Source organism: Pinus tabuliformis, chromosome 3_2 (assembly GCF_031772625.1).
Source record: "Pinus tabuliformis cultivar Carrire ecotype Pingquan chromosome 3_2, CPIR1, whole genome shotgun sequence".
Lineage (NCBI taxonomy): Eukaryota > Viridiplantae > Streptophyta > Pinopsida > Pinales > Pinaceae > Pinus > Pinus tabuliformis.
Window position 1 is genome coordinate 679267775 of NC_142302.1, and position 72089 is coordinate 679339863.

General features: G+C 36.6%; 2 protein-coding genes across 15 annotated transcripts; one reads left to right on the plus strand and one right to left on the minus strand.

The window, feature by feature from the left end:
• The first annotated feature begins 32998 nt into the window (after positions 1 to 32998).
• On the plus strand, positions 32999 to 41524 carry LOC149182466 (serine/threonine-protein kinase AFC1-like). Of its 14 annotated transcripts, XM_089416858.1 has the most exons (13): positions 33013 to 33460; positions 33658 to 33991; positions 37225 to 37251; positions 37420 to 37573; positions 37737 to 37785; positions 37971 to 38085; positions 38394 to 38485; positions 38678 to 38825; positions 38948 to 39012; positions 39138 to 39235; positions 40841 to 40946; positions 41065 to 41207; positions 41308 to 41524. In XM_089416858.1, the coding sequence occupies exons 1-13, from the start codon at positions 33371 to 33373 to the stop codon at positions 41312 to 41314; spliced, it is 1428 nt and encodes a 475-aa protein (XP_089272984.1). In that variant the 5' UTR covers positions 33013 to 33370; the 3' UTR covers positions 41315 to 41524. The 14 variants fall into 14 exon arrangements, 7 of the variants coding, with proteins under 7 accessions (XP_089272984.1, XP_089272986.1, XP_089272983.1 ...); XM_089416857.1 differs by having other exon boundaries at positions 33014 to 33460; positions 41065 to 41524; XM_089416859.1 differs by having other exon boundaries at positions 33017 to 33460; positions 33658 to 33892; positions 41065 to 41524.
• A 22180-nt stretch (positions 41525 to 63704) lies between these two features.
• LOC149182467 (uncharacterized) lies at positions 63705 to 69455 on the minus strand. Its single transcript, XM_089414567.1, has 2 exons — positions 68073 to 69455; positions 63705 to 67937 (listed from the first exon to the last, which is right to left on the minus strand). The coding sequence occupies exons 1-2, from the start codon at positions 69453 to 69455 to the stop codon at positions 63705 to 63707; spliced, it is 5616 nt and encodes a 1871-aa protein (XP_089270693.1).
• Between the last annotated feature and the right edge of the window lie 2634 nt (positions 69456 to 72089).

A 72089-nucleotide genomic window follows, 5' to 3' on the forward strand; every position in this document is an offset into this window, starting at 1 on the left:
ATAAAGATCCTTCCTCAACACAATTATTAGATTTTGATACCCAGGATGGCCAGCTATTGTTTTCTTGTGCAATTCATCTAGGACAAATATTTTCAGTTATGGATCATTAAGCAAGTAAATTATGTCTTTTCATATTAGAAAATCCTAATTATTTACTAAAAAACAGTTTCTTCTTCACCTAACAGTTCATATTTCTGAATTTTTCTTTTAATTTTCATGTATTCTTCATCAAAATCTGTTGTTGATTTAATCTTTTCTATCATATTTATCTACCAAATAGTTGTTGAAATGGTGCAAATCTGATTTAATTTTTTGCTTAAGGCATCAACAATTTTGTTTTCTCTTCCTTTAATGTGTATGATTTCAAAATCATATTCACTAAGGAATGCCAACCATCTTACTTGCCTAACATTTAGATTTGGTTGGTCAAAAATGTATTTGAGGCTAACATTGTTTATTTTTAGATGAAACTTTCTTCCTATGAGGTAGTGTCTCCACATTTTTAGGGCATGGATGATAACTGCTAGTTCTAAGTCAGTGAGACATAGTTATTCTCATGATATTTTAACTTCCTAGATTCATAGCTAATTACATGACCTTCTTGCATTAGGACACCCCCCAAACCTTGCTTGCAAGCATTTGTGCATACCACAAAATCTTCATTGGGATCAACTAGTTTCAGAATTAGAGCAGTAGATAATAACTGCTTTAGTTTCACAAAGTTACCCTAACACTTTTGACTCCATTCAAAAATTTCCCCTTCTTTTGAAAAGAAGTAATTGGATATGCTAGTTTAAAATTCCTTCTATAAATATTCTGTAATAAGTTGTAATTTTCATAAAAAAAATTGATATTAACTACGTCTTTAGGTTTTGGCCATTCAATAATAGCTCTAATCTTTTCCAGATCCACAACAATCCCTTCGTTGGATATTGCATGTCCCAAATATTGAATTTGTTTATAGTAAAATGAGCATTTTCTAAAATTAGCATACAACTCATTCTCTCTAAGTGTTTGAAGAACAATATGTAAGTGTTGATCATGTTCTTTTTTACTTTTTGAGTAAACCAAAATATCACCTCTGAATACAATAACAATTTTGTCAAGAAAATGAATGAGCACATTGTTCATCAAGCACATGAAAGTGGCTAGTGCATTAGTGAGTCCAAATGGGAGTACCATGAACTCATAATGTCCATATCTTGTTTTGAATGTTGTTTTGTGAATATCCTCATCCTTGATCCTAATATGATGGTATTTAGATCTTAGATCAATTTTTGAGAAGATTGAAGCTTCTTGGACTTGATCAAACAAGTCATCAATCCAAGGCAAAGGATATTTGTTTTTTATGGTCATTTTATTGAGCTGCCTATAATCTATACATAGCCTAAGAGTCCCATATTTATTTTTAATGAATAAAACTAGTGCACCCCAAGGAGATACATTAGGCCTTATGTACTTCTTATCTAGCAACTCTTGCAACTAAATTTTTAACTCCATTAGCTCAGGAATACTCATTCTATATGGGGCTTTGGATATCGGAACTGCTCCAGGAATGAGATCAATGGTGAAGTCTATATCTCTTCTTGGAGGAAGTACTGACATTTCTTTGAGGAAAATATCTTTATATTGCTCCAAAATAGGATAATCTTCTAGAGATTGTTTTCGTTTGCTACTAGATAGGTCTTCAATTTAGACTATAAACATTTGGCAACCTTCGTATGCACATTTCTTTAATTGTAAGGTAGAAATTTGCCTCACAGAAATAGCTCTTGGCACTCCTTTGACTATACAGTCCTCTCCTTCATCATTAATACAAGTGAAATACTTTTCTAAGTAGTTTAAAATACTTTGTGAGGTTCCAACCAATCCATCCCAACAAGAACATCATATGACCCCAAAGGTAAAATGTTTAGATTTAGATGAGTGTTCATTCCATTCAGATTTAATAAACAATCTTTGCTTATTTTTGTAACTTTCCTTTTTGTTCTTATGGCCAATTATACTAACTAGGGCTTACTTTGTTTTTCCTTTTTAAGTCCACACTTTTCAATTGTAGCAGGGAAAATATAACTTAAAGTAGAACTAGGGTCAATTAGTACTATAACATTTTTCTTAAAAATTTTACCTTGGATTTCCACCATAGTGGATTGGTGGTTTTCTTGTCTCACATCCAACACCACACTAATCCTTGGGATATTGCATGTAATATCATTGATTGTAGAGGCCTCTTGTAAGTTATTTATTGTTGCTTTTTTGTTTACTATGTTTTATGGACAACCTCTCCACAAATGGTTCTCATTGCAACCCCAACACTTGATTGGTGGTCTAGTTGATTCACCAAAATTCCTATTTCCTGCTCCTGCCCCTTGTCCACCTTTATGTCCTAGATTTTTCTATTGATTTACACTTCTGTTGTAATTCCCTCCTTCATTACTTTTAAAGGTGTTAGAAAAGGTAGGTTTCATAAACCCCTATTTCTTAGTACTAAACTTCTCATGCTTCTTGGCCATCCAACCCTTAGAATTGTCACCCTTCTTTTGGATCTAGTTAAAACACAATTTTTCCTTCCTTATAGTCTCATCCATGGTTTTTGGATTGTCAAATTCAATCCTTTCTCTATATGAAAAAGACAAACACCTAATGAGCCTTTGTATTTTTGCTTTTTCCTCTTTTAAATATGACACATATCTCAACAAACTCATGAGCTTATTTACAAATCAATCCATGGTGTTCTATCCTAGCCTTAACTCATGGAACTCTCTGGACTTCTCATCAAAATATCTTTCTGTTAAATATTTGTTTTTAATTTTTTTGTAAAGAGTTTCCATTTCAGATTTTTACTTTTGATCCTCTTTCTGGATTTGTTTTCCTCCCACAGTAAGGTTGCTTTACCAGTTAACTGATATGTAGCCAATCTGCCCTTCAAATTGCTTGGGTAATTGTAGGCCTCGAAATATTTTGACATACTTAGAAGCCATGCTTCTACTCCTTCAGTTTCTCCATCAAAGTTTGGAGGTCTAATTTTTTTTAATTCTCCTTGCAATTGAGATGTGGTTCTTTTATTTTTGGTCATTGAGGTACTACTTTCATATTTTTGTTCTTTCCCTTCATTAAACTCATGGGTCTTACTTTCACTAGAAGTTATAGAATCAATTGTATTAGTGGATTCACTTCTAGATCTCTTCTTATGAGTTTCTCCTATTTTCCTATTGCCTCTATTCTCTTCTAGCTTCCTCAATAAGTAGCCATTAATCTCCTCTTGCTCATCCTTAACTTTGGACAATTTTTCTTGATTGACATTTATACTATCTAAATATGTCTTCAAGCTAGGCATTTCTTATAGGACTTCAGATTCTTGATTGATTGTATTACTAGTTCCTCCTCCCATCATTCCAATTTCATTATCAAGTTCCTTGCCTCCTCTGGGTGACACTATAGAAGTTTGTCCATTGTTTTCTTCAGCCATACTTCAAACTTTCCTAATAGTTCTTTGATTATCTTATCATGACACAAGATAGTAATTATTTTAGCTTAGGACCCATAAGAGGCCTAATGTTGTAACCTATAACTCTGATACCACTTGTAATATACCCCATTTAACACATCAAAATATACATACACACACACACATATATATATATATATATATATATATATATATCAACAAGTAGTAGATTTGTATTACTTGCTTGTAGCTTTATATTTAAGGAATCTTCCTTTTTATTCGTTTAATAATAGTAATTCTACCTTTCTTTTACAATCTCCAAATAAAGATTATGAGTTCATTGTTACCCACAATTGAATTATATTCCTAAAGAGTTTTCTTTTTTACACAATGATATTTTATATTTTATAATGAGTTTTCCTTCGATGGTTGTCCTATTTGTTATCCAATGCAACATAGATTTGTGGCATGTTCTAAGCCACATCATTCACCATTACTACTTCTTGCACATTATACAACCTTGGGTCATTTCGGTGTTGTTGAGAACAATATTTCTGCAAGTGAATTTCTCCACGTATCCAACATTGTACGGGCCCATTCCTGAACCCTCGACTTCTTCACTTACAAGCTTAAAGGAATGATATCTACAGGAAGTAGTAGATTTTTGTTGAAACTCACCCCTGGTAGGAGTGGTGAACTTCACATTCCTCCCCCCTAGCTAATGTTTTGAAGATTTCTACCCTTTTCCCTTAAAGCTAGTCCTACCTCTTGCTTTCCAATCAGTTTGGAACCCAACCTTATGCTTGAATTGTTCATAACAATACTTAGCCTTTCAGATGGTATCCTCTAATGTTTTTGTCTCATCAAAATCAATTGTGTATTTGTAAGTTTGTGGTAATCATCGAGGTTCCTTTGAATCTTTACTTTCTTATATTTATTTTTTGTAAGCTTGGTAGGACTACATATTCATCATGTCCAACTTCTCACCCCAATCGGGGGGATAGCACAAGATTTGAACCCAAGATTTTCGATTCGGTAAGACTTCATTTCCACGACAACTCCCAATTGAGTTGTCCCAAACAGTCTTTACTTTCTTATCTTGAATATAAGAAACATAGCTCATTAACTCCAAAAAATATCTTTTTGTTCTCAACAATTGTAAGTTGCGCTAGTTTATGCTTGTGAAATTCTTTTACATTGTTGTCATAACACCTCTCTAATAGGTACTTCTCCAAGAAATATCTCTCAAATTTTCTCTAAGACAACTCTTTCTTTCTAATGTCGTTATCATTTCTCAAGTCTTCCCCACTATATATCAGCCTTTCCTTTCAAACCAAAAATGGCTAGTCTAGCCTTCATGTTTTTAGAGTATGCATGCACTCTGAAATATTTCTTCATTCCCAATAGCCAAGCTTCTGCTTCTTCAACCTTCTTAACTTCTCCATTAAAGGTAGGGAGTTTTGCTTTCTTGAATTCCTTTGGTATTAATTTTTTCTCATTCCTTCTCTGTTGGTGGTATCTCCTAGTTACAACACTAAATAATTGCTTATGAGTGCCTATTATTCTATCTGGAGTGTTGAGTGGAGCTTCTCCTCTCACCGTATCTTCACTTGCTTGTTTGTGTCTCTTCTTTGACTTATTGCTTTAATCTCCTTTGGCCTCCAATCCATGTTTCCCTATTCTTGATGGACTTTTCTTGGATTTGTGCATAGCTAGGTAGTTGGCACTATGCTCATGTTGCTTCTATCTTTGTAGATCTAATAAGCTCTACAAAATCACTAAAATTACTTTTTCTTACCTCTCATGAGCTTTGGCAATCTTCTCATTATATACCTTACAAATTCTCAACTCAGGTCTTTAGCTCGTAAGGTTGTCCATCTAGTAAGGGGAGTCTTCCTCCTTTCTCTTCCCAAATAAATCTTCTTCCTGGTAATGTTGGGATCTATTAGTGTTGTACTGCACCATTCTATTGTTCATTCCTTTATTTTCTCAATATATCTTGGTGTCTTCTTATGTGTTGTTACACACACACATGTAAGTTAGTTAAAACAAACACAAATAGACATATTCAACCATTGCCTTGGTATGTTTGCAACAAACATGTTAATGTGAAACTAGTTAAAATGCCAAATCTCATGTTAATATGTTAGTTAGAAAACAAAATAACATATTAGCATTTGTTTATGGCAACAATCATATCAATTTCGATTCTAAAACCAACACACGTGTATTTATCACTTAATCATTAGATTAAATACCACTATGTAACTCTTAACAAAGCTTATAACTTCTCTTATTTAAGTCCCATTCATTCCAAGTGTTGAACTTAAGCTCTAGTGCCACATTGTAATGCTCCCTTCCTCCCCATACTAGTGCTCAAGGTCGTGGAATGTGTTGCTTACTATTATAACCTAACCTCCAAGGTCTGTTATAGAGATGGGGTTACAAAAATACTCTCTTCCAACTTCATCAAAACTCAAAACAAATACTATCATCGTGTTCAAATCATCGAGAAATTTTAGGCAGTGTAAATTTTATCTCAATTTGGCACTTGTATTGGAATTTATGACAATTCTAAGTTTAACCAATTAAATTGCACCACATCGGAGAGGCACTTCCACGTGGCATCCATGTGTCACCCAGGTGGCTATGCCATGTCATCATGAAAAGTCCCACATCACTTGTGGCACCTACATGACATCCACTTAGGCTTAATAAGCATCTATGACACTTTCCACCTTGACCAAAATTAGTGAGTCCCACAAGGCTTGATCCCTTTGTGCTATGCAACCAATTCTAATTATATGTAGTCCTAAGGGAAATCTAGCATGCATACCTTATGCATTACTGGCACAACCCTCCGACCTCCATATCACACCCAACTTTGTAGAAGATCCAGGACTTTCCAAATGTGAATAGCTCGAACGATATTGGTTTTCTCTAATTCCAAATAAAGTGTTCGCTCACAGTGAAACCCGACCTTGCATAGATATTCAACCAAGTGGGGCCCACCTAAGATAAACTACACTTTTCACGGAATCTGACTTGATAGAAATCCAACTTATTTCAAAGGTGCCCAAGACATGAATAACCATACGTCTTTAATGACTAGATACATCTGCAAGATAACTTGATATATGACCATTTGTGAAACTAGATGAAATATGCTATTGAGAGTTAAAATGGGTACTTGGCCTAGATACAAAGTTTGTCAAGAAGTCAATTCGAACTCAAATACAAGTGCTACTAGGAAACACTCCTGTATTGGATACAAAGTCTGCCAAGAAGTCAATCCTGACCCAAATACAAGTGCTACTAAGGGATCCTTTGGTCTCAGATACAAGCCATGTTTTCTATCAAATTGGAAGAAGGAAAAATTCCAAAAGTTTTAACAAAATTCCTTAAGGAAAAACTCTTGCCCATAATACCAAATTCCAAGGACAAGAACCTAGATTATGAAACTTAACCTCTAAGAGTATTATGCCATAACCATAGAATAATTTGATGGCACCAACATACATAACTTACAATAGATCCTAAGCAAAGGGTGAAATGGATCCAAAGGCCAAATTTCTCAGGAAACATCACATACCTTGCTTACTTTGTGAAGCTTGAGGTATTACAACAACATAGATGTGTACATAACCATGAGATTCTCACATTGTTCTTAGAATAAATAACAATCAGGTCTAACTGAATCTTGGGTTAACAAATATCACACGGATGACTTTGTTATCATGTGAGGTAGTCTATAGTCTTAAACAAGGAAGCGAGCCATCATATTCATAAACATATCAAATCAGTGAAAACACTTGCAATGACAGGTTAACTGAGGGGATTTAGGAAAATAGTCATGTTTATGTAAATAGCTTTGTAGTTCATGAAAATAATAATAATCACATCGATATGGAAGTTTGACATAAATATGAATCATATAAAGCATATCATTCACCATGAACATATATAAATCTCAACAACCTTCCATAGGTAGTGTTTGTTGTAAAATGTAACTAGGTTTGGTCTTCATAATGACATGTAATTATGATCTTTGTAAATGATGAAATAAAAGGAATAAAATTATTTTTGTAATGCCTTGCTTCATGGGTTTCATGAGCAAGAGTTTTTATTTCTAGATGGATCCCATTGAGAGCCTTAGGTTTTGTTATTAAGGTCAAAGGATTAATTTCATATATGAAGAGCCCTTCTTGGGCATGTAACAAATGTATTTGAGTCAATAGAATTGTCCAAAAACTCTCCAACGACAAGCACTAGCTCTCTTCCTCATGTTGGCTTCAAGTTAAACAAAGTTCATGTCAGCCTTACCTTATGGAGTCACGACAATTCACATGACTCATGTCAGCTCATTTATAACGACCAACCACTATATATACCAGGTCAAGGAACTTCGCATAACACAGTTGCAGAACTCGGATACCTCTGAAATCTTCGGTGGTAGTTACAGTCACCAAGTTCGATATTTTTTGTTGGAGAATACAGAGTTCGGATCTCTATGCTAAGGAACTTCTTCGGTGTCATATTATAGCATACAGTCTGGGCAAGAGAGATGAGACAGCGAAGGTTTATCTCCACAGGAAGCTTGAATATATTGGTTTATCTCCACAAGAAGTTCGATATGTCTCTATATAGTCTCTAACTATATGAAGGTCAGATATCTGGGTAGAAGGTCTCATTGCTACAACAAAAAGAAGGTATCTATTCCACAGTTAAATGATGTATAAAAGCCACGGTTGGTGATGTGAAAACGTTGTCAGCAAGAGAAGTATTACAACATCTTGCTAAAGTTTTAGTATAGAAAGTTCTGTGACAAAACAATGATATAATACAATGCAATCTCAAGTGTGTTATGCTCAGAAAGGAAGTGATCTCAGATTAACCGAAAGGAGGAAGGAGAAGACAGTCACGAGAGCTAGTGTCTTGATCTTGGAAGCAGTTAAATAGGTCAAGGGTCTCGGTCTTGGTATTTGTCAATTGGAATCTCTATAAGAAGAATTTGTGCAGGTTTTCCTCTCAAAGAGTGAGAGGTTTTGGCCCTGGCAGTGAGCCAACATCTTGTGTTCTTGTCTCTTTTATTTTGGTAACTATTTGATGAAGTAAGAAAACACACTCTAATAATAACAAGAGAAGATTGTGCTAATAAGAAAAGGTAAAAAGTACCTCACAAATAGTTATCATCATCAAAAGAATCTTATTAACCTAATTGCCCTAGATTCTTCAACATGGTATCAGAGCTAAGGTGTTGAAGTTAAAGGAAGGGCATAAAAGAGACATTCAAGGATCAAGTTGCAAGAAGGGCCTCTAACTTATGGTTACACTGACACTCAAGGATTAGCTTACAATCATGAATGGAGATAAAATCACCTATATACACCCTCGGAATATATCATAGTTCAATGGTACACAGTCTCAAATAAAGAATTGTCTTGAATAGGCTTACATGAAGAATCTCGGACCTAGACTACAGTACCTCAACTCATATTAAGGGTACATGACTATAATTTCGGTTGGGTATTACAACAAGACAATTTAGGATAAGTACAACAACGAGATTGATCCACATATGAAGTTCTTAGATTTCCATAGCTTGATGTTACATATTTGATGGCATATAGAAGTGAATCATCTACGACATAGTGCTCAAAAGCAGGTCTCACTATACGCCAGTCATAGTTTGTATGGATAGCACTCTATTTAGAATGAAGGTGTCTGGTGATACAACCATAGTCATACTAAGTGATGGGTCTCATTACTATAAGATGATAATCATGGAAAGTGACCTCAATGCTCTATGGTTCTACACGATGTTGCAACTTCAATAGAATGCTACAAGGTTCCATAGTCCACTTACGTGATAGAAATATAGTGCCATCTCAAGTATATCAACAATTTATTAATCATAAGGATCAAATGTATAAGTTGAAGTATATTGAAGGCAAGAAGGCAAGCTTCCTATCATTATAACAAGGATATCATTTGAAGGAAACATCAATGCATCTACTTCAACCACTTTCAACATGATCAAGGTGAAGATTTCATCTTCACATGACAAGTAAGTATTTTTCATTCTTTAATCAATTTTGGTTAAATGACTTTATTTTGCAAGGAAATCGATAATTTGGTTGGGTAACCAAAGGTCCTTGCATGAAATAAGGAGGATTGTCATAGTCCTCGTAGATAAGTGAAGTCATGAAACATATCAATGAAAAAGGTATCCTTTGAATTCATGGGAAGTAACTCTTAAATTCCTCTCACATAAACAATATTGGATACATCAAAGAAGCTAGAAGAAGAATTATGAACATTACAAGAAAAGAAAGTTCATATCGCTGAAAGGATAGGAGGAGCTGAGGAAAATAATTCCATGGTAAGATGGAGTAAGGAATCATTAATATAGTCTCCCTCACTAGCTCCTAGATCCTACATAGGTTATATATACAATAAGATGTGGCATGACATCTTAGAAGCATTAGAAATAAAACTTGTGACATCATCATGAGGGTAACAAAATTCATGGGATAAGTTCAACTTGTGATTTCTATGCAAGATAGAAAAGTACAAGTTGACGGAAAAAGCGTTGAAGGACTCAAACATTAGCTGGAAGGTAAGGAAGTTTGGAAAATTCTGATACTCATAAAAGGGAGAAAGAGCATAGTTGAAATTCAATGCTATGGAAGGAAAATATTATGTATTTTATAGGAAAGATTTTTCTTAGATTAAGAACAACAATAACAAGAAGAATAGATAAGAATCTCATTTCACCAAAGAAATGGGGGAAACTGAAAGAAGGAAGAACAAGGAATGAGAAGCAAGAGCTCGTGACATCACCATAGGAAAATATGAAGGACCACTGGAACAAAATCTATGGTACTCAACTTTGAAGAATATAGCTCTTGGTGACCTCATTGAAAGATCAAAGGAAAAATTCATCCAAGACAAGTATCATCATATGCGAGATCCTCAAGATTCTCTAATGGAATACTCATCGAAGTATTCACAAATGTAGAGTGGAAGCAAGTCTTTCATCAAGAACTCCAACTTATGGAATTCAATGGATGATGGTATGATGACATGAGATATGAAGCAGATCAAGAGGTTGAAGATCTTTTCAGTCAAGGAAGCTGTTGGAAGAAGCCTAGATGACCTAAAGGTAAAATGAGGTATGTATGCTTGTATTCAATATTATAAATTAATGTCGTGTGGTTCCAGGTAAAATGGATCACTACTTCTATCTTGAGAAGCATGATCAAGGGAAAATGATCTCCTCTTCTGAAAGGATGCTGGAAGGCATAAGTCACACTAGATGAAATCAACATAATATGACCTCATATGAAGTATGAGGTGGTTGACTACAATTAAGGAACTTTGATTGGAAGCTCCTGGGAATGGAATGCGTAAGAGGAAGATATCGTGAGATATAAAACCATGATGAAGGCGATCAACATCCAAAAGACCAAGAAGATTTGACTAGGAAATCTCCCAAAAAGTTATGAAGACTCTAATGGAGGTCTGAAAAAGATGGATACCCTTGACAATGGATATCTTTGGGAGATGTGTCAATGTGTATGCAGGATGTTGATACCTACAGGAAGATGTCATGATGAAGAGCCATCTCGTAAGGTACTATTTGATTTAATTTTATTTTTTGATTTCTTGAATAATATATGGATGATTTCATGCAGGGTTACTAGAATAAGAGTTGTAAGTGCAAGTACAACTAGCATTCATGTGGTGGATGAAAATTCCTAAAAGAAGCATGATGAGAAAGAAGTAGCCATATGAAGAAGGATCTAGATATGTACCAAGAAATCCACTTTCCATGAAGAAAGGAATGACATGAAGAACCAAGGAGGAAAGTGATCAATGGCTAATGCCCTACAAGGAAGAAGCTCGACTGAATTTCATGACATCAAGGAAGTAAATTGATCAAGCAGCTGAATGACCCATGAAGAAGAAGTTGTTGATGAAAAGGAGAGTCCCTAGTTAAGAGGAAGCTCTCGCAAGTCCCTAATTAAGAGATAGCTTGGGAAAGTTCCTGCTTAGAAGGATCTTGGGTACATTCCTTTATAGGAATGGGCATATCTTCCCTATTTGATAGGGAGAGATAAACACAACATTCTTGTCTTCACTTGGGAAGAAAGAATGGAGGATTGGGTAATCATCTGGCATCTGGTACTCTTTAAGGATGTGTAGGGCATCCAAGAGAAGAGTAAGCAAGAGGACGGATATTCTTTGAGGGTTGGGAACCCAAGATAAGAATAGTCCTAGAAGGTCATACTCAGTGAACACCCAGGTGGGTATGTACCTTGAGAGACAATGATGAAGGTGTTTATAGTCATTGATCTCACCAACATTGTGCTCTGATTTGATGAGAGATAGAGTTGTCAGTCAAGGCCTTGCTATGGAAACAATGTTGGTTTCTATGATGCTATACATATGGGCTACCAATCTGATTCTTCTTATGAGAAATTATTCAGATTGAGAATGACCAAGTACCATTATTAATACATCACTAGTTAAGAGGGAGTGTTGTAAAATGTAACTAGGTTCGGCCTTCATAATGACATGTAATTATGATCTTTGTAAATGATGAAATAAAAGGAATACAAATATTTGTGTAATGCCTTGCTTCATGGGTTTCATGAGCAACAGTTTTCATTTCTAGATGGCCCCCATTGAGAGCCTTAGGTTTTATTATTAAGGTCAAAGGATTAATGTCATATGTGAAAAGCCCTTCTTGGGCATGTAACAAATGTATTTGAGTCAATAATATTGTCCAACAACTCTCCAACGACAAGCGCTAGCTCTCTTCCTCATGTTGGCCTTAACTTAAGGAGTCACGACAATTCACATGACTCATGTTGGATCATTTATAACAACCAACCACTATATATACTAGGTCAAGGAACTTCGCATAACACAGTTGCAGATCTTGGATACCTCTGAAATCTTCGGTGGTAGTTACAGTCACCAAGTTCGATATTTTTGTTGTTTTTGGAGAATACAGAGTTCAGATCTCTGTGCTAAGGAACTTATTTGTTGTCATATTATAGCATACATTTTGGGCAAGAGAGATGAGACAACAAAGGTTTATCTCCACAGGAAGCTCGAATATGTTGGTTTATCTCCACAGGAAGTTCAAATACGTATCTATATAGTCTCAGTGAGATACCAAACCCCAATATAAGTTTTTTGTTGTGTTTAGATTTCGATAACTTGCACCAATAAGCAAGTCTTTCATATAATAACCCTTATTAATTACTTTTCCTTCCAGTTAGAATAAATTCAAGTCATTTATATGTTGATGTGTGAATATTAATTGTATATTCTTTTTTTGTCACATGTACTAAAGCATTTATTAACCTAATAAGAAAAGGTAAAAAGTACCTCACAAATACTAGTTCCTCCAACTACTAGTTCCTCCAACTATTGGAACTAGTTTAATTGACTTTAACTCAGTTAAAGTGAATTAATTAATTACAACTCAAAATAAATTAAACAAAGGCTCCTATAAAGTAGGAGACATTGTACATGACTCAAGTTAGACCCTCAACTCAAATTAACTGAACCAACTAAGTCAAATTAACATAGTTAACTCGTACAAATAGTCTCGTGATGTGGAATTACAATTTTTCTCCTAATTTAATTCAATGACAAAATTAATTTAGGAATTTATTGCTGCATTTTCAACAAGGTTTAGGCAATTTGTTCCAAACCCCAGTATAAGTTTTTTGTTGTGTTTAGATTTCGATAAATTGCACCAATAAGCAAGCCTTTTCATATAATAACCCTTATTAATTACTTTTCCTTCCAGTTAGAATAAATTCAAGTCATTTATATGTTGATGTGTGAATATTAATTGTATATTCTTTTTTTTTCACATGTACTAAAGCATTTAAAGTAAAATTTTGGAACTTTTTCCTTCAGTGAGATACCATGGGTTTCCTTTTTTTGCTCATGGAGATTTCAAATTCATCATTCCAGGTCGGCAAATTCTGAAACCCTGGATTGACTTCTCTGCATGTTCGTGATTATTCCTTCGAGAAATTCCTTCAGGGTTCTCGATAATTTATCTTCTGAGTTATATACATTATAAATCTTAAATGTTTTCTTCCTTCTTGGAAGATTTTTAATCTACATGCTTATATGCATGTTATTGTAACTATATATAGGTTCTTTTTGACCCATAATTTTTGTCAATTTGTAACTTAATGAGGCAATGACGACCTACACTATTAAGAAAGAAAATTTTCTATTCTTCTTAATAACATATGCATAGAGTGTTTATGTATCGAATTTATGAAGCTATATCACATTCTTTTGTATTTTTATTTTCTCAAGTTATTTATACAATAATTGTATTTGCTCTTTTTTTTTTTTTCCTAAGCATATTTAATTGCTTTGTGTTATAGACTTTATATACAATATTATCATTCATTTTCACCATGCTAAATTTTTCGCTATACAAATGTTATCTCTATTGTTTTCTTTGACGACTTACAATCACTCTTCTAAGAATTATTATTCCTTCACTTACTCCTTTAAAATATTGTGAGTCGTAATATGACACACATTTATATTTGCCAATGATACTATGAGTCTTTCTTAAGTCAAATACTTAAAGTATGAACACAATTAATGCTATAGTGATGTCTATTCTATATTAATATTGAATATATGTATTTTAGTATTTCCTAATTGATACTTTACATCAATATGTAGTCAACTAAAATTTCAACTACTTGTATCTGTACATATCAATACAATTTACGTAAATTTTGAACTACAACAATTTTTCACTTCAAAAAAATTATATATACACACGCACACACACACACACACTTTTGTACATACATTATTGTATTTACATGCACACATAAATTGAACAAATAATAATTTTCCTTCATACTAACTGTTACATAGTTTTCTTTTTGCATAAATATTTTAAAGCATACACAAATGCATACAAAATTAAAAACAACAGATTACCATACTCTTTCCTATCATTAAGAACATTGCTCATAAAATAGAAGTTTAAGGTACCAACTTGATTAAATAGGTCTGGAATTGATAGAATAATTAGTTGGCTCCTCTCGACCTTTGATACTTTCTCTAGTATTATCCCCCCAAGAACATATGTCTGCAAGTTCACTTTATCATTTCTTACCTTGTCACCAGATTTCCTCTGCGTGATTCTTTTTTTTCCAACAAGGTCACGAAAAGTGGATTACCCTCTCTACCATTTAGTTAGTAGTTGGTAACTAACTCCACCTCACTCAACATGTAGCAAGTAGTTACTAGCTCATTTATGAGCTCAAGTTCCCTGCTTTCCAAGACAATTTCCTGTCTTTAAGGGGAGTTAATGATCAATTACTTCCATGATCATTTATAATTTAATCATTTAGATTAAATGCCTAGATAATTATTTTATTAACAGCGTTATAAATACAATATTTACATTCAACCTTTATCAATTTATCACACTTGGAAAATTGTTTTCAAATAAGTATTTCAAAATTAAGGCACAATCATACTTAACGAGAATTACAAATTCACAATAAAAGATTCAAGTTAGGCGATATCACATCCTTCCTTGCTTGAATTTGACATCGTCTCAGTGTCTGTTCATAACCTTTGGCATTCATTCCAACTTGCTAAAATAGAGATGTATATACTTCTTTAAAAGCATCCTCCATCGCCCAAGTTTTACGGGCTTCCATTTAACTTTTATGTTTCCATTAAAATTTCACTTGAGCTATGTCTCTATTCCAGAATGTGACTACCCTTTGGTCTAGAATACATAGTGCTTTTGCCAGAAACTCTCTCTTTGGTTCCACCTGTACAACATTCCAATCATTTGTATGAGTTGGGTCATGTACATGTTTCTTTATAAAGGATACACGAAATACATTATGAACTTTTATATTTTCTGGAAGAGCAATTTGATAGGAAACTGCTCCAACTCTAGCTAACACCTTGAAAGGTCCATAGTATATGGGTGATAACTTAGCACAATTGCCAAGTTTGAGTGTGTTTTTATTTGGTTTTACTTTTAAATATACTTTATAATTGACATTTAATTCCTTTTGAACTCTTTTCAATTCTACATAACTCTCCTGTCGATCTTCAGTTGTTTTCAAGTTTTGCTTCGCTTGTTTAACCACTTCTTCCATCTCTTTGAGCATGTCTGGTCCCAATAATAATCTATCCTCAGAGTGGTCCCAACTTAGAGGTACTTTGCATCTTTTACCATACAATACCTCAAAGGGGTTCATCCTCAGAGAAGTTTGATATCCATTATTATAGGCAAATTCAACTAAGTGGAGATAATCCTCCCGCTTAATTGGTCTATCCATAACATACATTATTAACATATCTTCTAAAATATGGTTAGTCCTTTTTTTTAGCATCAATTTCAGGATGATAGGTTTTGCTAAATTTTAACTTTATCCCCATACCTTCAAATAACCCCTTCCAAAATTTAGAAGCAAACTTGGCATCACAGTTTGAAATCATAGTTGGGTATACCATGGAGTCTAAATATCTCCTTCATGAATATTGCTATTATCTTAATGGTCTTGAAGGTAGATTTAACAAGAATAGAGTGTGCAATGTTACTAAGTTTTTCTACCACTACCATGATAGAATCATGTTGCCTCCTAGTCCTTGGTAATTCAATAATGAAATCGAATGGTATTTTTTCCCATTTCCATTCAGGAATGGGCAAAGGTTGTAAAGGCCCTACTGAGTGTTGATGGGGAGCCTTAACTCGTTGACACTCCAAGCACTTAGCCACACACTCTATTGTCTTTATTTTCATGTTAGGCCAATAAAAATCCGTCCTCAACACAATTATTAGATTTTGATACCCAGGATGGCTAGCTTTTGTTTTCTTGTGCAATTCATCTAGGACAATTATTTTCAGTTATGGATCATTAAGTAAGTAAATTATGTCTTTGCATATTAGAAAATCCTAATTATTTACTAAAAAATTAGTTTCTTCTTCACCTAACAGTTCATATATATGAAATTTTCTTTTAATTTGCATGTATTCTTCATCAAAATCTATTGTTGATTTAATCTCTTCTATCATATTTATCTGCCAAATAGTTGTTGAAATGGTGCAAATCTGATTTAATTTTCTGCTTAAGGAGTCAACAATTTTGTTTTCTCTTCCTTTAATGTGTATGATTTCAAAATCATATTAACTAAGGAATGCCAACCATCTTACTTGCCTAACATTTAGATTTTGTTGGTCAAATATGTATTTGAGACTAACATTGTTTATTTTTAGATGAAACTTTCTTCCTATGAGGTGGTGTCTCCACATTTTTAGGGCATGGATGATAACTACTAGTTCTAAGTCAGCGAGACATAGTTATTCCCATGATCTTTTAACTTCCTAGATTCATAGCTAATTACATGACCTTCTTGCATTAGGACACCCCCCAAACCTTCCTTGCAAGCATTTGTGCATACCACAAAATCTTCATTGGGATCAACTAGTTTCAGAATTAGAGCAGTAGATAATAACTGCTTTAGTTTTACAAAGCTACCCTAACACTTCTGACTCCATTAAAAAATTTCCCCTTCTTTTGCAAAGAAGTAATTGGATATGCTAGTTTAAAATTCCTTCTATAAATCTTTTGTAATAAGTTGTAATTTTCATAAAAAAATTGATATCAACTATGTCTTTAGGTTTGGGCCATTCAATAATAGCTCTAATCTTTTCTAGATCCACAACAATCCTTTCGTTGGATATTACATGTCCCAAATATTGAATATGTTTATAGTAAAATGAGCATTTTCTAAAATTAGCATACAACTCATTCTCTCTAAGTGTTTGAAGAACAATATGTGAGTGTTGATCATGTTCTTTTTTACTTTTTGAGTAAACCAAAATATCACCTTTGAGTACAATAACAATTTTGTCAAGAAAATGAATGAGCACATTGTTCATCAAGCATATGAAAGTGGCTAGTGCATTAGTGAGTCCAAATAGGAGTACCATGAACTCTTAATGTCCATATCTTGTTTTGAATGTTGTTTTGTGAATATCCTCATCCTTGATCCTAATATGATGGTATTTAGATCTTAGATCAATTTTTGAGAAGATTGAAGCTAGTTGGACTTGATCAAACAAGTTGCCAATCCAAGGCAAAGGATATTTGTTTTTGATGGTCATTTTATTGAGCCGCCTATAATCTATACATGGCCTAAGAGTCCCATCTTTCTTTTTAATGAATAAACTAGTGCATCCTAATGAGATACATTGGGCCTTATGTACTTCGTATCTAGCAACACTTACAACTAAATTTTTAACTCCATTAGCTCAGGAATACTCATTCTATATGGGGCTTTGGATACCAAAACTACTCCAGGAATGAGATCAATGGCGAAGTCTATATCGCTTCTTGGAGGAAGTACTGACATTTCTTTGAGGAAAATATCTTTATATTGCTCCAAAATGGGGTAATCTTCTAGAGATTGTTTTCGTTTGCTACTAGATAGGTCTTCAATTTAGACTATAAACATTTGGCAACCTTTGTATGCACATTTCTTTAATTGTAAGGTAGAAATTTGCCTCACAGAAATAGCTCTTTCCACTCCTTTGACTATGTAGTTCTCTCCTTCATCATTAATACAAGTGAAATACTTTTCTAAGCAATTTAAAATATTTTGTGAGGTTCCAACCAATCTATCTCAACAAGAACATCATATGGCCCCAAAGGTAAAATGTTTAGATTTAGACGTGTGTTCATTCCATTCAGATTTAATCAACAATGTTTGCTTATTTTTGTAAATTTCCTTTTTGTTCTTATGGCCAATTATACTAACTAGGGCTTACTTTGTTTTTCCTTTTTAAGTCCACACTTTTCAATTGCAGCAGCGAAAATAAAACTTAAACTAGAACTAGGGTCAATTAGTAATATAACATTTTTCTCAAAAATTTTACCTTGGATTTCCACCATAGTGGATTGGTGGTTTTCTTGTCTCACATCCAACACCACACTAATCATTGGGATATTGCATGCAATACCATTGATTGTAGAGGCCTCTTGTAAGTTATTTATTGTTGATTTTTTGTTTACTAGGTTTTTTGGACAACCTCTCTACAAATGGTTCTCATTGCAGCCCCAAAACTTGATTGGGGGTCCAGTTGATTCCCCAAAATTCGTATTTCTTGCTCCTGCCGCTTGTCCAACTTTATGTCCTAGATTTTTCTGTTGATTTACACTTATGTTGTAATTCCCTCCTTCATTACTTTTAAAGGTGTTAGAAAAGGTAGGTTTCGTAAACCCCTCTTTCTTAGTACTAAACTTCTCATGCTTCTTGGTCATCCAACCCTTAGAATTGTCACCCTTCTTTTGGTTCTAGTTAAAACACAATTTTTCCTTCCTTATAGTCTCATCCATGGTTTTTGGATTGTCAAATTCAATCCTTTCTCTATATGAAAAAGACAAACACCTAATGAGCCTTTGTATTTTTGCTTTTTCCTCTTTTAAATATGACACATATCTCAACAAACTCATGAGCTTATTTACAAATCAATCCATGGTGGTCTATCCTAGCCTTAACTCATGGAATTCTCTGGACTTCTCATCAAAATATCTTTCTGTTAAATATTTCTTTTTAATTTTTTTATAAAGAGTTTCCACTTCAGATTTTTACTTTTGATCCTCTTTCTGGATTTGTTTTCCTCCCACCATAAGGTTGCTTTACCAGTTAACTGGTATGTAGCCAATCTGCCCTTCAAATTTCTTGGGTAATTGTAGGCCTCGAAATACTTTGACATACTTAGAAGCCATGCTTCTACTCCTTCAATTTCTCCATCAAAGTTTGGAGGTCTATTTTTTTTTAATTCTCCTTGCAATTGAGATGTGGTTCTTTTACTTTTGGTCATTGAGGTGCTACTTTCATATTTTTGTTCTTTCCCTTCATTAAACTCATGCTTCTTACTTTCACTAGAAGTTATAGAATCAATTATATTAGTGAATTCACTTCTAGATCTCTTCATATGAGTTTCTCCTATTTTCCTATTGCCTCTATTCTCTTATAGCTTCCTCAATAAGTAGCCATTAATCTCCTCTTGCTCATCCTTAACTTTGGACAATTTTTCTTGATTGACATTTATACTATCTAAATATGCCTTCAAGCTAGGCATTACTTATAGGACTTCAGATTCTTGATTGATTGTATTACTAGTTCCTCCTCCCATCATTCCAATTTCATTATCAAGTTCCTCGCCTCCTCTGGGTGACACTATAGAAGTTTGTCCATTGTTTTCATCAACCATACTTCAAACTTTCCTAACAGTTCTTTGATTATCTTATCATGACACAAGATAGTAATTATTTTAGCTTAGGACCCATACGAGGCCTAATGTTGTAACCTACAACTCTGATACCACTTGTAATATACCCCATCTAACACATCAATATATATATATATATATATCAACAATTAGTAGATTTGTATTACTTGCTTGTAGCTTTATATTTAAGGAATCTTCCTTTTTATTCGTTTAATAATAATAATTCTACCTTTCTTTTACAATCTCCAGATAAAGATTATGAGTTCATTGTTACCCACGATTGAATTATATTCCTAAAGAGTTTTCTTCTTTACACAATGATATTTTATATTTAGCTTCTTAACTCATTAAACCATTACTTACTTGATACTCATATATCCAAACCCCTTGTCTTTTGGTCATAAAGGAACTATAGATTCTTGTTTTGTAATTATTTTAGCTTAGGACCCATAAGAAGCCTAATGTTGTAACCTACAACTCTATGTTGTAACCTATAACTCTAATACCACTTGTAATATACCCCATTTAACACATCAAAATATACATATATATATATATATATATATATATATATATATATATATCAACAAGTAGTAGATTTGTATTACTTGCTTGTAGCTTTATATTTAAGGAATCTTCCTTTTTATTCGTTTAATAATAATAATTCTACCTTTCTTTTACAATCTCCAGATAAAGATTATAAGTTCATTGTTACCCACAATTGAATTATATTCCTAAAGAGTTTTCTCTTTTACACAATAATATTTTATATTTAGCTTCTTAACTCATTAAACCATTACTTACTTGATACTCATATATCCATACCCCTTGTCTTCTGGTCATAAAGGAACTGTAGATTCTTGTTTTGTAATTATTGTTCTCCATATGGTGAAATTGTCAAAAGTGGGTATAATTACCTACTATACCCTTGATTTAATAAAAAAAAATTCATTTAAGGTTGTCAAACGACCTCTTATTATCAATACATTTTATAACCATAATACATATGCCCTATATTAATTTGACTTTATCTTTCCAAGTCCTCCTTTTATATATATACACACACATCCTCTTGCTTTATCTCATGGGTATGATTTACAATGGTTTATTGATACATCACCCGTGTTATTCTAAAATATATTGTACCTAACACATATTTATACATATAAACATATATATTAACCACACTTACAATACATTATACCATTACGATGGCATCAATTATTCATTGATAATATCATATGATGTAGCGGGATTGGATGGACGTGATGCCTAGGGTTCCACAGATTCATAGCTTCCCTTTCGCTGTTGGTGCTCTTCAGATCACAGATCCAACCTCTGCGTCATCGCCAGGGTATGATTTCACTACTTGAGGGACTGATACAGGATCTGGTGAATGGATCGAATACTGGTCTTGACATCCTAGGTTGGTAGGGAGAATGACAACCAAGGTTTTTGGGAGTATCATGCACCAACTTGTCAACACAGAAGTTTTGTTCACCCCCGACGTGCACGAAGGCTTAGATGGGAGTGAAGGGCATCGCAAACATGGCTCAACACTGGCTCTGTATAAGAATATGGCGTTCTTGGCACAGAAATCGATCCCCTGTATGCGCTTCGTCACAAGGGAAGTATTGGACAGACCAGTAGGCAAAACCTCGATTTCAGAAGAGGATTATCTACCTAGAACATTTATAGTCTTAGATATGCTACTAAAGCTTCCAGATTTATAGTCCTCAATTCCTTGAGCAAAATAAATGTCCGAAAGGGAGGAGTAGATGTAGATCAGTGGAGTCTGTATCACCTTTCTTCAGATTGACATTTCTCTCCATAAAATCGGGTGGTTGCGGTGGACATGCTATTGGTTATAAAGACAATAGCTCCGCTACAACCCCTTTCACTCCTTTAAGATTTGTAGTACTGCGTTGATCCGACTAATGAGTTGCACGACTTTCAAGTAAGGGCATCAGATCTAGGAACAAAGACATTATTCCAGATTTTTATTAAAACCCTAGATGGAAAAACAATATTATCTTGGGTTCGTGCCTCAGATTGCATCAAACTATTAAAACGAAATATCATGTACATTCTGGGTATTTCGACGCTTCTACAAAGTCTAATATGCGGAGGTAAATCCATGCAGGATGATTTGAGTTTACAAAATTATAACATTCTATCGTTATCCACCATCATTTTAAATTTGAGGCTTGGCAGAGGCTCTCCTGGACCAAGAAATCCCGAGGGTGTAGGGGAGTGTCTGCAATCTAGTCCTCCCAGAGGAACAAAGCCTAATCAAGGACAAGTAAATGGAGGTCTTTCATTCAAAGACGTCCTCAAAGGAAAGTTTGGTGCTTCAGCAATACCAGATCAAACACACAATATACCCGACACCTATATAGTGGAATGATTGAATCAAATCCCAACAATGACTGTAGATCTATCTAAAACAAATGATCTATGCACAACATATGAATCTCAAGCAATTATACACAGATCCAACAGATTTTGGCCAAAACTAGTGGATCTTTTCAACTATATATTCACAACATGGACACTAAATTGTGAGATTCACCTCTACTCTAGGGACTTTTTCATTGTAGAGTACATAAATACATATACGCAAAGAGTTGAAGAACAAATCTACACTTTTGCGAGAATATGTGTGGAGGTGGACCTCAGTAAAGGATTGTCGGATCATATTCTCTTGACACATAACAAGCAGTGTTGGACACGGTTTCTAGATTTTGATAACACAATTTTTAGATGTTGAATATGCGGACAAACGGGACATATACAAAATAGATGTCATGAGGCCAAGAAAGTGCCTCGAAGGAAGAAGGAAGCAGGAAAGCAACCCAAGGGATGACAATTCCCACAACAACAGCCTATAGAAGAAGAGGACGATGAAGAAATGAACCCCCACACCAACGAAGAAACCCAAAATCCACAAGAAAGCGTATAAAAGGGGGGAGATAATCATGAAGTTTTAGGAGCTCTAGCACACACATCGCGGCAGGAGATGATCCCGGTAGAAAACAAGATAGGGGTTCAAAATGTCATCGTGTATCTGAAAGTTTGGATTCAGATAAGGAAAATCCAAGGTTGAATGAAGAGACTCAACTAGCACTTGTATCGACCACTCCATCTCAAGGAGAATGGCTAAAGATAAAAAATAAGAAATGGAGAAAAGAGTGACATGGTTACTCCCATTTTAGAGTAGTATTTTTGGTCTCTATGAACACCAGTTTCGACTAGCATGATTGAATACACTGTAAGCTTCTACATTGTTTTCATTAATAAAATTACGATTTTTACTATTGAAAAAAATTATACCATTATGATTCTTGAACGTTTAATATCATATAACACATACCTGTGTCATGGTATACTATTGTGTCAATTCATAATTGTTAATATATATTTTAATCTTTGCTTACGTACACCATGTGGTATAATTTTTACATAGATATTCTAGAGTTTTCTATAAGATGACATATGTTCTTTCTTTGTGGGCGTGTTATGGTATGATATTGACACATCAACCTGGTCCTTTCAATCATATCTACAGTGAATATTAAAACCCTAAAGATCTACGGTGGCGATGAAATAGGTTTTTTTCTCTATGGTTTAAATGGATTTCTGACCAATGACTCATTCTTTTACGCATTCAATAGGTTTGGAGTAGAGCTCCGCCACTCGACAAACATCTTCCATTCTTTACTGAATTTTGGTTTATATGAGAATGAGTTTTTAGCTCAAAATTTATTTGTGCGTAAGGAGTTTCTTGTTTGAGGTAATTTCTCTTTGGTTCACCAATAATTTTGTAGTTACATTAATGTACATATAACCTTATCATTTTTTCAAAGTTGTTTACACTTTCCATTCTCATATTTGGAAATATAATTGGTATTTTTCGGTTTCTACTTAGGGTTTGTTCCTCCAACAAATCCAATTGTTATGCTAACTCTACAAGAGTATCTTAACATTCTCATTACTAGATGCAAGGTAATAAGGGACTAATATCTTGTTTCGGTCTCACATTACTTAAATTGTTTTATTCATTCATTTCTTCTCCATTTTTTTTATTATTATTCTATTCCTCCTTGTAGGCATTTTTCATAGCAATTTCATGCCACTGCTTTCATGGCTAAACTTTGACATATGGAAACTTGCGAAAGCTTTAACTCCTGGTTACTTCAACTCTATATTAAATTTGAATATTGTTTTTGTCAAGTAACTCCTTTTAGTAGTAAATTGTTCTTTTATTATGTTAACATTTGATTTCGTTCTCATTCCTTTTCATACTGTTATTGTGATCCACGTTTTCAAACTATAAAACCCTCGCCCTTCAGTGTGACTATAGATGTTCTCAAATAGTTCGAATCCCAAAAAAATTGGGTTTTTGACTTAGTGTAAATTTTATTAATAATAATAAATAACCCCTTTGTATACCATAGGTTCATGCAAGGTAACTTTTAGAGTCACTATGTAGGGTTTCTAATATTGTATAATTAATTATTATGTATATACATTTGGTATGTATATTCTCTCACATTTACTTTTTTCCTTCAATTTTGTTTGTTTGTTTGTCAAATTGTCTGTGTCTTCCAAAGATGACGACAACCTTAACCTTTGGCTTGAGAAAACGTGACCTAGGGGCATCTAAGCCGTCAAAATCACTTAGGGATCGCACCTGGCTTAGGCTAAACCAACCCTTAACATGAAAGGATTGTTGCCCTCAGAGTTTCAACCCTATGACATTCACATCATAGATTGACTTAACAATACATCCCATCACTGTCTATTCTACACCCTATTAGCGTTTCTCCTTCTTGAAACCCTAACACTCTGATATAATTTGTATTATTTTTATTGTTACCGACACTTTGGATTTTCTCAGTTTGGGCTATTGCATGCTACTGTGCAAATAATAATAATCCTTTGTATGATGTGAGGGTTCATGGGGTTTTTATTATAATTTTGGGGTTTATACACACACACACACTTCCCTTTTGTTTATTACCAACATTCCTTTCTGTTTTTATATTTTGTGTATTAGTTAGGTTTAGACAATTTGTTCCAAACCCTAATATAAGTTCTTCGTTATGTTCAGATTTCATGAACTTGCACCAATAAGGAGGTCTTTTCAGGTAATAACCCTTATTAATTACTTTTCCTTCTAGTTAGAATGTATTCAAGTAATTTATATGTTGATGTGCGAATAGTAATTGTATATCATTTTTCGATCACAGGTACTAAAGGATTTAAAGTAAAATTTTGAAACCATTTCCTTCAAAGCGATACCATTGGGTTTCCTTTTTTTTGCTCTTGAAGATTTTAAATTCGTCATTCTAGGTTGGCGAGTTCCAAAACCCTCGGCTGATTTCTCTGCATGTTCGTGATTATTCCTTTGAGAAATTCCTTCAGGATTTTCAGTCATTTGTCTTCTAAGTTATATACATTATAGATATTAAATGTCTTTCTTCCTTCTTGGAAGATTTTTTAAGCTGCATGCTTATATGACTGTTATTGTAATTCTTTATGGTTCTTTTCGAACCAGAATTTTTGTCAATTTGTAACTTAATGAGGTCATGTTGACCTACACTATTATTAAAGAAATTTCTCTATTCTTCTTAATAACATATACATAGAATGCTTATGTATTGAATTTATGAAGTTATATCACAATCTTTTGTATTTTTATTTTCTCAAGTTCTTTATACAATGACTATATTCGCTCTTGGTTTTTTTTTGCTATGTCTTTTAGACTTTATATACAATAGTATTGTTTATTTTCACGATGCTAAATTTGTTGCTATACAAATGTTATCTCTATTGTTTCTTCAAGGACTTACAGCCACTCTTCTAAGAATTATTATTCCTTCACTTACTCCTTTCAAATACCATGAGTCATAATACGACTCACACTTATATTTACCAATGATATATATATATACTTTCTCTCTTAAGTCTAAAATATTTCAAATCTCATCAATGTTAATGCTACAATGCTGTTTATTCTATATTAATATAAAATATATGTATTTTACTATTTCCTAATTTATACTTCACATCAGTATGTAGTTAGCTAAAATTTGAGCTACTTATATCTATACATATGAATACAATGTAAATTACGAATTATAACAATTTTTCATTTCCCCCCACACACACACTTTTGCACATACATCATTGTATTTGCATGCATGCATAAAATGTGCAGAACAAATAATAATTTTACTTCAAACTAATTGTTATATAGCTTTCTTCTTGTATAAATGTTTTAAAGCATACACAAATGAATATAAAATTAAAAACAATACATTACCATGTTCTTTCCTATTATAGAGAACATTGCTCATAAAATAGAAGTTTAAGGTACCAACTTGATTAAATAGGTCTGGAACTGATACAATAATTAGCTGGCTCCTTCCAACCTTTGATACTTTCTCCAGTAGTATCCCCTCGAGCACATATGTCTACAAGTTCATTTTCTCCTTTCTTGCCTTCTAACTAGATTGCCTTTGTGTTATTCTTTTCTTTTAGCAAGGTCAACAAAATTGGATTACCCTCTCTACCATTTAGTTGGTAGTTGGTAACTACCTCCACCTCACCCAACAGGTGGTAGGTAGTTACTAGCTCATTTATGAGCTCCACTTCCCCACTTTCCAAGACAACTTCATGTCTTTTAGGGAAGTTAATGATCAATTACTTCCATGATCATTTATAATTTAATCATTTAGATTAAATGCCTAGGACTTAATGAGTGGTAATCAATATCAACAATTAACTTGTAGCCATAACTCTTTCAACCAGGTGTAATTCCAGTATTAGGGTAATAGGTAGAATGGAAATAAATGATGTGACTATGTCCTAGTTTAACCACATCACAAGCAACCTCTGCTTCTTAGATCTTTGAATCCGTGTCCTCTCCTTCAAATTAGTCATCAATTGCATTTTTACACAATTTACATAAACATATGTACATATTGACATTTACATGGGGTGTGATAAAAATGGCTGTTATAGTAGCACACCTTGCATTTGAACAAGAGTTATTCGTAGTTTAGATCCTAGATATAGGTCTAGTTATCCAAGGCTATCATCATTATTTCAATCAATCCTTTTTCTAAATTTGTCTTAAAATAGATTTTACACATCAAAGAAGATTCTCCTTTGGCTTTGGTTTGTCTATAAACTTTCCAAATGTGTTCCTAATACATCACAAGCTTTCATCATTCCACAAGTGGAGAGGAAGATGGGGAGCCTTACCCAAACTACAACTGTGAATGGGATGTCATTTTTAGAATTAAAATTTGAAGACCACCTATTTAGATACATACCCTTAGCTCCCAAGAAATAAGGCCCACTTTGGAAAATCAAATCCCCACCTAGCTTAAATATAAAGGCACAAAACCTTTTTTCAAACATAAAAAATTGGAGTTGTCCCTTTAGATGGCGTTTCTAGTTTTTTTGAATCCACGAAGCCACTATCTTTAGAGAGGGCTAGATACCTATAAGTTGGCCAATCAAACCTCTTTATGCAAAGAAGAGAGCTTTTCTTCTGGACAGTGCAGGTTGGAGCTCATTGATAGGGATCTTCTCTAGTCATTCATGAATTGCTAGTGCTGTGTCCTAGAATTTCAAACCAAATTAGAGACAATAGCTGGGAATGTGAGGGATTGTTAAGTTAGAGGGCAGTTCAACCATGAGTCAAAACTATATCAAACTAATGTTTACAATTGGCTTGGTTTTTTTCACACTCCAAAACTTGATCCCTAGGGACTTGTTCAAGTTTGATTAATATGAGTTCATAGTGCTTAACATTGATATCATCATCATCATCATCTTCTTCTAATATTTGTAAGTTAACTCTATTAAATTTCAACCATATTACATAACATAGAGTTCACGACAATCCAATAGTCTACCTCTCTGGAAACCATAACAGTGGCAATGCAGAAGGCTTTTTATCATAAGAGTTTTAAAGATAAAAATAATACTCGACATAATTGTGTTATTCAAATTCTTCGACCAAAGCCCAGAGTAAACTAGTGACCTAAAACACCAAGATTGACAAAACAAAGAATGTCTAGTAGACTAGAAAACCAGTGAGCCCTAGGCTTTAGAGCTATCATAAAAGCTTAGAAGAAGTAGAGGGTTCCATCTCTATTGGATCTATATCAGATTTGTTGCATACTCCTAGAATTGGAATATGGACCATGTGGGCTTCCATGTGCTCCATTTTAATGTCCATGTTCTTCATGTGTAATTGCATTTCATCTAACATCAAGAGAATTTCCTCCTTGGCATTGTTCCTTTTCAAGAGAACCTTGTTGATTACCATTTTCATTTGTGATTAGACGTTGATGGTGTGGACATACTGGGATTGGTGCCCTTAGGTATGCCCCACGTTAGGAACCCATGCTTCAACATGATCTAAAGCTTCTGAATAAGAAATACATTCTTATTCCCGGTTAGCTTATGTTTTAGCCTCCCAAAGCTCCTATTGGACTTCTCGAGGAATTTTATTTTGGAAGTGGTGGGCTGGAGATTTTACCCTGAAATGGGCATGGAAGCCTCCACGCCCTCCCTCGCTACCACTTCCTTGATTATGAGTCATTATAGTGACAATGAGTTGGAGATGAGTCGTGAAGAGATTCAAATGGAGCGTGGAGGGGGATGACAGGAACAAGAGGAGCTAAATAGGCATCAAGAGAGGAATAGAGTAGAGGAAGGTAGGCAAAGGACCCACATAGGAAAAGGTAGGGGCATCTGACTAGTGAGCTCAAGGAGGGGGTCACAAGGACATGCCAAAAGCTTTATTAAAATACACTCGATTAGATCAAGAAAATGAATGAAACAACTGACCTCATGACCAAATAAACTAGATAGGTTAAAATAAGAATAGGGAGTGTCCTGTATGTAAGGAAGAAGTGAGTTAAATGAGGAAACTACCATCGTAGCGAGAACCAATAATGTATCGAGACTCAAACATCGTTAGAACTAATTTATGAAAAAAATGATGAATTCATTTTATATCTATCTTAATCTCCATTTTATAAAGTATTGAAAGGGATCAAATCCCCCTCCCCACATTTTTTCATGAAACAAAGCGCCTCACTTTCCAACTTGTAGGCAAGGGAAAGTAATTCTACAGGGTTCAAGGCCATTCAACAATGAGGCTTGAAACCATTATAACAACATACTCAATATGAGTTCATCATATCACTTGTGGGAATTAAACTTGGGTGGAGAAAATAACAATAATCCCTCTTAAACATTTAAGATAAACCTAATTAACTAGAGAAAACAAATCCCTTAAAATATACACCATTTCTTAAATTTTTATATTTAAAAAAATTAATCCCTTTCTATAATAAATAAATCTAAATGATGTCAACCTTTTTGTAAAAACAAAAAATAATGGCGTTGTCTAAACAATTTCACTCGAACGATCATTTCTCGTCGAAATCTAGTTTGAATCGTGTTTTTGATGGTGGAAATAGATTCAACGCCATTAACATCCTCTCGGGCACCTAAAATCTTGAAGCTTACCAACTATAACCCAAATTTCCAAAAAATTCCACTAAATTTTATCAAAATTATACCAAAATTTGTATTATATTTTCAGCGAAAACATTAACTATGCGATAAATAATCCCTATTATTAATAAATAACATAGAACTAATCCCTATTATTAATAAATAACATAGAACTTCAGTAAAAGTAAAATACAAATAAATATTATGTTGACTATATAAAATAAAATAAATATTATGTTGACTATGTATGATGCCCACATAAAACTGCTTCTGCTTGGCTAAGAGCTCGTCTTCCTCGAACGTAAGGAAACAGGTTAACGGCCCAAGACCCAGAGGCATTTGGCAGGAGCGAAAGCCTGCTCCCTTACGGACCACCAGCGGGTTATTTCAGGTGGCGTGGTTTTCCTTGATAACAGTGATGTGTCAACTGACATTCGCGGATAGCAGCCAGAGATGGCTGTCCTCACTGTTGGTTTGACAAACTGAGTTTGATAGGTTTTTCCACCTTTTGAAAAAAAAAAAAAAAAAAAAAAGAGGCAAAAGTCACTCGGCCCATAATTAATTATGTAAAGCGTCTCAAAAGTTAGCGAGGAGGTTGTAAAGCATCTCAAAAGTAGTTTTAGGAGGGACTAAGTTTGTGGTTATTTGTAATTTAATAAATAATTAAAATATTTTTTCGAGTTAACAAATGATTAAAATATGATGAAAATAAGGGTGATTTATTCTATTAAAATATTGGGAAGAGGGATTCTCTGGGTGGATATTTTAATGGTAATAAATACTTAAAATATTATGAAATTGTGATTTATTTAATTTTTATTATAAGAAATAAATTAAAATTTGGTTGGTTAGTTGACTGAGTTATATTGAATTAAGATAAAATAATGGTAATTTATTTATTTTTTATTAGGAGAATAATAGTGATTTATTTAGTTAAAATTTGGTTGGTTAGTTGAGTAGGTTATATTGAATTAAGATGAGATAATGGTAATTTATTTAATTTTTGTTATGAGAATAATGGTGATTTATTTAATTAAAATTTGGTTGGTTAGTTGAGTAGGTTATATTGAACTAAGATGATGTTTTTTTTTTCTCTGCAAATGCTAAATTCTATTAATTGTAAGGCAAAATATTTTTACATACTGTCGAGGCCTCAGGAGACATAGTTTGAGAGCGCTCAACATAACAGAACTGCCCCCTTACAAACAAAAGCTGGGGAGACCAGTTACAAAGATCAAGAAACCAGATGAAAGACATAGAGAGTGACATATTTAGCTGAGAAAGAGAACTGAGCCACAGAAACACAAAATCAATGCAAACCAGCACAAAGTGTATCACCAAATCCCCAGCTGGAAGCCAAAAACAATAGGTCATGAGTGCTGAAACCTGACTGTGAGCCTGAAACAGTAGCCGAAACAAAAAATAAAGAGGCAGTCCCAGGTGGCGCTACCCCTCCTTTGCCTTGCCATGATTCTTCTCCTCAGCCAGACCTGCACCGCCGGTCCTCAAACTTTCATTGCCGCCCAAATCGCTGCCAGGGATTGCCATGGAATGGCTTGCTTCACCTTGAGTCCCTTCCTCAGCAGCAGGTCCTGTATCTTCAAGGGGAGGAATATTTTTGAGAAATTCCTCCTGTCCAGACTTCTCACTTTTCCAATTCTCTAGGCTATCTTTGTCCATGGAATGCTCACTGCTTTGGGAAGGATCAGGAGCAATGCAGGCCAGAGGGGAGACCTGATTTTCCTCTTCCGAAAGAATAATGGTGATGTGAGCAGTAATAAGGGGCCTGTTCAAATTACTTTGAAATTTAAAGTGCGTGGTTTGGAAGGCACTGTTCGGAATAGGCTTGCGTCCAGAGCTCAAAGGTGGCACAGCCTCGTGGACGGGGGGATTGATGGGCGCCGGCTCAGTTTCCACAGCATGACCGGCCGAGGAATGCAAGCCACTGTCACGACGCCCCCCTGAACGATGCCTCTTACCCGAACGAACCATAATGACAGACAGGTGGTAGGGCGCAGAGAGATTATAGACAACAGAGACGACAGAACAGAGTCGGTTGAGGCGAAAGGGATGCCAAACAGAATTCACAGAATACACCCCAGACGACGACACAATACATCCAATGCGTAAATCCAGAACAGGGGAGAGCTTACCCTTGGTAATGTTGGCCTGGAGCTCGCGACGGTGAACCAAAATCAGCCCATCACCATCTGCCTCCGCTAACCAGGTTCCGTTGCCGTGAGACTGAGCATAAGGCGTGATGAAAACGCTGAGGATCAGCATGATTATAACTGAGAGAATGTTGCGTCAAACATCGCGAGCCATTAATGCAGATCTGCTAACCGATCCTGCCTTAATACCTTCCTCCCGTTCGCATAAGGTTAAGTCTCGGGAAGCCACGCTGCTCTGCAGCTGGCAGTATCGGACTTTAATTCTTTGCATGAGATGCATTAAGGGTGATGGTGCCACCCGCATCCGGGGGAACTAAGATGATGTTATTATTGTTGGTTTTTTTTTGGCTAGAATTGAGTGGAGGTGGAAGAGAGACAAATCAACATGAAATTAGACATCTATAAAGATACTTCCGAGGAGTTCTATTCTAAGGGATGCTTATTCTTTTAGCTTTATCACAAAGGGTCAAGAAAACCCCTTTGCAAGAATTGAACCTAAGCGGAGGGGAGATCAAACAATCCTCTCCCAAGCCAAATATAACAATAACTTATAACTTAGCAAGAACAAATTCGTCATATGGGTGGGGCACCTACTTTTCTCTTTGAGCCTTATTACAACTAGAAAAACATATCTTTTGAAATTGAACTAAGCTAAATGTGAGAATAAGCCATATTCCTAATCAATGAACTCTATTTAATAATTTTAAAATACGTTATATGAGTGAAGCAAATAAATTTGTCCCTTAAAATTAAACTTAACCAAATAAAAAACAAACGGTGTTCCCAACAATATTTTAATAATATATATATATTTTTAAACCCTAATGAAATAGATATTTAATAATATTTTTTGTGACACTTCAAAATCACAAAAGCAATATGACAACCGAATACATCCAACATCTTAGAGATTTAACAAAAACTTATATGTCAGGTTGGTGGGAGCATGTAAACCTTAGGTGAATGGAAAAACAAATAAAACTCCCAACCACATAAACTACCAACCTCCACTTATTAACCTAAACTGGTCTAATTTCTTTTAACAATTTAAATTAAATTAACCCTTTAAACCAATATCATTATGAATTTGCAAAAATTACCTTTTGCATTTGTAAATGGTAATTAGAATAACTTCTATTAACATCAAATGTTAATTTGATAAAGACATTGAATAAGACCTATAAAAAAATAATCAACCCAAAAAAACAATTTCAAATTTTGTATATAAAATTCAAAACACTTAATTATTCAGTTTAAGTATTCGAATTTTAAATTTAATATAATTATATTTAAATTCAATATAATTATAATACCCTGCTGGCTCATTAAAATGTTAATTGACCAATATAATTTTTTAATTAATTAAATTACTAATCATTCATCATTAAATTAATCAAATCTCTAATATTGAATACGTTTAACTCCTCATTAAAGTGATCGTCGGTTTAGAGCAAGCGACACATGTAGTCTCCTTTACGCTGTAATCGAAGTGTTAAATTCAACGTCAAACTTTGATAATTCAGTAAAATGGCGATCTAACCGGAGTTAAGAATTTGTTGAACCCTGGTTAACAGAATAAGGGCAAGTGCGGTTACAGATCAGATCGAGGCCGAAAACCAGGAGGGCATGCTTCATCCTTTCTCCTTCATGGTCCTATGAAAATATTTTACGCGGCCTCGCCATGAGCTCTGTTCTTTCCGGTCCCTCAGACCTTTGATGCCTATCTCCGAAATCTCAAAAATTTTGCCTGCCAAGTTTTATGTTCTGAAAATCCCATAAAAATAGCCGTTCTCCCTCAGAATTCAGCGAGGGTTTCTGCGAAGTATATTTATTTTACCCATTTGAGGCAGGGCTAATCTTGTGGGTGTTTTGTAGATGGCCACGGAATGTGTTGCAGAAATGGAGAAACGGCCGAGGAAACGCGCCAGATTGACGTGGGACGTTGCCCCCCATGACGAAGAAGAGGTTGGTCTGTGTGTTGTGGTGTCTTTGTGGTTTTCTCCAGATATTGGGTCAAGGGTTCGAGCCTCTTAGAGACCGGGAAACCCCCAACTCAACTGAACTGCTCTCACTCACTCTGTGTATGTTGTTTGGATTGGATTGGATTGGATTGCTAGTGGGTCAAATTTGACTGTGGGAAACGGGTCGCTGGCTGTGTGTAGGCTCAGCCAACGCTACTCTATAATGGTGGCGCCCATGATGCCCAGCACCAGGTTCGAATCCTTTCCTCTTCGGCAGGGCTAGGGTTAGAGCGTGCTCCTCCTCCTCATCCTCCGCCTTCTGCGTTCGGTGGTCAGAAGGGACCTGCGGTTCAGCGCGGTATTTCTCCTCCATGGCGTGAAGATGATAAAGATGGACACTACGTCTTCGAGCTCGGAGAGAATTTGACTCCAAGATGTAAGTGCACAAATTTCCATGAACTTTCTTCTTCGTTACTGTATTATTATAACGATGGACACTACGTCTTCGAGCTCGGAGAGAATTTGACTCCAAGATGTAAGTGCACAAATTTCCATGAACTTTCTTCTTCGTTACTGTATTATTATTGATTAGAGAGGGCGTGAAAGGATGTTTATTCCGTCAGAGTTTTCTATGGACAATTCATGTCAAAATTGTGTTAGGATAGAATGGGTTTTGACTCTGGGTCATCCTTGTGTAACTCGCTGCTGCACCATGACCCAATGGACCCACTAACATCCCCTGGATTTATTAGATATAATGTCTGTTTTTATTAATACACAAGAGATAGTAACAGCAATTTACATATGATCATCAAAGCCCTACAGAACTTGAATGGCTCTTTCCAGATCTCTTCTGCTTATACTGTTTTTGCTATGAGGCAATCGATATGTCTACTGACCATAAAATTCATAACAAGCAAGGCTATGTAAATCCCATATATGTATGTTTACTTTTTCCCAGTGAAATCCCCAGCAGAAACTCCACGCAGTGGACATTTTTCCACATTCGACTGACCATAAAATTCATAACAAGCAAGGCTATGGAAATCCCATATATGTATGTTTATTTTTTCCCCAGTCAAAGCCCCTTCGGAAACTCCAGGCAGTGGAAACTTTCCCACATTTTGCAGATGGTACCCAACGTATGTTTATTTTTCCCCATCCAAGCCCCTGCGGAAACTCCAGGCAGTGGAAACTTTCCCACATTTTGCAGATGGTACCCAACGTATGTTTATTTTTCCCCATCCAAGCCCCTGCGGAAACTCCAGGCAGTGGAAACTTTCCCACATTTTGCAGATGGTACCCAACGTGAATTCGTTGGTTGATTACAGCGCCTAATCCTATAGGCACATTGAGTGACGCATGCTGACAGAGGCAGATAGCCCTGGCATCAACCCCAAGACCTACATGAAGCAGCACTCAACCACTTGAGCTAGCCCACCAGGCTTCCTACCCTTTATATATTTATATTTTTTCCCTAGCCAATTGACCGAAACCACAGGCCCTTGGGTCTGACTCAACCCTGGATAGGCACACATGCACGCTCCGAGTAGAATTAATATGGGAGTTGTCTAACCATTATATGTTTTGGAATTTTTGGCCAGAATCGGTGAAATATTTTTGGTCAAATCTTGATCTTTGTTGTTTAAAACGGGTTTTTGACTCTATTTATTCAGCACCTTAAAAAATCTCTGGAGCATTTGAATTGTTTAGAGTTCACAACTCAAACTTGTGATTCCAACAAATCCCTATTAAATTCTAGGCAAATCAGACCAAAAAAATATACCGGAAAACCCTCCAAAACGTATAGCAGATAGACTACGGCATTAATATGATCACTCTATTATTTCTAACACTCTATTATTTCTAATCGAGGAGAGTCTGTAATCAAGCCAGCATCTTTTACATCAGTTTGAAGGCACATGATTAATCGGCATAAGTACCATGAAATAGCACTGGTCGGTCCAAAACCTAAGAAAGGTGGCTAGGTAGCAAGAGCTACATCCGGCAGCCCCATGCAAGGGAGGATCATGTGAGCAGAGATACGAATCTAGATCATCATCAGGATTCATCCGGCAGCCCCATGCAAGGGAGGACCATGTGAGCCAGGATATGAATCTAGATCATCATCAGGATTGCTCCAGGTTGCTATTTGACCATAGCCTGACTAACACACACACACCAATTATCCATCTAGATTCTGGACCACGGGAGCAGGAAGATGCACATGGGGAATGCGTGGGAGCACATCCAAGTTTTAGGGAAATTCAGGGGGACAGGGAGATGTTGGGGTCCCTAGCATAGGGGTCCTCATCTCTAAAATTATAAAAATAAAGACAATAATGATAAAATCTCAACAATAACAATTCATCCCATGCAAATTTACTATGGTGCAATCTAGTGCAAATGTTATAATCTTGCTCCTAAAATCTTGAAAACCATTGAGTCTGGTGAATTCTGAATGGGATATGAATTCTATTTTCTCCCTATGAAGTCTGAAGAGTTTGGAAACACTCTCAAACATCTTGAAACAATTCATGGTAAACTGGTAATGTTAGAAAATTTAAGTAAAATGATAGAAAAAGTAAAATAAAAGGAGAATGACCTTTATTCTCTTTTATCTTACCATTTCTACTCTTTTGCTGCAAGAATTTAAATTTGCCATTAATTACCGAGGTCACAAACTCCTCAAACCTCTATTCCCAGACACCCCATTTTAAAGGCAACCAATATATCCTGGGCCATTGACCCATTAATGCGGGGCGGCAGTATATGCCACCCATTTGGATTACTGCCGCCCCGCATTAATGGGTCAATGGCCCAGGATATAATCCTTGCCCATTTTAAAGGGGAATGCCTAGATACCCCTTTTGGTGAAATTTGCTCCCCACACTGGGGAAACGTTTTACCATGTGTTTCCTTGATTTTCTCCAAAAAGGGGATGTGGGGAAATGCCATCCAACTTGGGGGCTTGTCCCTAATATATATATATATATATATATATACATACTTGGCCACAAGTCTCATGAAAGATAGTCCCACGAAGAAGGCACTAGTAGGCACAAGTCCTAACTAAGACGGCTAGGCAGCAAGACCCACATCTGGCAGCTCCCATGCGAGGGAGGACTATGCCAGCTAGGATATGAACATAGGATCATCTGCATGGAGCCTTATTTGTGCAGGTGAGATGGTTTGCTTGCCCAAGCAAGGTGGCTCGTGAGTTATGAAACGTATCTTCTAGGAATGTGAGTTATGAAACGTATCTTCTAGGAATTTGAATCTTGGTGAGGGTACTCAGTCATCACACAAGTGCCTGCAACCATTTCATTAAATTTCCTTAGATACAGTAGCTTCTTTTATTTAGTAATTTTCTTTAACCCTTTTTCTGTTGTTAGTTTGGTTTCTGCTCCTCGTGACTCTAACTTATATGATTTTTAGCTTGCATGATGGAACTTAGCTCTCTTTCTGAAGGTATTTGTTTGTTTGTGTTTTTTGCTAGTCATTGACATTTGAGAGTGGAAATGTTCTTTATTTACATGTCCAGTCATATATTTTTAGTTATGCCCTTTTTGTCAAGGTGCTACATGTGCCCATGTATGTGGACAGTGGGATATTGCTTGCATTTATGTTTTTTTCTACTGTATTGCTTATATATTCGCCTTTTCCTCAAGGATTTCTATAGAAACATAAGTTGATGCATTTATGATTTACTTGTTTACAATTTTGAAGTATCATTTGCCTGATAGGTGTATTACTCTGATATTGCAGACAAAATTCTCAGCAAAATGGGGGAAGGTAAGCTATATTTTTTCAAATTTTTGTTTGCACAGTATTATTGCTGAAGTTACTTTGACGAATGCCATCTAGATATGTTAGGATAAGCGAGTAAAATGATAATTTAGATGTTTATGCTTGTTGTCTTCTGTTGTTATTGTTTTATATATCATATACCCATGTTTTCAGGGACCTTTGGTCGCGTTTTGGAATGTTGGGACCGAGAAGCAAAGGAGTTTGTGGCGGTGAAAATTATTCGCAGCATACAGAAATATCGTGATGCAGCAATGATTGAAATTGATGTTCTTAGTGTTCTCTCCAAACACGATAAAAGTAGTTCACGGTATGTGCATGAATGGTGAAATTATCTTACCCTATTCACATTTTGTTTTGTTTATGGGATATGGTAACACTGTTGCAAAGATGTTTTCTTCATTGCCTATCTTCACCCTAGTGTTTTGGGGAAAATTGATGTTTTGGTTGACCGTCACAGTTCTCTGTCACAGGTGTGTCCAGATAAGGAATTGGTTTGATTTTCGGAACCACATTTGTATTGTGAGTATTATGGACTAACTCCATCAACGTCAAGACAGCTGATTAGAGATGAATTACATTTAGTCAATTGTATTCTTTCCATTTATGTATGATTTGGTTGTGGGTCCTATAAGTAAGCTTCACTGAGTAACTAGTGGGTTGAGTGTTGAAGTTTTTCTTTGGATGAACTTAAATGCTGTTAACAGGTATGTGAGAAGCTTGGACCAAGCTTATTCGATTTTCTACGCAAAAACAAATATCGCCCATTTCCTGTTGATCTAGTCCGGGAGTTTGGTCGGCAACTTTTGGAATCTGTAGCATGTGTGTAGACAAGACTTGCACCCATAGCTTTCCTTTTGCGTCCGATGGAGAACTCTGTTTTGCGGTTGATTTGGGTTTTATGCACTGCGAGGGACTCATTTGCATTAGTTTTGCATTGATTCCTCTATTTATATTGATTGGCCTCAAGATTAAGATGCTCTCAACCTTTCATATGCAATCATTCAGACTGGCGATGCTTATTTTGTTTTGTTGGTTTATGCTAAAAGTTTTTGGCATGGTGTAAGTCCACATATCTAGAATGTTTAGTTGACACTCGGTTCCATATTTCTGTGGTTCTTCTATGGCAGATATGCATGAATTACGTCTGATACACACAGATTTGAAGCCAGAGAATATACTTCTTGTTTCTTCGGACTATTTAAAGGTTCCAGATTACAAGGTAATTGCCTAGTGGACTTCATTGTTGTCTATTGAGAAGGTTTTAGATCTTGTTCCTTTCTAGTTTCAAGATTATTATCACATTGATGCTCTTGTAATTTTTTTTTTAATTGTTTTTTTCCTTTTCTGAAATATCTATCCTTTATTGTTTGATCACTAACTTGTTAGATCTTTGGTTAAATTGCATTCACAGAAACATCCCCAGGATGAAACACATTATAAACGACTGCCAAAGTCAAGCGCAATTAAGCTCATTGATTTTGGTAGTACAACATTTGAAAGCCAGGATCATAGCTCAATTGTTTCCACAAGGCACTATCGGGCACCTGAAGTAATTTTAGGTAGGTGCATTCCGATTAATTAATAAGTATGAAGGCTGACTATGGTGTTGTCAAAAGAATGGAATTTTAGTAATACGACTAGAAATGTTTGTAGCACACTCAATATTTTGAGCTTGTCTCAGGTCTTGGATGGACGTACCCTTGTGATATTTGGAGTGTTGGATGCATACTTGTGGAGCTTTGCTCTGTAAGATTTGATTAGCACTGTTCAAGAATTTTTATGCCATGTTGGTGTGACTACATATTTATCCCTCAAATATACATTATTCAATGGGATTAGGGTCTTAGTTATTGTCTGTCTGATTTATTCAGGGAGAAGCTTTATTTCAGACACATGAAAATTTGGAACATTTGGCTATGATGGAAAGGGTCCTGGGGACATTTCCTCAACATATGATTAAGAAGGCAGAGTAAGTTATTCATTTGTTTAACCGTTGACTGTTTGTCAACAATTTTTATTTCTTGCAAGCTCTTGTTTTTTCTTGTGTGCAATTTACTTGTCTGTTTTTGATGCTTATCTTAACCATCCTCTCTCGTAGCTTTCTTTCTAGTACATGTGTGCTATATTTTTACACAGTTAATTCCTGTTGTTTTGTTCGTAATTTCTTTTTCTTTGCTCCAAATTGTGCATAGGTATTTGGTTTTATCATTTTGTGCATAAGCCATTAGAGTTTTTTTTAGGAAAAAAAGGCTTTATTGAGAATGATCAAAAGCTACATCCAGCAGATGTTTAGGACATTCAACAAACATTCAAACTCCATTTGATATTGTTGCTTTTATCCTATATTTCACATTTGAAGTAACTCCATCCTTTAGCTTGCCTTTAGATTCTTGTTCGTCGGCCTTCCTGATCAAGAATAACTCATTATTTCCATTCAACCTCTTCATTTTGACGCTGAAAAGTTAGTGCTTCATATTTCACCTGCATCTTTTAATTTTGTAATTTTTCTGCAGTTTTACAAACTGAAAAAGAAAAACAATATTCTCGTAGTCTGATAACTGCCCCAACTTGATGTCAGAATATTGCACAACAACTTTCTCTAGAAAACCCTACCTGAACAGTCTCCTCATGGTTGAATTTGTCTCAAGATGTGAATCATCTTCATTGACATAATGTTTCCAATAACAGTTCCTTAACGTTTCTACAACCCATGTATGTCATAGACACTGGAAATTTAAGAAGCCTTCCATTCACTGTGACTGTAGACAATTCCAAAGTATATGGTTGAATTATAGGAACTACGCTTTCATGAATAGGCCTGCTACACCTCATAGTGATGGACTTGCAATTAGAACTTTATTTATGTCACGTGTATTCAGCATCCCAACAGTCAATGAAACATCATTCGGATCCCAAGTTTATTGAATAATGTTCATTCACGACTCCGGTTTAGATCTACTACAAATCCTTACATTTTTTATGATGGTAACCATACTTCACATCCCATAGCCACTGTATGTTCCTGTCACTAGTTCAGTGCAAATTCAGTTTTTACCCTCATATTTTTGTGTGGAAAATTAAAATTTATAACGTCTCAAGATTTGTAAAACAAACATCTGTTTCAGCCAGTCTATTATCAGTAAGCAAAATGTTCCATGAACCTAGGAAACAAAAATGTACGATGAAGTTTAAAAAAATTGATTACAATTGTTTGCCATTTTAAGTTCAGATGTTATTTTGAAACAATAACATAATTCGAAGGCAAAGTTTTGGAAATTGATTGTCATTGTTTTCTTTTTTAAGATTAAAACATTTTTAGAAATGTAGAAATGTATAATCTTCTTCGGGAAAAAGTAGTGAATTTTTATTTCTAGATTTTTTTTGAAAATATATGCTCTTTAAAATGTTTCTGTGCAAATATGGTACGTGGAATGTATATTATGGTCGTGACTGTGTTCTTTGTAATCAGTATATTATTAACTGGTTATAAAGTATTTTTTAGTGAAGTTTGTAATGTACAAGTTTCTGAAGAGTTAAAACAGTCTGCCAATGATAACCTATCCTGTGTTTACAGCCGACGAGCGGAAAAATACTTTAGACGGGGTACACGATTGAATTGGCCTGAAGGAGCAGCTTCAAGGGAAAGCATTAGAGCAGTGCGGAAGGTGTCACGACTACGGGTGGGTTATCTGTTTTTAATATTTATGTACAAATGGATTATAACAGAAGTTGGAAATCTGGTTGTTTATGTATGTGGCATGAACTTACAGTCTTGTCATTGTAATGCTTTAATTGCAGAACTTAGTGATGCAACATGTAGACCATTCGGCAGGTGTGCTGTCAGACTTGCTTGAAAACCTTCTTAAATTCGAGCCTTCAGAACGACTGAGTGCCCGAGAAGCTCTAAGCCATCCATTCTTTACAGATGATTACTATAGAAGGTTCGGAAATGATCCACGTAGTTGATCTCATGTAATGTTTGACTTGAAACTCTTACCGTAACCCTAAGGAAGTACGTAACATTTTCTTGTACTTCTACAGTATTTGACTTGCAGGTGCAAGGCACACTAGTTCTGCAACAGTAAATAGTTCTGGCCGAGAGCTGTCATGGTGCAAAGGCAATTGTAAAATTCTTCTGTAACATAACATTCATTATTTCAGCAAAAGTTTTCATGTGTATTTAAACTAAGGATGTGATATATGCATGAGTTGTTTTAACTTGGTTCTGTAACATATATTGCAGATACTAATTCTATTATTGAATGTGCCAAGTATTGATCTTTCTGAGAGTGGCCATTGGCTGGCTATATCTGCATCTTGGAACATTTCTCTAGTATTCTCTTCACTGCCTTCCTTCCATTTATTTAATATTCTCCTGAACAAAAAGTTCATAATTTCATTTTCAGGAAAACCTTGTCAGTAAGTTTGATACTTAAAGGAAATTTGCAATTTTTAATTTATGTCTGGTTCCTCATTTGCAAATGAAGGACTAGGAATTCTTATAACCATTACAGAATTAAAGGGTCTTTGTTGTATGGAAACATCCCGTATTAGTGCTGTTGTTCTGGCTAATTAACTTGTTGGTGCTGTTATCACATTGCAAATTTTCCTTTTACTATGTTGCTGACTTAAGCGGGGTTCATCACATTCTTTTCTATGCTAATGGAATTTAATTGATTTGCCGGTTCCAACATTTCATTGTGAGGTTGATTTATTAAATTAAAAAAAAAAATCATGTCGCCATGAAGGCAATTTATAAAGCGAAACAGATTGAGTTTATGTTCAAACTAGTGTCCCCCTTAAACAGGGGATTGGGAATGCTGAGGTAAATCGAGAAAATATAAAATATAAAATAATCTTTAATAATATTACCTGAAAAACAGGCATGTACAGATGTAAAATATTTTTTAATAATATTACTTGAAAAGCACTATTTTTTGTTTTGTTTATTTTAATGGTATATATTTATAAGTATAATTAAAATGTATATTTGAAATTATAATTTTTTAATATTTTTTTGTTTTGTTTATTTTAATGATATATATTTACAAGTATAATTCAAATATATATATGAAATAATAATTATTATTTTTAATAATAATACTTGAAAAGATTAGTTTTTTTTTGTTTTTTTTTTACAAATATATATATTTTTTTCATTTTTTTTTTTAATTTATAAAAGAATACAATTGTTTTTTTACAAATATAAAAATATAACTTGTAAAGCACTAATTATTTATTGTTTATTTTAATGATATATATTTAAAGTATAATTCAAATGTATATTTGAAATTATAAAAATAATTTTTAATAATAATATTTGAAAAGTATTAGTTATATTTTTTTGTTTGTGTTTCAATTATGTATTAGTTATATATTTTTTACAAATATATATATATTAATAAAAAAATACTATTGTTTTTTAACAAATATAAAAATTATTTTTTACAAATATATATATATATATATTAATAAAAAAATACTACTGTTTTTTACAACTATAAAAAAATTATGAAAATTATAAAATATTTTTAAATAATAATACGTGAAAGTATTATAGGGGTTGTTTTTAGTGTGTTTTTTGGACCTTTTTTGGTAGAAAAATTTGAGGTGAAATCTTGATTTGTGTTATTTTATTTATATATATGGATTCAGCACAGGATTATCCATCAAACATGTGATTTCAATAAATTCTTGCAGGATTTTAGAACTGTAAAAACTTCCAAAAAATCACACTAAACACATATATAAACACACACACATATATATAATAAATATAAAAAATTATATAAAATAATACAATTGTTTTTCTCACAATGCTGAAATAATTATGAAAATTACACTAACATATATATATATTTTGTAAATATAAAAAATTATGTAAAACAATACCATTGTTTTTCTCCACACTGCTGAAATAATTATGAAAATTACACTGAAATTTTAAGATTTTAATATTATGGCTTATTAGAAATTTATTAAATTCATGTATTTAAATTATAAAAAAATTAATTAGGCATTTATTTTTGGTTTTAATGTAATTAGGCATTTATTTTTGGTTTTAATGTAGTGTTGAATTTTTATTATAAGAAAGTTTTAAAATCTTTGATGTTCATACAAAATTTAATCAGCCACTCATATTTGGTTTTACTGTAGTTCTGAATTTACTAAAATATAAAAGCAGTTAGGATTTATTTGATTAATCATAAGAAAAATGTAAGATTTATTTGATTAATTTAAAAATAATGTTTTAATATTATGTTGAAAACAACAAAATATTATATTAAAATATTAAAAAATATGTTAAAAATAAATATTATATTTAGATCAGAGATTTTTCAAATTTTGTATTAATGATATTGTTTTTAAAATTTATTTACAAACAAAGTGAGTATATTTTGATAATCACTAAGTATTTCATTGTTGTGGAAAATTGTTAAAAATTCATTCAATGTATTAGTTTGTTCTTAAAATAATATATTAAACACCATTTATTTGATCATGGATTAAATTATTGAACTTGTGAACTTTTAAAAATCATTCGATGTATTATTTGTTTCAAAACAATTTTGAAACACCATTTATTTGATTATGGATTAAATTATTGAACTCGTGTGAACTTTGTGTAAATATTTGGGTAAACATAAATTAGTATTGTCTTGATTAAAAAAATGTATGATATTGGAGTTTGTATGATAAATCAATATATAGGATGATTGTCATACATGAATTGTAATGTTCAAAGACAAGTAATTTTATTCATCCAAAAAAAACAACAAAGTTGCATTTTCTATATGTTGAATGGATTTGAGAAAAAAACACCTCATGGCATTGCAGAAAAAATGTGCACAAAAAACTTGTTCCCCTAACAGAGAAACTACATGAATAATAAAGACCCTAGATGCCCACACAAAAACCGAATAAAATCAGAACCCTAGAGCCCAACAAATCCAAACGAGTCAATTGCCAAGCTGAAACCCCTTGATATGAAATGGACTTAGAGGTAATCCACCATGTAACAAAATAAAGCTTAGGTAGCCCTCTGATCTCAAACGACAAGCCCCGGAAACAAGCAACAAAACAATACAAGGCAGGGTGACAAAGGAACATGACATTGACACCGACAACCATAAAAAAAGTTGAGCCATGAAAAGACTAGTACCAAGAGGCAATAGTAGTGAACCCAACTCTAGGAAAACACAAAACCTCCTCCTCTGATGACAAGCAACAAGCAAGGCGAGCAAACGCGGTTGTAGTGAACCTAGCATCAGGGAACGTAGAGCCCCCACCGATGACGGCGATAGGTGATTTTCAAGCTGATCAAGACTTCAAGGTGGCGGAAAACTGAGGCAAGGCAACACGAAAAATAGCGCTGCAACGGCTAGGGTTCCAACCGCTGAGCTCTCTCTCCCCTTAATGCCTTGCCAATTGATCAATAGTATAATGTATGTTACAAGAGGATATGTTGATATGTACTAGCCATGCCAAGTACAAAGTGAATATAAAATTTGCATATTCAAAAACATTATATAAAAATTTAGGATTCATTGTATCATCATAAATAAAATTTATTTGGGATTGGGAGAAGGATTTGATCTTTGTAAATTTATGTGTTTGTGAAAGGTGATGTTCCATTTTTTTTGTGTAAATTCATTTAAGAAAATAGCAGAAGGATTTGATTTATGGATGTTTTGTTTGTGCTTGTAGAAGAGCTAAAAGTTTTGCTAGGGTGGCTCTTATTAGTTTACAAGGGAATTGCATAATGGAATGAAAATTGCCATAGGTTTTGAATGCCACTTTTGTATAAATTGAATTGATGGAGCCTTTGGGTTATGAACAAATGTATAATTAGAGCATTCAAGATGTTTTGTTTGAAGATGGATATTTGGTGTAATTTGAGTGTGTGAAAAGATTTGAGATTATCGACATTGCCAAAGAATTTGGCCTTTTTGTAGATAAGTGTTGGTGCTCCTAGGTTTAAGTTAAATTATTCATTCTAATCCAACTGAATTATACCCAAACCTTCATATAACAAAGTTCTCTTGCTGGGGAGAACCTGTCCTTATCCTACGCAGAATAAAAAAGAAAGGTTAACTTCAATTTAGAGGGGAAATATGAATTTGTGCTTTAGTGATATTGAACTAAATCTTGTAGATCCAAGGGAGAAGAGTTGAAACAGATATCACAACAAATGTAATCGATCCAAGAGAGAAGAGCGGAAAAGGGCCTTTTTTTGTCACTTTTTTTTTCTTATTTTCTTTAATTATTCCTTCTATTGAAGAGAATTCTGAGCCCTTATCAATTTACACAACCACTTTGAAACCATTCCCAATCAACAAATTATTTGGGAAAAGGTTGTGCAAAAAGTTAGTGGATGAAGCAAACAAGGAGTGGTGCATCAACCTACATGTAGACAATAGGTATAGGTGGAGGACAAGTGTTGGAGGATCATGGATGCCAACGTCTTTGAATGGATTGTGGATATCAAACTCACCAAGTTAAACACAGAGGATGGTGAGGGTCAAATTTTCAATGGAAAACCCTCAATAGGAAATTGATGGTTAGTTGATGTGAATGTAGAAAATTATAAGTTTGTCAATGAAGAAATGTAGAGCATGGAAAATGGTTTCTCCCCATCTGGTAAATATGTGGTCTTTGGAGACATTGTAGTAGTTTAGTCTCCCTTCTTTCCACCTTTCATTAGTAGTGACAATTGGTGGGAATAATGGTGGGATTTAAGTGTAATAGATGGCAGGATTAATTGCATAATTCAAGTGTGAGGGAATGATTTTAGAGTGAGGAGGTGGGCCTCTAGATTATAGCATTTCCACATGAACTATAAAGGCACATGTAAATCAGAAATGGACATTTGTAATGTGGCCCTGATAGAGCATGAAACTTGGACAAAGATGATGATGATGCAAGCATAACTTCAAAGTTAAAAGCACAAGATATGTGGAGATATATCTTTTCTGGAGAAAATCTCCCCCATAACAATTCCTTAGACATAAATATGGCAAAATTCAACTTTCATATCATTTTTCTTAGTAGTGCTCAATTCACTTTGTTGTTATCCTTCGTATTCCCACTCGGCGAGACGCATAATTTGTAAGGGTTATGGGGAGGAACGTGAATTGCCATTGGAAGTCCAAGAGACCTTGGAATAGGAACCCAACAATTGTAAACATTGTATTTATATGTATATCTGATTAATGAAACTGATTCCATGCTTATCTCTTTCTCATGTGTTTAGTCAGGCTCAACCCAATAGTGGTATCAAAGATGGACATGTCAAATTTGTGCCCTACTTAGGGTTGGAATTTCCACATCCCTATCCTCGACCATTTCTTTGCCTAACATTGATTTTTTTGAGCTAGAAACCATCGATGATTCCTTGGCCATTTCTCTACTCGGTGTTCATTTTTCTTAGCTAGAAACCATTTGCTCCTGAAGACCAATACACATTTAGAATCTAACATTGGTAACTTGAAAATCAATTTTTTTGTGAATTTACCTATACTTTTTAAATTGCATTGTAAATGGATGCATTTTTAGTAGAAGTTGACACCTCCCATTTGCCGATATCAATGATTATTTTTTCCTTAGAAAAAAAACATAATTCTATCATCGATAAGAAACAAAATAACACTTTGCTGATATATGTCAAGCATGTATGCATATGATATCAAAAGTTGCTATTATTGCTGATGTTTACAAGTCCGTTTACATACAAAAATTTGTGAAAATTAGCAATAAAGGGTGTTGCACAAAAGTCCTCAAGGAGTATGCATATGAGATAAATACGAAATATTAAGTCGGGGCCGTGTAGACAACTCATTTTCTTTGTACTGTAACTGAAAATTGTTAAGTAAGAGTAGAAAAAAACCCAAAAAGTGTTGTGCTTTGCCTTCAGTCTGAAGTGTCCTCCTCTATAAAGGGCCAATGATAAAAATCTTAAGCCTTTCCCTCATGATACTCTGTAATCATCCATGGCATGCGAGCCAACGGAATACCCTCTTTAGAGAGGGTGTTTGCAGTGGAGTTGTGTTCCCTATAATTGTGAAAAATAGAAAAGGATGAGAAGATATATTTTAAGCGGTTTATGTAATTCACCAGATGTTGAAGTCTTAGATTATGACATCTATTTGTGCCTCTTGTACAATTTATAATCAACCAAGAGTCCCCAAAAATTTGAAGAAATAAAATGTTCTGTTCATGGACAAACATCAGTAAGAGCTTGAGTTTCATGAGTTCAACATAGTTATTATAAACTTCACCCAATCCTATTTTCATGTCAAAATAATCACTGTCGTTAGGTGGAGGACCGCACCACCTCCATAGATTTTCGGGTCACCCTATGCTGCGCGGTTTAAAAAACCCCAAGGTTTGGTCTTGTTGATTTGGAGAGGGAGAGCGATTCTAGTGTGTGTTATTGGTGATGGATTTGGTAAGAGATCTAGGATGGCGAGGGATTGAGCAATAGTGTATTCATGAGAGGACAGGGTTTTGTTGAACATTACCTTATTCCCGGCTAGCCAAATCCCGCAACATGATAGGAGAGGGAGAACAAAGAAAAGTTTAGTTCCTCTGTAGTTTCACCATGGTTGCTAGGCTTCCATTATGTTCGGTCTCGACTAGTGATAAGATTGACCTAACTTGATAGAGAGGAGATCCTAGATGGATTTGGAATAGGAGTATTCATTTAGTGAGTCGGAGGCACTTTCGTCCGTTGAATTGCATAGATTACACTAGCTTGACCCTTCTTTTCTTATCTCCTTCACAAAAAATCACAGGTGGAGATTTTGTTTTCTAGCGCACACCACATAAACAATCAATATTTGGGTGGGAATTTGAGTTTTCATAGATGGCACACCACTACTCCAAAGGATTCAATATTTTGTCTGAAATGAGGGAGAGATAGACTTCTTTGGGGGTGTAGGACCCTGAAGTGGAGAGAGTCCATACCAGTTCATCAGGATCATTTGTGATATAGATATGGGCTTATTTTAAAGCAAGGGTGTAGTCAAACCAATGTCTTCTGTAGCGCTATGGTAAATTCATATGAAATTTGGATACCCATTATTGATCTTTGAGTGGATTTTGATGTGGAGCCATGAACTGATTGAGAGTGAAGAGCCCCTTCTCATGTAGAAGACCTATTAGATCCTCAGGAAGGAAATGGGCATTGTTGCTTTCAACCCATGGATCAATTCCCAAGCGAAGGCAAGTGCCCTTCCCCACTTTCCATGCAAGTCCATTTTCAATGAGGGGGAAGGAATTAATGATGGCCCTCTAGATAATGGAGGAATTTTGCCTTTTTTTGTTGGTGCTTCGAATCGAATCCTCGAGGGATAGAGGAAAAACATTTCCTATAAACTATAGAATTCCACAGACTTTGGGTAAAAAGAAGCCTTCAACCCACTTTTGTTGCCAATGCTTACGGTAGCTATTTCAATTCCCAACCCTCCCATGCCTTGAGTGTAGCGATTTTGGCCCATTTTACCCATGGAAAAGCACACTTCTATGAGGTGCCATCCCATAAAAATTTGTAACAAAATTTCTTGATTTTGTTGAGGGTACCTTTGGAATCTAAGATATTGACATCCAATATACTAGAATGGCTTCTAGGAAAAAAGTAATTAGCACTAAACAACCAACTCTTGATAACCAATGCATACTCCAAGATTTAAGCCTTTTTTCAATTTTGGCTAGGAGCCATTTCCAATTAGCGCTGGTGTAGGATTTCGGCTTGAGGATAAAACCCATGTATTTAAAACCATTTTCCAAATTGGACAAATTGAAAGGGAAATAATGCAGACAGAGTCTCATCTCACCGTCATTGAGGCCGAAGGGAGTGAGGGATGATTTGAGAAGATCTGTGACCATACCCGTGGCAGATTTAAAGAGTGCCAAAACTGCTTTGATTTCTCAAGCATCCCTTCGTGATCCATCGCTGAAGATAAATACATCATCAACAAAAAGAAGGTGAATGATATAAAGAGTGGGGGCTACCTTGAGGCCCTGAAAACCATTCATTCTTCATGCTTCCTCTAGAGATTTGCTGAGTCCTTCCGCAACTAGGAGAAAAAGGAGGGGGGAAGGCGGCATCCTTTTCTTAATCCTCGTTTATATTTGAAGAAAGAGGAGGAAGATGTCGTTGATGAGAACAGAAAAGGAGGCTAAAGAAATACATCTCATGATCCATTTAACAAAGTCAATTATGAAGCCCAGGTGTGTGAGAAGAAGCCAGATGTATAGCCAAATGACTTGATCAAAAACCTTGGATAAGTCAATTTTAAGGTTGGCACCCTTCAGGAGGCATTGCTTTAAACTGTGGAGGCCCTCCTGAGCAACCCCTATGGCCTCATGAATTTTTCCACCCTCCAGAAAAGCAAATTGTTCCTTGGATATAATGGATTTGAGCCTTAGGGCTATGATTTTTGCTATGACTTTCTAGATACAATTGTAAAACAAAATAGGGCAGAAGTCATAAGAAGAGGAGGGGTCATCGAGCTTTGGGATTAAAGCGAGAAAAGTAGAGTTGAACAAAGCGTGAATGTGGCTAGATGTTCGAGATTCTTCTATGACTCTGAGGAGGTCTGCACCCATGATATCAAAAAACCCAGAAAGAACTCGATCGACCACCCATACAACCCTATGATTTTGTCCTTTTGGAAGTCGCTAAGGACTTTCTTGAGCTCTTCTATGGAAATAACTTCCATTAGGTGTTCATTATCATCAATATCAACAAAGCTTAGGAAGAAAAGAGCAAGGAACACCACCTCTACTACTGAAGCCTGAAGGGGGTTCTTTAAAAAGAGAGCTAAAATGGTTTACCCCCAGTGCTTTGAAGGTCCTCAAAGGATGAGACTCTGTTCCCCTTTGGGTCTCTCAACTTCCAAATCATATTGTTCATTTTCCTCCCTTTGGTGAAGTTATGAAAAAAACTTGGTATTTTCATCACTTGCCTCCCACTATATAGCTCAGGTTTTTAATCTCTAGGTAGCTTCAATGTCAACCAATAGGATTTTATTCCTCCCCTCTAACCATAAAATCCTTTCCCTTGATTCCTCTGATTCATAGCCCTTGGTGGATTCCTTTGATATTTCCTTTAGGTATTCTTCCACTTCTTGGAGTTGCTATGTATCCCTTAGCCTTTTACTGACCAACCATTTGATGGAGGCTTCCTTTAGAGAGTTGAGGTTAAATGCAAATTTTCCACTTGTCAAAACATCCGACAAGGGATCAAATGGCCTCCAGGTAGATTTCACTAGCTCTACAAAAAAAATCTCATCAGGATGAGTTGAATTTGAAGGGACGAAGGGGTTTTTGTCCCATTGCTTTAATTTCGAACATGTTTGGGGAATGGTCCGAGTCGCCACCTTCCCTAATACATTGCCTTATCAAAGGAAGATTTTCCACCAGTGGTTCAACAATCTAAAAACAATCCAGGTGCTTTGCAATTCGATCTTCTCGAATCCTTTTATTTTGCCAAGTGGGTTTGAGCTGGACTAGTTCAATGTCGATAAGGTTGTGGTCACACATAAATCTAGAAAAATAAGCCCAGTTAGGATTGACTTGGGCACAAGGGCCCCAACTCTTTGCTTCACCCATAGAGAAATCGAGGTCCCCCATAATTATAATATTGGCCTCAAAGAGGCACGATTTCAGTGAAAGGGAGTCTTAGAAAGGGATTTTGTCCTAGCGTGGACCATACATATTGAGAATAAGGAGATTGCAATTGATCTCCATTGATATGAAATTTAGACCAATGACAAAATCCATCCCCCAAACATTGAGCATTTGATGAATCGGGGGTTCCATCCTATCCCTTGTCCACCTGCATGACCTCTTGAGTCAGTGTAAGCAAAGTTCTAGCATGGTAGAATTCTTCCAATGAGCTTGGAATTAAATCCCCCGCCCCTTGAATTTCTTGTAGAAAGGAGGATAATAACTCCCTCAAGATGAACTAAATGACGAAGAGCCCGTTGTTTTGGAGGGTTGGCTAGACACCTACAATTGAGAGAGAGAATGATCACTGGTTAAACCCCCTTAGGGCTGTCGCTGCTCTAAGAGCCCCATCAATGGAAAGTTGATGCCCCAATTCCATATCGACAAGGGCTTTGTTTAGTGCTAAAACAAGTTTAGAATGATGACCTCTGCCTTTGCCTAAAGCGATATCAAGGGGATTGTGACCAATGCCTCCAAGAGGGAGTGGGGGATTAGGGTGATGGGGGCAAGAAAAATAAAGGGGTTTAGTAGACCTTGAGAGGGAGGAAGATTCATCACATAAGGGGGTGACTGAGGGGGAGATGAGGGGATCCGAAAGAGGAAAGGGACAATTGGCGTAGCTAAGGGGAAGACAATAAGCAAGAGGTCCAACATATGTCATAACCATTGATGATACCCCATATGATGAGATAAAACTAGAGTAAACAAAATAATTGACCAATATAGAAGAGAGAAAAGGAGAAGATAGAGTACCAGAGGGAGGAGGGGGTCCCAATGGAGGAGGGACTGCGACCTGCCCTAGAGATGCATTCTCGACTGTAGATTTCTACGGTTGAGGCACTTACTGAATAGTTGGTCCCAGAGGAGAGGCCGAGGGGGAGATCATCGTTGCGCCCCCTGCGTCTGTTGTAGATGGCGAGGAGTGAATTACTGGATCTTAAACCATGGGGGTCAATTCACCTGGAGAGGGGGGGAGAGCTTTCCCATATCTCTGCTTGCTTTTGAAAAGCAACTTACATTGGAGAAAATTGTGCATGTGCCTGTGGAAACATCTACATTTGAATGGGATACCTTTATAGTCCAATGTCTAAGTATGCGATACCCCCTTGTGTATGATCTCTATTTCACTCCAAAGTCCTCCTCGAATATCCAGAAGAACTAGGACCTTTGTTACCTTTAATTCTTTAGTTTTCAAAAAAGACGTGTCAACATCTGATAACTCACCCAGGTTCGAGCCAATTCCAAAGAGAGCATCCCATGTCCAAAATTTCATAAGAAGCCTAGGTATGCGTATCCAAATGGGAATTTTGTCCATTCTTTCATTGTTGGGGTCAAAGAGTGGATTCCATCTCTTGAGGAGGAGGGGGATTGAATCAATTTACCAAATTTTTTGGAGAGCCCAAGAGGCTGCCTCCTTGTCTGAGAAGATTAGAGAGAACCACCCATTGACCAAAGAATGTGATTTAGGAAAGTTTTTTGTATGGTTCCCCCATTTTGATTTGACACAATCTTCTAGGGTCAATTGGATGAAATGTTGACCCCTTGCGCGACGTGCCAGGGAGTGTTCTGACATATGCATGACTTGGTGAATTTTGACATCTTCCCCTAGAACCATATATATTTTTCTCTTTTCCCCCCAACAACATGGCGGAGTTTCCTCTTAGCACCTCCTTCTGGATGATCATGAGGAGGATTGAAAGAGGGGGGAATAAGGGGAATATTTGGGTGAAAAAGAGTTCTAGAAGACTGAAAGGGTCAATGTAACCAGGAGGGTAAGTAGATCCTCTTGTTGGAGCAAAAAAGGGTGACAAGGAGAAAGGTCTTGAGAACTAATGAGACCCTGGATGAGTGGGTGACGAGAAGAGGGGGGGGGGGGAAGATCAGGATCTAAGGAGAGGGGAGGCCACAAGGGGGAAAGTCTGTGAGCGAGAGCGAGGGACTGGATACACCAAGGGAGAAGGAGAGAGGATCCTGTAGAGGGGGTGCAATGAAAACCAAAGAACACCATTCTTCTGAGAGAGTCCAAATGTAACAGCCCAAAAATATCTAATTAACTTATTAACATTAAATTTAAATCAAAGTGGCACTTACCTAGAGAAACAACCATGTAATTAATTAACTAAATTCAAACTATGAATAGTGCTTACCTGTGGTAGAAGTAGGCTTACCGCAACTAGGTTTTGGGGACGACTCTCCACTCAACCGTAGGCTCAATTGTGCAAGGATTTGCTACAACTGGCCACCCCCGAGCCCTCAATCAACGCACTACTGCCAGTGACTCCTAAGTCTTAGAACACCATTCTCCCAAGAGAATGAAAGATAGAATCTTGGAAAGATGGAATGCCTCCCATTCTCCTCACCATCTAATAAATAGAGCAAACATTGGATGGGAACCACTTGCACACACTCCATATGTCTACATGCGACTTTGATTTTTAGCTTTCTTGTTTTATTTCTTTACTTTTCTTCTGATTTTTAGCTTTCTTGTTTTATTTTTTTCTTTTTGATAACTTTACTGATTTTTTTATTGTTTTCTTTGTTTTATTTCTATTTATTCTTATTTACAGCTTTAGTATAGTTATTACTATTTTTATTTTATTATTTTTATTTATTTTCTTGTATATTTTTAAATATCATTTATTATTTAGAATTTATGATTTATTTTTATTATTTATTATTAAGTGATTTATTATTTATTATTTATATTATTATTATTTATTTTGTATTATTTATTATTATATTTTTATTTATTATTATATTTTTATTTATTATTTTTATTATTTATTATTTATTATTGATTATTAAGGGGAGGGATATTGCATACTAAGCCTGACCCGGTCTGTATCCTAGTCGAAGGCTGGCCCCAAGGCTCGCGCCTGACTCAGACCTCATCTGCCCCAAGGCAGGCATCCGGCCCGGTACTCAATGACACCGGGCATCTCGCAAGGCTAGCCCACTCCCTCCACAACTACTAAGGCGCACAGCCCCAGGCATCAAAGTCCTTTGCATCCCTTCTAGACTTCCGCATCCCAATCCAATCCCAAGGCAGTCACAGAAAAAAGAACCCGACAGCTACGAAATCGATCAATTTCAGAGTATCTCATCAAGTGGAAGAACTTACCCGCTGAAGATTCCACATGGGAGGACAAGAATTTTATACAGAAGCATCAAGAACTACTCAAGCGTTGAGGAAATCACTTATTGAAGGAGAGGGACATGTTAGGCCCCTATACTACTAGTGTAACCCCTTATTGTTATTAGTACAACCCCCTTATTATATTGATGTACCCATGTAGTGCCCATATTGTTACTATTGTGCTCCATAGAAGCCCACTATTGTTATTATTGTGCCCTTACATTATTATTGTTATGTCGGCTCTGATTATATTAAGACCCCTTAGACTCCTATATATAGAAAGGAGGTATTTTCATTTGTATCATAAAAGATTTTTTCATTTATGTAATGTAAAGGAGGTTGCCCCCTTGAAGAGGCTGAATTCTAAGGCGTTCATCTATCTTTTCTTGAGCTGGTTTCATAACAATCTTTGAGTGGATTTTGACGTGGAGCCATGAACTGATTGAGAGAAGAGCCCCTTCTCATGTAGAAGACCTATTAGATCCTCAGGAAGGTGATGGGCATTGTTGCTTTCAACCCATGGATCAATTCCCAAGTGAAGGCAAGTGCCCTTCCCCACTTTCCATGCAAGTCCCTTTTCAATGAGGGGGAAGGAATTAATGATGGCCCTCTAGATTATGGAGGAATTTTTCCTTTTTTTGTTGGTGCTTCGAATCGAATCCTTGAGGGATAGAGGAAAAAACATTTCCTATAAACTATAGAATTCCGCAGACTTTGGGTAAAAAGAAGCCTCCAAACCACTTTTGTTGCCAATGCTTACAGTAGCTATTTCAATTCCCAACCCTCCCATGCCTTGAGTGTAGCGGTTTTGGCCCATTTTACCCATGGAAAACCACACTGCTATGAGGTGCCATCCCATAAAAATTTGTAACGAAATTTCTAGATTTCTTTGAGGGTACCTTTGGAATCTAAGATATTGACATCCAATATACTAGAATGGCTTCTAGGAAAAAAATAGTTAGCACTAAACAACCAATTCTTGATAACCAATGCAGACTCCAGTATTTAAGCCTTTTTTCAATTTTGGCTAAGAGCCATTTTCAATCAGCGCTAGTGTAGGATTTCAGCTTGAGGATAAAACCCATGTATTTAAAGCCATTTTCCAAATTGGACAAATTGATAGGGAAATAATACAGACAGAGTCTCATATCACCGTCATTGAGGCCGAAGGGAGTGAGGGATGATTTGAGAAGATCTGTGACCATACCCGTGGCAGATTTGAAGAGTGCCAAAACTTCTTTGATTTCTAAAGCATCCCTTCATGATCCATTGCTGAAGATAAATACATCATCAACAAAAAGAAGGTGAGTGATATAAAGAGTGGGGGCTACCTTGAGGCCCTGAAAACCATTCATTCTTCATGCTTCCTCTAGAGATTTTCTGAGTCCTTCCGCAACTAGGAGAAAAAGAAGGGGGGAAAGGCAACATCCTTGTCTTAATCCTCGTTCATCTTTGAAGAAAGGGGAGGAAGATGTCATTGATGAGAACAAAAAAGGAGGCTAAAGAAATACATCTCATGATCCATTTAACAAAGTCAATTATGAAGCCCATGTGTGTGAGAAGAAGCCAGATGTATAGCCAAATGACTTTATCAAAAACCTTGGATAGGTCAATTTTAAGGTTGGAACCCTTCAGGAGGCATTGCTTTAAACTGTGGAGGACCTCCTGAGCAACCCCTATGGCCTCATGAATTTTTCCACCCTCCAAAAAAGCAAATTGTTCCTTGGATATAATGGATTTGAGCCTTAGGGCTATGGTTTTTGCTATGACTTTCTAGATACAATTGTAAAACAAAATAGGGCAAAAGTCATAAAAAGAGGAGGGGTCATCGAGCTTGGGGATTAAAGCGAGAAAAGTAAGCGTGAATGTGGCTAGATGTTCGAGATTCTTCTATGACCCTGAGGAGGTCTGCACCCATGATATCAAAAAATCCCAGAAATAACTCGATCGACCACCCATACGACCCTGAGATTTTGTCCTTTTGGAAGTCGCTAAGGACTTTCTTGAGCTCTTCTATGGAAATAACTTCCATTAGTTGTTCATTATCATCAATATCAACGAAACTTAGGAAGAAAAGAGCAAGGAACACCACCTCTACTATGGAAGCCTGAAGGGCGTTCTTTAAAAAGAGAGCTAAAATGGTTTACCCCCAGTGCTTTGAAGGTCCTTAAAGGATGAGACTCTGTTCCCCTTTGGGTCTCTCAACTTCCAAATCATATTGTTCATTTTCCTCCCTTTGGTGAAGTTATGAAAAAACTTGGTATTTTCATCACTTGCCTCCCACTATATAGCTCAGATTTTTAATCTCTAGGTAGCTTCAATGTCAACCAATAGGATTTTCTTCCTCCCCTCTAATCATAAAATCCTTTCCCGTGATTCCTCTGATTCATAGCCCTTGGTGGATTCCTTTGATATTTCCTTTAGGTATTCTTCCACTTCTTGGAGTTGCTGTGTATCCCTTAGCCTTTTACTGACCAACCATTTGATGGAGGCTTCCTTTAGAGAGTTGAGGTTAAATGCAAATTGTCCACTTGCCAAAACATCCGACAAGGGATCAAATTGCCTCTAGGTAGATTTCACTAGCTCTACAAAAAAAACTCTCATCACTAACCCAGGATGAGTTGAATTTGAAGGGGCGAGGGGGTTTTTGTCCCATTTCTTTAATTTCGAACATGTTTGGGGAATGGTCCGAGCCACCACCTTCCCTAATACATTGCCTTATCAAAGGAAGATTGTCCACCAGTGGTTCAACAATTAAAAAATAGTCTAGGTGCTTTGCAATTCGATCTTCTCCAATCCTTTTATTTCGCCAAGTGGGTTTGAGCTTTACCAGTTCAATGTCGATAAGGTTGTGGTCACACATAAATCTAGAAAAATATGCCCATTTAGGATTGACTTGGGCACAAGAGCCCCAACTCTTTGCTTCACCCATAGAGAAATTGAGGTTCCCCCATAATTATAATATAGGCCTCAAAGAGGCACGATTTCAGTGAAAGGGAGTCCTAGAAAGGGATTTTGTCCTAGCGTGGACCATACATATCGAGAATAAGGAGATTGCAATTGATCTCCATTCATATGAAATTTAGAACAATGACAAAATCCATCCCCCAAACATTGAGGGATTTGATGAATCGGAGGTTCCATCCTATCCCTTGTCCACCTGCACGACCTCTTGAGTCAATGCAAGCAAAGTTCCAACATGGTAGAATTCTTCCAATGAGCTTGGAATTAAATCCCCCACCCCTTGAATTTCTTGCAGAAGGAGGATAATAATTCCCTCAAGATCAACTAAATGATGAAGAGCCCGTTGTTTTGGAGGGTTGGCTAGACCCCTACAATTGAGAGAGAGAATGATCATTGGTTAAACCCCCTTGGGGTTGTCGCTGCTCTAAGAGACCCATCAATGGAAAGTTGATGCCCCACTTCCATATCGACAAGGGCTTTGTTTAGTGCTAAAAAAAGTTTAGAATGATGACCTCTGCCTTTGCCTAAAGCGATATCAAGGAGATTGTGACCAATGCCTCCTAGAGGGAGGGGGGGATTAGGGTGATGGGGGCAAGAAAAATAAGGGGGTTAGTAGACCTCGAGAGGGAGGAAGATTCATCACATAAGGGGGTGACTGAGGGGGAGATGAGGGGATCTGAAAGAGGAAAGGGACAATTGGCGTAGCTAAGGGGAAGACAATAAGCAAGAGGTCCAACATATGTCATAACCATTGATGATACCCCATATGATGAGATAAAACCAAAGTAAACAAAATAATTGACCAATATAGAAGAGAGAAAAGGAGAAGATAGAGTACCAGAGGGAGGAGGCGGTCCCAATGGAGGAGGGACTGTGACCTACCCTGGAGATGCGTTCTCGACTATAGATTACTACGGTTGAGGCACTTACTGAATAGTTGGTCCCAGAGGAGAGGCCAAGGGGGAGATCATCATTGCGCCCCCTACATCTGTTGTAGATGGTGAGGAGTGAATTATTGGGTCTTAAACCATGGGGGTCAGTTCACCTGGAGAGCGGGGGAGAGCTTTCCCATATCTCTGCTTGCTTTTGAAAAGCAACTTACATTGGAGAACATTGTGCATGTGGCCGTGGAAACACCTACATTTGAATGGGATACCTTTATAGTCCAATGTCTAAGTGTGCGATACCCCCTTGTGTATGATCTCTATTTCACTCTAAAGTCCTCCTCGAATATCCAGAAGAACTAGGACCTTTGCTACCTTTAATTCTTTAGTTTGCAAAAAAGACATGTCAGCATCTGATAACTCACCCTGGTTCGAGCCAATTCCAAAGAGAGCATCCCATGTCCAAAATTTCATAAGAAGCCCAGGTATGCGTATCCAAATGGGAATTTTATCCATTCTTTCATTGTTGGGGTCAAAGAGTGGATTCCATCTCTTGAGGAGGAGGGGGATTGAATCAATATGCCAAATTTTTTGGAGAGCCCAAGAGGCTGCCTCCTTGTCTGAGAAGATTAGAGAGAACCACCCATTGACCAAAGAATGTAATTTAGGAAAGTTTTTTGGATGGTTCCCCCATTCTGATTTGACACAATCTTCTAGGGTCACTGGGATGAAACGTCGACCCCTTGCGCAACGTACCAGGGAGTGTTCCGACATATGCATGACTTGGTGAATTTTGACATCTTCCCCTAGAACCATATATATTTTTCTCTTTCCCCCCCAACAACATGGCGGGGTTTCCTCTTAGAACCTCCTTCTGGATGATCGCGAGGAGGATTGAAAGAGGGGGGGATAAGGGGAAAATTGGGGTGAAAAAGAGTTCCAGAACACTGAAAGGGTCAATGTAACCAGGAGGGTAAGTAGATCCTCTTGTTGGAGCAAAAAAGGGTGACAAGGAGAAAGGTATTTAGAACTAATGAGACCCTGGATGAGTGGGTGACAAGAAAAGGGGGGGAGGAGATCAAGATCTAAGGAGAGGGGAGGCCACAAGGAGGAAAGTCTGTGAGCGAGAGCGAGGGACTGGATACACCAAGGGAGAAGGAGAGAGGATCCTACATAGAGGATTCTTCTAAGAGAGTCCAAATAGAGGAAAAGTAGCTAAAGTTAAGGTATTTGGCTTCAGTGGAGTAAGGGTTGATAGGGAGATGAGCAGTATACTGAGAGAAATTTTGAAAAAAAGAGGGCAGGACCATCCAAGGAATGTGATGGAGGTACCAAAGTCTTACCAGTGGAGGAGCATAAAGATAGATATGCGATAGGTTTAGACGAAGGGATGGAACTACTAGTGGAAGAGACCAAACCAACATATGCAACCACCACATCCATCGAGCCTTATTTCCTCCATTGTTGATCGTCCATATCATATATGTTATTGGGAATGTGCGTCTTCTTAGGGTCCATGACTTCTAATCCGCGATGTTTTAGCTTCCCATTCCGAGGACTAGCAGGAGACGAGGTGAAAATGGGTAAACCCTCTAAAGGGTCCTAAAAAAATCCACACAAATTTCCTTCATGAGGTAAAAATTAGAACCATAACACCGTCATAAAAATGATGGTTGTGGTCTCTTAGCCAAAATGGTAGATCGGGGACACAATTACCAAGGTTCTGTCGAGAGAGGGGTCGATACCACTTGCATGAAGTGTTTTTTTTATATTTTTTTTTTGGAAAATTTGCCACATGAAAAGGAGACTCTCATCCAAAGTTTTAATAATGAGGTAACTCTGACAATGGAGGAGAAAACCAAATGTAGGGGTGAAATAAAAAAGGGGTTGCATGGAGCGATGAGGGCCCATGATGTGACAAGCTTGTCAGGGTGGTGTTAGAGGGGGGTCAGGGAGATCAGAGGGGTCAGGTGACTGCAAATCCTCTTCGAAATCCAGCTCCATCTTGCCCTCCATGATCTAGGTGGATATTGGTGGCCACTCGCTTGTTCCACCTAGAACCCCCAGTCATTTTCATATGTTTCCTTAATTGTAGCACAATTTACAAATTTTTGCAGTTTTTTCGGGTCTTGAACTTCTAGAGCGTTTTTGAGGCCCTAAACGACGTTTTTTTCGGCAAAATTCCTCTGGAAATTGTTATGTTAATTGTATTAGTAGTTGTAGTCCTCAGAGAGATATTTCCAACGAGGTATCATACACATCAAATGGAGATAATATGACCAAGTTACAACCTCGGGAAGTTGGTTCCCCAACTAACCCCAACGGGGCCCATAAACTTTTGGTGTTACATCTCCTCGGGTTAGGGTTTTGGTTGTTTAGGGTTTTCACTTGTTGTTCAATAATAAAAAGGCCCTTGAGCCTCATTGTAACTCAGTTTAGAGGCATGTAGCCGCCACATCTCTTCTTAGAGATAAGCTACCATCGCCCGAGCAATCTTATTTCCATTATGTTTGTAAGCATAGTTCAATGTTTTTCTATTAATGAAATGAAGTGTTTTTCTGTTGCATATGTGTTTATGATTATATTTGTAATTTGTTGTGTTCTTGTTTAAGTTCGGATCACTGCACCCTTATACGCCTGCTCCATTACTCCTCGACGAAGACGAGCTCTTCCGGTTGTCCTAATATCAATAATTGATAGTGATGCTTTTAATTTTGAAGCCATATCAATCAAGTATGCACAAGTGAGCTTAAGCCACAACCAAAACCAGGGCCTCAAGCATGAGCTAGAGTCAGAGTTGTAGCTAGAGTCAAAGCCATGATTGTGATTCATTTTATGGTCATTTTCAAACCAACATCAATTTGCAATTATTTTCAAATCACCATTTGCATGCACTCCCATTCACCATAAAACATCAATTGTCAACGAAATTAAGGAATGTTCTGGGGATCATTGAGCCTTAGAGCCAAAGTCCAACATTTTGCAGTGATCTTTGAAATCATAATTTGTGAGCACTTCAATTAGTAGAAGATATCAACTTCTATCCAAATTTGGAAATGTTTTGGGGATTGCTAAGTGTTAGAGTCGAGTTCTAGAGTTGGTGGTCAACTTTAAATCACAATTTAGTAGAAAAATTTGGCTTCTACTACCGATTCAGTTTGTGGTCTTCCTTAAACCATCAAATTCAAAGAGCATATTCAACCATTAGTAGTTGTCTTAATCTCTTTACTTAGACTCACATACACTCCTTTATATTACAGAGGGAGAGATGAAGAAGTGTTAGATACATAATCTATAAAGGTTATAGAGAAAAATGTATACTATCATTGAGAATCAAGAGACCCTATAATATAGACCTAATGATCATAAACATTACTTTTTTATGCATATCTAATTAATGAAATGGATTTCACACTTATCTTTTTCACTGGTATTCAGTCAAAGTCAAATTTAACCAAAAACTATCATTGTGATTACTAAGATGATTCAAACTTTAGCATAATTGTTTAGATTTTACCAAACACGCTTGCAGATTCCTCAATTATCTACTATATTTTCCCAACACAAAGAGAATTACCATATACATTGATGATGTACTCATTTTCCATCCCAATTAATCTATCACATTCACGGGGATATGAAAAATCTTTATTTTTCCAAAGAAAACCTTAATGATGAAAAAATAAATACATTTTAATTACAAGGGTTTAGGTTTGTTTCTTTTCAATGAGAAGCTCCCTGTTACACTTCTTGTGAAATGTTACTTTTGCTCTTAGACATTGATGGACTCCATGAGTTAAGGCAATCCATTTTTTATATTTTATTAACATGTAATTTAATTTAATATTTATTGGGCCAAAATATTTATAATGATGATTTATTATAAATTATTATTAACACATTTATTACAATATGAAAATTTAGATTTTGTGTTACACTTAGAGATGCTAATTTTTACATTATATAGACATCACTTTATAATTTAAAGATATGAAGTTCGGTTTCACTTATAAATTACCTTCAATTGTGATAGTGCTTTATTGGGATTTAATAACTGTTTACGCTAATTAAGTTGTATTAATGACCATAATTAATTTTAATTGTAATTAATCATTATTTTTTTTTTTTGTAAGCTCAGGTATTACTCATTCTATTACTGAAATTTTTTCAAAAAGATACATCGTCCAAACCATAGAAGCCCGCCCTCAAGGGGAAACCGGGTCAAAAACCATCTATAATTTTTCAGTCCAGCCCAGAAGTAATAGGCTCTCAGTCTAACCAAAGTAGCTAAAACAGCATAGCAGTTTTGAAACTTACAGCAAACCCTATTCATGACTATATTTCTGTTCCTACTATTCATCTATAAAGACACGAACAAAATCAGAACAAAACAGAGAAACGGTATTCAACATATCTTCCGTCATGCATTTTCCTTTTCCACTGGCCGGCTGGCTCCTTGCGCAGGATTCGGCTGGCTGTCTCCTTGAACAGGATCCGGACGTTCACTCTTCAGAAGGTGAAGAATTTCATCCATCTTATCCTCCTGTCTTGACAAGGCTATACGGATATAGCTCAGCTCCTTGCTCATATCAGGTTTCTTCTGAAGTAAATCAGCCATTTCTTTGGCAACCTGTTCCAAGGCCTTCGCCATCAAGCCTTTCATTACCCAATACATGTGTAGGGACTGCTTGAAAAGAGTCCTGCGACCACGAGTGTGGCCCGGGTCGTGGAGGATTGTTGCCCATTCTTCCATCTCGTCTGACGATTGCTCCTGAATGGCCTCCTTTTCGAGATATTGCATTATCCTACGAATATCAGGATCAGCATTGTTTTGAAAGGCTTTTTCCGCCGCTCGAATTTGGTGCATCACTGTTCTTTTAGGCTTCGCGGATTGCTGCTGTCGCTTTCCAGAATTTTCCCCTTCCTCGTGCTCTGTCGTGCTCTGGTTCCTATCCCCCTTCTGCGTTTTGCTTTGGCCACTGCCCAGTGGACGACCCCTCTTGCGAAGCCCCGAACGCCTATCTTCAGAGACATTCTGCATAGGCAAATTTGTCACCGGCTGGGGCGTGCTACCTTTCGAGCTCCTCTTTTGCATTTCCTTAAATCTTTTCCCAGAGACTCCATCGTCTTCCTCTTCTGTATCATCATCTATATCCCAAATTATGAATGGGGAGTCTCGTTCTATGGGACTTTTGCCCTTCCCTTGCTCACGAACTTCATCAACTACACTCCGCTCCCCTACACCACGGCCTCTCTGTCGAGTTTCCATACCACCTGCAGTCCTGTCGCTCTTCCTTCTCTGATTATTTCCCCCCTTTGAATGCCTCTGCTGGAGAATATGGAAATGCTTCTGAACTATCCCGCAAGGGTGGTTATTTGTCGATCTCTGTTTCTCTTGACTTCGGAGATTTATAATATGGTGAACATAGAACGAGGCCCGAATTTTAATTCCCGGCTGCTTCCCATCCGGATCCGGTACCCCACTACCGTCGGCCGTTCCATCCGTAATCACGTCCACTGCAATGTACCCTGACGCCTCGTTAATCTCCCCTCTCAGCTGATGAGTATTAATTACCGCATCAGATGTGTAATCTTTGGTACCCATCCCATCTGCCGCCATAATACCCCCTTTTAATTCCTGATTCATCATCGTGTGGATTTTCATGCCATTTAGCACCTTATTCGATCGAACCTTAGGCATGGTTCGATCGTGCCCCCGCCAATTAATAATCCCTTTCATTGATCGGAGTGTGATCCCCGATAGCACCATCATGATCTACCTTAATGATCGCGATCAAATCTTTCCATTCTCTATTTGCCTCCGCATTCCTCCACTGGCTATCTATCCTGCTTTCCTGGCCTCTGCTGCCCCAATTGGCAAGCCAATCCGCAGGTTTATTGCCATTTCTTCTAACATGATTAATGATACAGTAGTCTATTCTTCTAATCATATCCGCTATCTCCTGTACGATACCTGCTGTGCGCCAGCTCTTTGTCACCTTTTCCCACCCCTTGCCATTCCTGAGTTTCTTTACCATTTCAATGGCAATCTGGGAGTCGCCCGTAATTTCCAAGTTGGAGTACCCGTTCCTGATAGCAAGTCTTAATCCGGTATGGAGAGCCCAAAACTCGGCCTCATTGTTGGTCATCTTCCCTCCCCAGTCAGCATATATCCATCTTACTTGTCTGTTGCTGTCACGGAATATACCCCCGAACCCTGCATCCCCAGGGTTGCCCTTAGAGGCCCCGTCGAAATTTAGTTTTATAAATTGGTCCCTAGGATAGGTAAACTTGTCTGGGCTTTTAATCCTCATGTCCTGCTCTCTCCTTAATTGATAGTGCACCATCTCAAATTTAATATTGAGTCTGTTCAAAATTTCTTGCTCCCCTGGATCTGCTTTCCAATCTTCGTCTTGCCATCTCTCCACCAGTATGGTTTCTCTCATCGCCTCAACCACCCGCTCCCAGATCACCTCAGGTTCCTTATTGACATTTTTGAAAATTCTAGCATTGCGTTCCTTCCATACCAGCCATATTATAAAACCTGATACAAGATTCCAGGCTCTCTGTATGACTTTACAGTGAAAAGTTTCTTCCCTCCATCGAAAAATCATTTCAAGAAAATCTCTAACCACCACCCCGGATTTATTAAAGGTGCGCTTGGTATTAGACCATAATTGATTAATAAACGGGCAGTGGATCATAATATGATCTCTGTTTTCTTCGTTTTTTTTACACAGATAGCAGCTCGATGGTCCCGAGAAACCCCGTTTCTGAATGCGATCCCAAGTTAAGATTTTGTTTTTCGAAGCCAACCAAGCGAAAATGGTCACTTTGGGCCACCAATTTAGATCCCAAATTTTTCTCCAATCCTGCTGGCCATCATTGTTATTGTGAGAATTTACCAAATAATAGGCTTCCTTAGCTGAGAAAAGACCTCTCATGGTATTACCCCAACGTAGAATATCTTTCCCATCTCTTGCTCTGATTTTCCTTGAGTTCATTTCCTTTTTGAATGCCGTTTGGAGGTCAGGACTAAGATTCTGATCCCACTCTATCGGGTCCTTCCAGGATCTCCAACAGCCTTCCATGTTATCAGGTTTCCAATAATCCTTGACACATATTCTATTCCCCTCAATTCTTCCTCTGATTTGATGAAGATTCTGCATATTGTTCAGTCTTTCTCTTTGCTGCCATCTGTCGTCCCAGAAGTGAGCCTCATTCCCTCCTCTGATTTCCCAGAACGCATGCTGCTCAACAATGTTTCTATTTTGACTGGCCAATTCCCATACAGCGGATCCGCGAGGAGTTTCTTCTTGTCTTAGAATGTCTACCTGTGAGTCTGGCATTCGATATTTTGTTCTCCATATTGATTTCCAGAGGTCATTTCCCCCTTGCAACCACCTCCACCAAAGTTTAGCTCCCAGTGTTTGATTGAGCAGTTCTGGGTCTCTTAATCCTAACCCACCTCTCTCTTTCCTCTCTGTAAGCTGATTCCAGGCCACTAAGGCCCATTTCTTCTTTTCCTCCGACCCTCTCCAAATGAAATTTCTGATAATTTCTCTAATCTTCCCATAAACTCCTCTCGGGGCTGCCATAATTGAAAGGGGATAGATGGGTATAGCCTGAAGAACCGATTTAGCTAAAACAATTCTGCCAGCAACATTCAGGACCCTAAAGGCCCAACTCGAGACTTTTTTCCTCATTCTATCTAAGATTCCCTGCCAGTTCTTTAATCTTTTTGAAGTGAAGTCCAGCATGTTACCCAGATACTTTGTAGGTAGTTCACCCATTTTGAAGCCCATAATTCTAATAAGGTGAGTCTTCACTTGATCCACCGTGTTGAAGATAAAAACACAAGATTTATCCCGGTTAATTTCAAGTCCCGATGCCTCAGCAAACAAGTCTAGAATTTTCTTTAGATGTTTGACTTCCTTAACAGTTGGTTCTCCAAAGAGCATTATATCATCAACAAATTGTTGATGCATTAGAGGAAGTCTGTCTCCCCATAAGCGAAGTCCTTTTAATCTGTGAGCTACTCTTTCCTGAGTAATATACCTTCCTAGACCCTCTGCTGCTAAAATAAACAAGAAAGGGGACAACGGATCACCCTGACGGATACCTCTGGAGGCATTAAACGTGTTCGAAGGGTTTCCATTGACTAAGATTGAAAAGTTAGGGGAAGAAATGAGATTGTGGATCCATGTAATCCATCTCTTGTGAAAACCGAAACATTCCAGAACTCTTTCAAGGTACCTCCAGTTAAGCCTATCGTAAGCCTTGGATAAATCTAGCTTGATCATCATTCCCTTTCGTTTTTTATCTTTGAGGGAGTGAATAACTTCTTGAGAGACAACTAAGCCATCCAAAATCTGCCTCCCCTCCACAAAACCAGTTTGCTCCGCCGATATTAAACTTTCCAGAAGGGGTTTTAATCTTTTAGCAATTAGAGAGGTTATGATCTTATACACTACATTACAGAGAGCTATAGGCCTAAAGCCATTAGCATTCTCCATATTTTCTCCTTTAGGAATTAGAGTAAAGAAGGTTGAATTAAGAGCCGGCCATACCTTCTGTTGCACCCTTGACTCTTCTACCAAATCCAGTATGTCTTTTCCAAGAAAATGCCAGCCAGCCTGGTAGAAATCTACTGTAAAGCCGTCCGGGCCCGGTGCTGTGCCCTTCCTCATTGCTTTCACTGTATCTTCCAGCTCTTCCAAAGTAACCGCCCTCATTAAGGATTTGTTCTGGTCCTCCGTAACTAGTCTAGGTATAGCAGTGCAGATCTCCTGAATAGCTCTCGCTCGATCCACTTGAGGTTCAGAAAGGATTCCTCTATGATGATCCACTAGTGTTTGCTCAATTTCCTTTTGCTCCACCAACCTTATACCATTATTCCCTTTAATGGAAAGAATTTTGTTTCCCTGTCTATGCTTAACCATTGCCTGATGAAAAAAATTTGTATTTCTTTCCCCTTCCCGAAGCCATTTAATTCTAGATTTTTGTCGCCATAGAATTTCCTCTTGCTTTCGTCTTTCTTCCATTCTTCCCAGCAGAATCCCTTCTTTGGTGATGCTTTCCTCAATTCTGCCTTCCAAAATTATTTTCTGTTGGAGATCCTCCATTTCCTTTTCTAGTTTTTGCTTATCTTCCAAGATGTTGCCAAATTCTTCCTTGTTCCACTTCTTAATCTTCATCTTCAATTCTTTCAGTTTTAAATGAAACGTGTGCATCTTTCCTCTACCCTGCACTCTACTTTGATTCCACCATTCTTCTACCTTTTTTATGAAATCCGGATCCCGTAACCAGAAGGCTTCAAAACGAAATGGCTTCTTACCCTGGATTTTTTTAATGTCGATTTCCAATCGGATTGGCCAATGGTCCGAGCCCAGGGAGGGGATAATCTTGGCCTCGACAAAGATATCCTTGTTCAAGATGTCTTCAGATATTAAGAATCTGTCCAGTTTTGAGGCAATTTGGTTCTTGCCTCCTCTTCGATTATTCCATGTATAGACTCCATTGATAGTTTTAATATCTACTACTCTTAGGTCCTCTATCATCTCATTAAATTTATCCATGAACTGATCCAACCTTCTAACCCCTCCTTTTTTCTCTTCCAGGGATCTGATTAAGTTGAAGTCTCCTCCAATGATCCAAGGTTGCACAGAAAAAAGTTGTCGGATAGTTCTTAAACTCCTGATGAAGTTTTCTTTTTCTCCAGGGTTTGTGGGTCCATAAACACCTGTAATGACCACCTGTTCCTTGGTCCCCACTATCCTGCCCAGCCCGGTCAAGATTCCATGCATGCTAGTCCAATTATCTAGAAGGATTTCATTCGGATTCCACAGTATTGCTATTCCCCCTGCAGCTCCTATAGCATCCTGTCCCATAACTTTGTAATTCAATCTACTTTTTTCAATGATTTCCTCTAACTGGTGTACCCCAATTTTAGTCTCCTGCAATATCAAAATGCTAGGTTTTTCTTTTTTGAGTTTATCTCGCAAATATCTTTGCTTTCCCTTACTATTCAAGCCCCTAATATTCCAGCTGACAACAATCATTTAAAACTTTTGGAAGGAAGGAAAAAATACCTCTGACAGAGGTATCACTTTACCAGAGTTGATCAATGTTTCGCCCACCGATTGGATAGTTTCATTTAACGTTTTCCGACCTCTTTTTCTGCTACTTTTGCCAGCATTGCCCATTTCCAGCATTTCTTTCTCCTGCTCCCCAACCTCCGTTATTTGTTTTTCCAAGTTTTCCCCTTTCCGCTCCTTGTATTTCTGGAAAGCTTCCTTGAACAACTGTTTTTGTTTTTCTGGTATAAATCTATTATCCAGATACTTCCACTCCTGGAGTAGTCTCTTCATTAACTTTTCCTCTTCGGCCTCATTTTCCATTTGGTTTTCAATTTCCATATGCGATTCCACTGTTTCTTCCGCCTCCTTTTCCTCTGTTTGTTCCTTGTTCGGTTTGTTTGGGCTTTTTGCTTTCTCTTTCTCTTCTCGGGAAATCTCCATGGGCGAGTTCTCTGGATCTTCATCATCATCCAGATTTATTTCATACCCTTCCGTGTCATCTTGCAGCCCCTGAAACTTATTTTGACTTTTTATTGTATTGGATGTTTCTTGCAATTTGGGTTTCAGGGTTTCTTTATTTTGCCTTTTCTTTCTATAGACTTGCTGGAAGCCTTCCTCTTTGTCTGCTGCCCTACCTTTATCTGTCTTCCCCCCTTCCTCCTTATTCAGCGGGCATTGCCTATATAGGTGGCCGTATTCATGACATTTCCGGCATCGAAAGGGGATGTGTTCATAATCGATCGGCTGCGTCCAGACTTCATCATGATATTCCAATTCGATATTTTCCGGGAGTGGTTCAGCCAAGTTCATGAAAACACAAATTCTGGCAAAGGCATTATACTTTCCTCTTCTGGTGGCCTCTGCAGTCTTGACAAAGCTACCTATTGAGTTTCCTATTCCTTCCAAGATTTCCGGATCCCAAAACTCATCAGGTAACCCAAACAGCCTAACCCACACCGGGGCATCCATTAGTTTTTCTTTGTCAGGGTTATACCGCTCTTCCCAGTGCTTCATAAACAGACCTGCATTGTTCAAGAAGTACGGCCCTTCCTCAAAAATTCTGTTCTTGTCTTCCAGATTCGTAAAGATAGCAGTGAAGAAACCCTGCGCTCCCAGTTTAAGATCTATATGACCCCGAGGTTTCCATCGCTGTTCTATCCATCTATTTAACTCCTTTTCTGAAGGCCAATAGCCGATAAATTTGCAGATTAATGCATGATCCTTCATATAGCTATTGTATTCCTCCAGTTTGTTGAAGGGAATGACATACCTGGGTTTTTTCTGAGCTCGAGGAAGGCATTTTCCTTTCATTCGCTTCTGCCATAAGTTGCCCATTACCGGGGCCAGGTTTTCCTTGTTTCCTTTTGGAATTCCTTCTGAACTGGTTTCTCCCATCACTATATTCTTGAAGGAGGGGTTTGCACCCCCCCCCCCCCTTGGCTCGTCCATCCCGTTCAGTACTGTCGGCTAGGTTTTAACCCTAGTTCTCTTATTAAAAACAACGAAGCTGAAAAATTCGTTTCAGCCGAAATAACCGCAGACCCCGACTGAGGATTCCGTCCCCCGACTGAGGAACCGTCCCCTGGCTGCGGATTCCTCTGTCAATCCTGCCCACCTGCGTAAACCCTAACCAGAGGCTCCCGCCTCATCTCCAGTCTTTCAACTCGTAATTAATCATGATTTGTAATAACAATATTTGAACATTATTATAACATCAAATACAATACTAATTCATTAATTGAATGTGATTATAACTTCAAGTGTAATTATACCCCATTCGCATTAATGAATAATTAAATGCTATTATAATTTAAATTGAAAATTTTCTCCATTTATATTAATGAATAGTTCAATATTATAACACTTTGGGAAATGGTTGTTTTTTATAATTAATAGATTTAATTTAGACGTTTTTTAGTTGAAATATAGATATAAAATTATGTAGGCAGTGTTCAATATATCTATATAAACATGTATAAACATACAACTTTAGTGGGCCTAGTGGTTAAGAACATGTGTTTCCTATTAGGAGGTCATAGGTTCAAATCCATAATGAGTTAAGGGTTTAGAGGGTCCATAAATTAATGAGTTGTGGTTATTGGGTGGAGGGACGCAGTAACTTAGTGAATAAAGAGTTTTGTTGGTGAATAATAGTTTGTTGGTCAATGATTAATACTAAACACTAACCTACTAATTACTAGTCACTTGTAGGTTTTAACCCTGTACATAAATTCCCTGCAAACGAATTCTTAAAACACAAAAAATATACAATGGCGAGAAACACAAAAGAAATACATAGATATTTTCCCCCGGATCCCAAAACCGGGACTACTAGATTTATTTTTCATTATGTTCCTTTCAATGTTACAATAGATATATATACATGACGAAGCATTCATAAACACCAATCCATTAACCTTGGATTAGAACATAACCATAGTTCCCTTGACTGGATATACAAAATACAATGGACATAAAACCATCATGCCCAAAACCATGTGTAAAACCCATGCACAAAACCATAGGTAGGTCCGCCCACCTAATATAGGGTCTTTTTTTTTCCCAGGGCATTACCCCGAACCCCATATAGGGGGGGTTGCGACCCCCCTGTGACCCCCTTGCTCATGCGACTAGTCATGAAAAGAATATAACACACACCCAACATTCTCCCACTTATTTATTTCTTTTCCACACAGGGGGTCACAAGGCTTAGTCGTTGGTCCAACCCTGCAACACCCATTGTTTCTCTACACCAAGAAAACTTCTCAGTGCTCACATACTTCGTCAATGCATCTGCATAATTCTTAAAAGTGTCCACCTTTACCAACAACACCTTTTTGTCCTCAACCATATCCCTCACAAAGTGATATTGAACATCAATGTGCTTTGTCTTTGAATGATAAGCATGGTTCTTTGCCAAGAAAATTGCACTTTGGATGTCACAGTTTATCCTTATAGCTCACTGTACTAACCCAATACTTGAACACAATTTCTGCAACCATACTGCTTCCTTTCTTGCATGAGTGGCTGCCATGTATTCTGTCTCTGTAGTTGAAAGTTCCACTACAAACTGTCTCTTGCTCATCCAACTGACTGCACCTCCAAATAGGTTAAACACATAGCCACTTGTAGATATTCTCTGATCCATATCTCTAGCCCAATATACATCAACAAAGCCACAGATGTTCAAAACTCTATCCAATCCTGGTCTTCCTTAGTATCACAAACCATAATCACTAGTGCCACACAAATATTTGAAAACCCATTTCACTGCTATCCAATGCTCTTTCCCTGGTTTTGACATAAACCTGCTCAATACTCCCACTGCATATGCAATGTCTAGTCTAGTACATACCATTGCATACTTCAGGCTACCAACTGCACTTGTGTATGGAACATGGGACATGTCCTCTTCCTCTTCTTGTGTCTTGGGACACTATTCAGTAGATACCTTTACACCTACATGAATAGGAACCTTCACCGGTTTACTATCCTGCATATTAACCCTCTATAGTATTGTCTTGACATAATTCCTCTGGTTTAACCAAAGCTTCCTCTTTGTCCGATCTCATTTAATTTCCATGCCCAAAATCTAGTTTGCAGCAACAAGGTCCTTCATGTCGAATTTGGAGGACAATTGGCTTTTCAAATCCTGGATAATTTCTTTGTCATTTCCAATAAGCAACATATCATCCACATACAAGACCAAATAAATAACACGGTCACCAATTAATTTAAAATACACATAGTGATCCACTTTGCTTATGGTGAAGCCAAGTCCCCATATATATATATATATATGCCATATATATATATATATATATCAAATTTATGACACCACATCCTTGGTGACTGTTTTAACCTAAACAAAGAATTTTTTAATCGGCATACTCGTTCTTTACTTCCCTTCATTGCAAAGCCTTCAGGTTGCTTCATGCATATCTCTTCTTCCATATCACTGTGAAGAAATTTTGTCTTCACATCCATCTATTCTACCTCAAAACCAAAAGCAACAACAATAAATAAAAG

What these genes read in the sequence shown, in the direction of transcription:
- LOC149182466 (XM_089416857.1), top strand. Translation starts at nt 33,371, where the DNA reads ATGGCCACGGAATGTGTTGCAGAAATGGAGAAACGGCCGAGGAAACGC. An exon ending in CACGATAAAAGTAGTTCACG is followed by an intron (nt 37,574 to 37,736) that starts GTATGTGCATGA and finishes TCTCTGTCACAG; the next exon opens with GTGTGTCCAGATAAGGAATT. An exon ending in TTCGGAACCACATTTGTATT is followed by an intron (nt 37,786 to 37,970) that starts GTGAGTATTATG and finishes TGCTGTTAACAG; the next exon opens with GTATGTGAGAAGCTTGGACC.
- LOC149182467 (XM_089414567.1), bottom strand. Translation starts at nt 69,455, where the DNA reads ATGGGAGAAACCAGTTCAGAAGGAATTCCAAAAGGAAACAAGGAAAAC. An exon ending in AAGTGATACCTCTGTCAGAG is followed by an intron (nt 67,938 to 68,072) that starts GTATTTTTTCCT and finishes TTGATATTGCAG; the next exon opens with GAGACTAAAATTGGGGTACA.